This window comes from Solanum lycopersicum, chromosome 1 (genome assembly GCF_036512215.1).
Source record: "Solanum lycopersicum chromosome 1, SLM_r2.1".
Taxonomy (NCBI): domain Eukaryota; kingdom Viridiplantae; phylum Streptophyta; class Magnoliopsida; order Solanales; family Solanaceae; genus Solanum; species Solanum lycopersicum.
In genome coordinates, this window is record NC_090800.1 from 23,889,127 (window position 1) to 23,961,215 (window position 72,089).

At 35.1% G+C, this 72,089-nt stretch overlaps 1 pseudogene; it reads left to right on the plus strand.

The window, feature by feature from the left end:
* Positions 1 to 29,725: 29,725 nt before the first annotated feature.
* LOC101257200 (UPF0496 protein At4g34320-like) lies at positions 29,726 to 54,519 on the plus strand (annotated as a pseudogene).
* Positions 54,520 to 72,089: the final 17,570 nt, after the last annotated feature.

Genomic DNA, 72,089 nt, shown 5'->3' on the forward strand with positions numbered 1-72,089 from the left:
CTCACCTCCTTTAAATAAATAAAATTTCCAGATTTCAATCTCTTTTTTGAACGAAATTAAGTACACTAAGCTTGAATATTATTCAAAATCTTTAACTTTCCTTCATCAACCTTTATAGGTTAGCTTCTTAGGGAATTTCACCTAGCGTTTAGTGCATTTTTAGGTGTAGTTTCGTAATGATATTAATCAAGTTTTTTCACCCAAAACATAGTAACTTCACACACCATACAAACATCACATCATGCACAATTTTAGCATATAAAATACCAAATTAACATGCCTTTGCACACCTCCAAACAGTGACCAATTTCACTGCCACACACACACACATTACTTTTTCACATAATGTCAAACATGCATACGTAAACATAAACATCACGAAAATACATTTCATTCCTACTTTGTACCAGCAAACATACACAAACCTAAAATTCAATGGGAGCTAGTGACAGGGACATGCAACGGGGAACAACCCTAGTTTTTGGAATGAATATTTTGAACCTTAAGGGGTCTCTTGGGTAAGGGACCAAGAGAGAAGAACCCCATACCTTAATCGATGTTCAAACGTTGAAGTTGCTGCCCCAAACCTCCTCCAGAATCACGTCCAACCCACTAAATGTCAACACCACTTCGACGGACAAACCTCCATAGCCCTAACGTGTGATTAACATTGTTTTTCTTTAAAATTCGTGTGAGTTCTTCAAGTGTGAAGAAACTTGGTTGAACTTTCTGTTCTTCATGTTATTCTTGGCAGAGATAACAAGAGAGGTTTTTTTTTCTTCTTTTGAACGTGGAGTGGTGATAAACGTGATTAGGAGAGTGTTAGCATAGGTTTAGGAGTCTTAACTCAAGACTTAGTCATATAGGATTTAATTAAATTAATACAAATCTGATTTATTTTAATTAATACATGACAAGACCATTATGCCCTTAAAATTTTAGATTTTTAAATAATAATTAAATCACCTTAAGTACCTATTTGTTCAATTTTTTTTTAGGATTGTTACATGTATTCACCCTGAAATAAAAAAGAAATGTGTCAATAGATAAAATTCAAATTTTATATATATATATATATATATATATATATATATATATATATATATATATATATATATATATATATATATATATTGCAAGTAGTGTGACTAATGTGGAGATTACAAGTAAGAAGCATTTAGGTAATTCAATATTACGTGGAGAAGAAATATGCAGGTTGATCATTTTTGGTTAGCAGTAGTACACAACAAGTTTGCTGTAGCAATAATTCTTACACTCTCTTTGGCAAGTTTTTTGTTGATCAATATAAGGAGAAATTGTAGAACTTGTACTACCTTTCTATATCGTGTAGCAAAAACAATGACAGAACTGCAAATTTTTGTAGATCCTAATCAGTGTTTGTTGAAGTAAAAATAATGAGAGAAGTGAAGGTTTAGCATCCTATGACGGAAAGGATGAGAGTAAACAAGCAGAAATCTCAATCTTTGATCAAACCATAATAACTAATGCAACTGATAACTTGACCAATTGAAATAAAAAAGACTTGGAGAATACTAAAGTTATTCAAGAACATAGAGGAATTCAAAGAGATTAAACTAAGACAATTAAAGTATATAACATCAGCGAGAAAATAAAAGACAACCAAGAGTAGTTTGAACAATGAAGAAACATAAATAAAGAGCCTTCTCGTCTTCTATATTCGTGTTGCCAAAACGATTCTTGTAGGGTATTAAATAAGTATGTAGAAAGTTCATATGCTCTGGAAAAGTGAATACAAATAGAGCTCCATTAGTGGCATGACACTTAGTGTCGGACCAAAAATGGAGGAGGATCGGGAATCACTGAATGTGTGATGCTACAGTAGCAAAGTACCTGGGTGGATCATGTCTACATAAAGGGCATGGATTGGTGGTAATATGTGTCGTCAGAATTCCATTTTGAATACACATCTTTTCATTTTTGACTGTTTGATGGGTTTTTGAAACTATACCGAAGAGCAGAAGCCAAGATTGCACAGGCTCGATATGATTCTCAGCACGAGCCTCTAATTATTCGAGCATCAGCATAGTGGTATGCATGGGATGATGGTATTTCAGATACTGAAAGCCGGAAGAAGGGAAGCTGTGATCAGCTTGTAGCAATATTTTTGGTGTCTGGCACATTTGTTACTCCATACAATCATCATAGAAAGAACTGGAGTGTGATTTGCAACTTCTTGCACCTAGGTGGACCATCTTTACAACACCTAGTTGTAAGAGTTTGGAGCTGGACTATGTGAAGCCCCTTTTTAATCAACATTCAGAATTTTAATGATCCTTTCTGGAAACTCTTAGGGTTCAGTATGTACGTGGAATATGAAGTTGATGTAGAAAAAACTCCATATGTAGTTGAAGTTTCTATCTCACCTTTGACCAAGAGCAATGCTCAAGATTATATGCACAAAACTCCTAGTCGACCACATCAGTTTTTTAGCATTTGTGGGCAACAGTCAAATCTCTCTCCACAAAGCAAAAAAGCCGCCCCAGTAACATTATTTGGTACGGTGAGGCTTGGGCTCAATAGTTCTTATTTCAAATATGAAGAAAAAGGAGCCTATACTTCCAGATGAAAATGTTGTAATAAGATGTTCCGACGAGTTAGAGGTTATTTTACTTCAGAAGAATGAAATTATGGTGAAAGCTGCTAAGACATTGGCAGTAAGTGAAAGTGTAGACACGAGGAGTAAAGAGAGCTTATGCACAGAGAAACAGAGAATTGTAAGTTCTTATTTTTCCTAGGGCATCGTTTCATTATTAGTTTCTTCATTTCATTCTCCACCCTCATGGCTTTCAAATATTGATACCAAATACAACATTATTTACATAAAAAATACATACAACTTATACTTCTTACACATTCTCTTTATGTAGACATGATCCACCCATCCGTGCCCTTTATGCTGGTATTGGAAAAATATATGTCTTACAAGAGATAAATTTGCACCAGGATACAACCAAAATTGATGACTTCATGGAAGATTACTTACCAAACAGAGGCTTTATCGAATGGGGATCTGCCATGATGATGACTGCCAACTATGTGGGGATGTACCAAAAACAGTGGAGCACATTTGTTTTGACTGTCCTTTCTCAAAAAGATTTAGCAGAAGAAGAATAATCTTAATTCTGTGAAGGTCGTTGAAGGAAAGAATTCTAAACAGGGGGTCTCTACAGGTTTTACCAACTGAAGAATAAATGGAAATGTTCCTACATTACAATCTTCATTCTCTTTGTTGAGGTTATATATAGTGAAAACTGATGGAATATGTGCGTCCACTACCAGTCAATGGACCAGGTCCCTTGACACAGCAAAAACAGTGCAGAAGATTAAACAATATGAAGAACACAACACAAGCAGTTTACGTGGAGACCTCCTTGCTCAAGGGAGTAAAACCACGACCTATTGCACAGGATTTAAAACCGTCTTCACTAATCTTCTCAAGCAAAAGTGAAACCCGGCCAAAGTTCTTCTGTTTACGATGTCCCTTCTTCTGCAAGTTCTTCTGTTTACCAGGTCCCTTCTTCTGCAAGTTCTTGTGCTGACCAGGTTCCTTATTTTGCTTGTTGCTTTGTTGACCAGGTCTCTTCCTTTTCTTGTTCCTCTGTTCAGAAGATTTTGTGAGGTTATGTTGATTCCTTTTACAAGTTGGACAATCCTTCTTCAAGTGACCCTCACGACCACAATGAAAGGACAACAAATTGCCATGCATCGACAGATTTTTGTTTTGGAGATTGTAGCAAAGACCTTTGCTTGGATTTCCTAACCCTTTCCTATCATTTTGACCTTGACTGGGATGATTGGCAAGCAGTTTTGAAGATGTCGACCATTTGAGAGATTTGTTCAGTTCTTCTTTGACGCGGACCAGGTCCCCCTCCAACTGATTATTTCTCTCCAAGGCCATAGGAAGTTTTGTTTCAACAGTGTTCAGACTAGCTTCTAGCTCCATTCTACTAGCCTCTTCTTTTCCTTTGCCAGATTTCTCACTCAACATCTTTAATCTCTTCTTGAGTTCTAGATTTTTAGCTTCCAAAACTATCACATTTTCTTTCACAACAGACATTTGGTCAACCAAAGCTATCTTTTCTTCATGAAGAATATCTAGGCTATTGTTCATCAACTCTGTTTCAGTTGGTGACTCAATGATAAAGTCAATCAAAACAACAGCTAGAATTCTCAACTTCTTAACACAGTAAAGATGCAAGTTTTGTTTAAGATCGGAAAGGGTTACCTCTTCTTCATCTTCCTCATCATCAGATTTTGCCATCAAATCAAATGTGTCATCAAACACATCTTTATCACCTTTGACTGCAAGCATGGGTACATCTACATGACATTCTAATTTATCTGACTCACTTTAGGAGTCTCCCCATACATCAAAATATTTCTTCATGATGTAGCCAGCAACAACTTTTCTTACTTTCTTATCGGGGACCGGTTCCCTATTTCTGACTTTCTCTCCTCCAGGTCTTTGATAAGTTTTGACTTCAACCTTATGCATAGGGCAATCTCTGATGAAATGCTCTGTCTTTCCGCACTTGTGGCACAGGTGGTTTGCATTTACAGGTCTGTTTGAGTTTTCTGCCTTTTGTAAGCCTCTATGTTTCGTTTCCCATTTTTGATACCTTCTCGTGAGGCATGTCATGTCCTTATCTTCATCAAAAGTTTTACCAAATATCATCTTGATAGCTAGAGACTTCTCTTTCTTCAACTCATTCTTTGATGCTTCTTGATTTCTGTTGAGTGGAGCAACCATCTTTCCAAAGGAATCTCTCTTGGTGTTAGCCAACTAGAGAGCACCCGCTCTGATACCACTTGACGGAATATGTGCGTCCACTGCCAGTCAATGGACCAGGTCCCTTGACACAACAAAAGCAGTGCAGAAGATTAAACAATATGAAGAACACAACAAAGCAGTTTACATGGAAACCTCCTTGCTCAAGGGAGTAAAACCACGACCTGTTGCACAGGATTTACAACCGTCTTCACTAATCTTCTCAAGCAAAAGTGAAACCCGGTTACAATCAATGTGAGAAAAAGTTATTAATCTCACGATCAAGTAATCTACCTATTACTTGAAGAACCTAAGCGGATACCACACCGCCCACTAAACCATCTAACTCTAGATGACTTAGAATTTGACTAAGCAACAAAACAATGTTGCCCACTAAATCAGTTAACCTTAACTGATTTAGACTTTTACAAACCCAAAACAAATATCTGAATCCTTTATAGATTAGGAACAGATTTACAATGTAAGTACATAGACACAAAGCTCTAAATACAACAAAGATTCTTCTTTACTCTACCAGGTCTTTCTGTTGAGTTGAGCAATGTTCTTCCTTCAAGATGGCCTTATGTTCAAGCTTGTGAATTTTCAGAGAAAATCCAAGTTTAATTTGCCAAGTCTTGAATTTGTGTTTGTTGAAAAGAGATAATATCATTTCCCACAAATTCGTTGAAGTCATCCCATTGGCTGTAGGCCTGCTATTGGAAAAGTGTGCACCTACCGCATCAGAGATGACAGCTTTTCTGACAGCTGTCTTTTCGTCTTTTTCACGTCGCTGTCTTGCAGGTACTAGGTCCCTTGCTTGGGGGAACCAGGTCCCTTGCAAACTTCTATATGATTTCTTGAAAAGTCTTACTGGCTGACTTCCTTCTTAGGATGAATGAATATAATATGGTGTTTGTCATGCTAAAAGTATCAAACATAAAGAGTTATTATCCGTTGGACAAACACCCTCCTCCATTATGATTGGTGTAGTACGCTGACGCCTTACCAACCTCTGACATGACAGCTTTACAGCTGTAACCAATTATGTATCTGATGGAGGAAACTCTGCCTGGTACCAGGTGCCTGCATTTGTGAGATACTAAACATACAATCTCGTCTGCTCTTCTTATTAGTGTAGGATACTGCACGTTTCACCTACCACCTGACATGACAACTTTTATGACTATACCTCATTTGTATCTGGATGTGAGCACTCTGCCAGGAACCAGGTCCCCGCATTTGTGAGGATCATCAAAACACCTAGAATATAACAAAAACAATTTTGTGTATAGTAATACATGGACACTAAATAGAATGCTTAACTTACTTGGTAGACGTATGACCACAAACTTTAGTAAAGAACCTTATGTCTGATGATTCAACTCATTGCTAATATCTCCTTACAACTTAAATGCTTTTGTGAATAATTCATCTGTCTTCTCTTATATTTGTGAAGAAAATGACAACTAGCTATGAGAGATCACGGAATTATAAATGATGAATTTCAAGAATACCACACTTGAATTCCTTCAGTGGTTTGGAAAAGGAATTAGACAACTGGATTACAGGAGAATATGGAGAAGGCTGCAGAGACCTAGTACTGGCAACATTAGCGGAGTAGATTTAATTCTGCTTGGTGCTAAGAGTATGTAAAGACAGGGCTGGTTTGGAGATTAATACAAATTTTTTCTTCACTAAAAGAACATAAATGTACAGCTAGTGCAATCAAAATGGAAACCAAACGAACATCAAATAAACTCGACCAAATTAAGACAGATTCAATTAGCTTTTAGAACCAGATTAGGTCACACCGAATCTACGAAACTGATTTAGAATAGCATTTCACCATTTAACATACAATAGCTCACAATCAAAATAATTGAGTTCACATGCTTTCCTTATTATCTTTTGTCTTTTGGAATTCCACCATTCAACATAATATTTACAAAGTAGGAAAATACAAAGAATAGTGTCAACGGATAAAGATGAGTATTGCCATGAGGCACAATAATTTCAACATTAATAGATATCCTTGATGATTGTGGTACTCCTTCTTGACCGCTATTATGGTCAGTAACCTGTAAGTATTATGACATAAATCAACAATCCTTTTATAGGATTAAAATTTCATCAACAATTTCTAAGACTTGTAAAATTTAGATACCTCTTTATTTGAAGTGCCATTGATATCTTGAGGGAGAGATTAATTAGGAGCATACTTTTGCATGAGTTGTCTCTTTTGGGGTAATTACAATTGAAGCTTCTCGTGATTTTGTTTCATCGCATCCATTTCTTCTTTTTGTTTTTCCTTTAACTCCATTATTTCTTTTTCTAACCTTTGTACAACCTCATTAGACGAATCTTCTACAATAATATTTTCTATAGAAGATTTACTATGTCATGACCGGAATCTAGATCTTAGACGAGACCGGTGTTGTTGACCTCTTAGAGGTGCAAACAAGCCTACTTACGTCATTCTTACTTTACATAAATTAATTTTAGCGGAAAATTTAAAATTTTTGATTCTTTGATTATACTTGCTAAACATTCTTAATATATTTCGTAATTGTTCATCATCAACCATCTAACATTTAAGAGATATCAACTGAAAGAAATAATTCATTAAGTATTAATTGTATATCGGCCAAAATAGCACCAATAAAAAGTTTGAACCAAAGCCGGAAAGAAACGCTAGTGGAACATGCTCCACTAGATCAACTCTAAAACTACGCTAGAATGTAAAATAGTAGCATCCTCGAAAGCATGAGGACCTACCAAACTCCGAATGAATGCTGACGTCCGGATAGCTGCAAAAACGAACCTGTAGCTCTACCGTCCACCTGTGTCTGCACCTAAAAATAGATATTTGTATGGAATTAGTACACACTTGTACTAAGTAGGAGTATATGCAAGCACACACCAGGGACATGCATGAGGAAGAATAGCTCTTTCCTAACAACATGATTTTTAAAAGTCAAGTCAGTAGACTTTCTAAATTGAGATTGGGAAAGTTATGCCATGAGCGTGACATGCATCGTTATAATTATCGTATGGCACACAACGCACAATATCTCCATATAGCACATAACATATAACACATAGATTCTTTCGTATTACTCATTCATATGCCATGAGACCATGTTATCATAGACATGACCTTAAGTCTTTCCAAAATGAGGGTTCAACATATGGGACCTCAACTAGGGAGCCTTCTTTAGCAAAAAACAGAGTCTGCTTAATTCCTTCATACGTATTTCATTTCATTTCATTCATTGGCCAGTGCGAACACTAGCTATACCTAGGATGTAGTTTAAGACTTTCATAGGGTTTGCTGTGCAATGATCAAGAATAACCTAATGTTATTACCTGAATCTAGCTCACCTCTTGATTATCTTATCCTAACATCTTCGGTATCATTCATTTCTTTATATGGTTCATTTGAGGCTGGCCTCATTCATTCATTGGGAACTTTAACTTTAACCGACATAGATCATGTGAGCATCATGAAATCCAGTGCCTCCCCACACCGAAAAAAGGTGGAATCACCGGCCAAAGTGACTCAATAACATGCTAGCGTATATGGGAATTTAACCCCGCCAGATCCCTATAGTGGCAATATAGGTTCAAAGACTAGGAGATGTATGGAGACCCATATTCGGCAAGCCGGACAGTCTCATCTCATGAGAGTTATGTGAACCTCCGTCCTTCCCGAAAGAAGGCATCACCGCTCATAGCTAGCCTATCGGTGCTCAGTATAAAGTTCCATTACATTCAACTCATACATTATGGAAGCTGGCTTCTAGTATGAGGACATCATAGCTCAATAGATGATCTCTTATCTCATCATTAGTATTAAGTGTTTTAAACTCAATATTTTCATTAGAGTGTTCATCGAGAGTGGTCTCTTCATTCTCTTACGCTCTCATTTGTGACTACGTATTGGTAACATTTACTTAGGCTCATTGAGATGACTCTCATCATATAGATTAGCCTCACATCATGATTGTCACCACATTCTTCATTATTATCACCTTTTTTTTCATAGTTACTCACCTTTTATTACGTGAATGTTCATTTCTTCATTTCGTTACGTATATCTTCGGTTCACTTATTTTTGAACGTATGTTAAACTTATGTGTCTATACATACAAGTCATGTGACTTCATTTATAGTTCGTTAAGTGATTCTTATTTTCCTAAGATTATGTATTACGATACTTATGTATCTTGTATATATACCAAGATCTTGATTTTTGATCTAAGTAGATGGCATTATTCTTGAATATTTTACTCACGTATGACTTATATATCAATACGGAGGCTTGGGCACGGGAACCCAAATCTTGAATCACTAGGATATCATTTATATTTTTCATTGATTTTATTTCTAATATTCATAACATTAGATTTCTAAATTAAATCTCAACATTTTCATGAAATAATTAATTTTCTATTTTAATTAGAATTCTAAATTAAATCTCAACATTTACGAGAAAGAATAAATTTTCCATTTTTAATTAGAATTCTTAATTAAATCTCAATATTTACATAAAAGAATTAATTTTCTATTTTAATTAGAACTCTAAATCAAATCTCCATATTTACATAAAATAATTAATTTTTTTATTTTAATTAGAATTTAAAATTAAATCTCCATATTTACATAAAAGAAGAAATTTTCTATTTTAATTAGAATTCTAATTTAAATCCCTTTTTTTAAAAATTAAATTCGCTTGAATAGGGAGGTTGTGGGATCGAACCCCCACAGCCCCCTTATTTTTCAGTTAATTTCACTGATGAGGATGCTGTGAGGTGGTGGGTTCGAACCCCCATAGCCCCTCCTTCTTTAATTTATTTAAATGGGCGACTTCAGTGAGGTTGTGGGATCGAATCCCCACAACCTCATTTTTTTAAAATTTGGCCTCCTGAGGTCGTGGGATCGATTCCCACGCCTCACGTTTCCCTTTTTTTTCCTTTTCACGCATATCGAGAGGTCGTGGGTTCGAATCCCACGCTTCCCATTTTCCTTTTTCCTTCTTCTTCCCTTCCCCCAAGTCGCGTGTTCGACCCCCCATCCCAGCCCCATTTCTTTTTCCTTTTTCGCGAACTCAGCGGCCAGGGGTTCGATTCCCCCCAACCTCGTTTCTTTTTTTTTCTTTCTGCGTACTGGGGGTCGTGGGTTCGATTCCCTCTCCCAGCTTTGTTTCTTTTTTTTTCATTCTGCGTACTGGGGGTCGTGGGTCAAATTCCCGCCCCCAGCCCCCTTTTTTTTCTTGAACTGGCAGGTACACTGGTGAGGTCACAGGTTCGAATCCTGGTGGCCTCACTCCTTTAAAATTTTATTAAATTTCCAGATTCTTTTATTAAACTTTAGTCGAAATTAACATAACATTGTTGCTGGAAATTTTTGTCCTTCTCCAACCAATTTGAGGTGCAATTTTTTTTTTCATAATTTTAATTAGTTATAAGATAGTTATTCAATTCACTATACTTCATCATAATGAACATCACATTGTACACCCATTACACACATAAAATATACAATAAATACACAACTTATACACTCTAAAATAATGCCTAAAACAATTCCCTATACACGCCCATACATCAACTTTTTTCGTCATATTTTGATGATCATTATCATGATTTCCTTCACGTGAACACATTCATATTTAATTTAAACACATCATTCATGCAAAAATCTAGAAGTACAACATACCCATCCTACAAATTCGTTAGGAAGCTAAGGACAAGGACATACAAAGGGGAACAACCTTAGTTTCAAGAGTTTAAGAAACGTTCGAAAGAAAGTACTCTTGGAGAAAGAATTCCATGAGAGAAACCCATACCTTTGTTGATGTTCAAACGAAGAATTTGCTACCCAAAACTCTCTCCAAAAATCAGTCCAAGTTACCTCAATGTCCACACCACTCAACGAAAAACTTCTCTTCGCCATAATGTTTTTGGTTGCTTTGTTTTTCTTAAAATTTCATGTGAGTTCTTCAAGCGTGAAGAACTGTTGATATATTCTCTGGTTTTTGTTGTGCTTGACAGAATAACGTGAGAAAGATGGAGAACGTGAGAGAGAGAGTTAAGAAGCGTGAGAGAGAGAACTATTAGGATTAGGAGACTAATTCAAGACTTAGTCTAATATAATTTAAATTAAATTAATACGAATCTGGTTTATTTTAATTAATATGCGAAGGAACATTATGCTCTTAAAATATCAGATATTATGCTTTTTCCTCCTTTTTTTTAGATCGTTGCATACTACCCTTTAGAACTAAAGGAGTTGGACCAATTCCTAAACCATGAATACACCCACTCTTCTCCTTTCCCAACACTTGAGAATACACATCACCTTCCAAAGTAACATTGTGAAGAGATTGGTCGGTAGATCTTTCATGTCCAGTCATAGATTACAGAATAAATCAAATTTGAAATTGGATTATTCACTTGTAAAGCTTATTTTTAATTTTTTCATGATTTAAAAAATAACATTAAGAAGAAACCTTACGATTGCCATGGCAGAATCATCATCCTGGGGTCTATCATCCACACGTTTTTTATGAGTTAATAAGAAAATTTATGTTCGTGTAGGTTCTATTCCATTTTAAGCCTAAGCAATAGGATTGAGGTTAGATATGCATGATAAGAAATCGTTAGAAATACGTTTCACAGATTTACCTGCTCCTGCATCAATGTAGCAATAATTTTGGATCCTCCTGCGTAAGGCATCTTTTGATTGGCCCTGTTGTTTCTATTTGCTTGGGTACGCCTCTGTAGTTGAAATATTTAAATAATATCTTACAACTTATAAAAAAATGTACCAAAACAAAAATCAGCACATAGTCAAAATAAGAAAGCCTCGTGCTCCTATGTTTTCATTGCTCATGTAGGTTCTATTCCAGTCCTGATAATACCAGTGCCAAGTTGCAGATGATCAAAGTGCTGGCTAAAATGACTTACAGGTTCGCAAACATTTTGAATTATATAAAAGGGCAAGCTGAAATAACAGAAAGAACTTTCCTGTCAGAAACCGAAAGCAATAAAATTGTATATGCACTCCAAGTCATGTTACTACATGTGGTTTCCTTAAGCAGGTTGAAACTAATATGCCACAACTTCTGACTCAATCAGAGAGTTTAAAAGAGTGTCTATCTTCTATGGTCTATCATGGTTTGTACTCTATTTTCAATCTTCATTATTTCCTAAAATTCGATTCAGAGGTGATTTTTTTGAGCTACACTTATCTGTGTACAAAAGTTAGAAAGCCAAACTGTGAAGAGACACTTCAGTTAAGTAGAAACATGATGCATTTTCTCAAACGTTTTACCTTCAGCAACATTATTTGAGTGAAATTTTGACAGAAAGCTACTACTTTTTCAGTATTACTGCAAAGACGTTTCAGTGCATGAACTAGAGGTGAATATGGTTCACGAATATTTCTTAAAATAAGTTGATAAAGATGAAGACTAAGCACATGATGGATCCTGAATGTTGTGATGGATCCTGATTATTGGATAAAAGAGGTCAGCAGCATAGGTCGTTAGATTTATATTGTAAGAGGATTTTCACAATAAATTACAGGTTTGCAATCATTTCGAAGAGACAAGAACCTCCAATTTTTTATTTGATGTCAATGCTAATGTCTCATTACTCACTCCAATGCCAAAAATGAGGTGGTACCAGAACCAACTCCTTATACAGTTGTTAAGACTTTTGCTGCTTGATTCAGACAAAGGTGAGCAGGTACAAGAAGATAAAAAAATACAGAAGCACGACAACATGGGAACCAGATCAACTCCAACAAACAAGGAAAAGAAGAAAACCAACAGGTTAAAGACACTCCTTTTAATGAGAACCAACTTACACAAGAGGCTGGAGGTGATAAATCTGCCCAATAGAGCTATTCAACTCATTACTGATAGCTGTAAATATCGATACTTCCAACAATTTTTGGAAAGTGTGGGTTTCGCTAACAAGCTTTTACTCAGAAGTTCATGTAATTCTTTTTTATATCCATGGGTCATCATTACATGAAGTTCACAAGACAAAGAGTGGAAGAGAAGAGGGGATTTCCAAATGTAAGATGTTCTAAGAGAAGGGAACCAACTTGCCGATTATTTAACTAACAAAGATTTTGATTGTGAAGGTACTATTTAGTATAATAACTTTCAGCAACACCCATCAGAAGCTAAAAATATTTTGAACACATATATACAACAAATTCCAAGCATTCCTCTAAGCACAAAAAGACAACGATTTCCCAATATAAGCCTTTGCTGGACAAGATAATGGGGAAAATAACTTCTTGGACTACAAAATTTCTATCTTATGCAGGTAGATCACATGGATACCAGTGTTGTTAGCTATAAAATTATTCTGGTCCCAAATATTCATACTTCCTAGAGCAATATTGACACTAATTGATTATGTGGACAGGTGGAATTGATGTGTCAAAGAAGGCTTTAATGTTTTAGGAGTGTTGTGTTGGCCAAGGAGTGCATATGACTCAATTCTCAATAAGAAAGTTGTCTGAATGATTTGGGGGGTGGAGGGGGGGGGGGAGTATCAAGAGGTGTAGAGGAGGAGAATTCTACGCAATAAATTTGGTTCTCCGAAGCGGTGTTTCATACTATATTTAATCATAAACAACAGATTACTGACTGGAAATAGAGTTGGAAGATGTTGTGCTATCGGTAACCTGAAATGCCCACTTTGTGAAGATGCAGACGAGAATACCAATCACAAATTTTACGTATGCCCATAGGCCTCTATGGTTCAGGACAAAATCTTGTGTTGGAAAGTAATTACTAGGGTGTATAAGCCTTGGACAAAAGAGCTAAATTGGGTTGTTCAATATGCGAAAGGAAGAATGTGAATTGCAAAAATATACAAAATGTCATTTGCATGCTGCTCAAATATAAGGAATGATTCCAACATGTACTTTTTGGTTCACAGGGACAGAAGGAATCGTCGGTGTTTTGATGGAACTTCAACTCCTAATTATTCACTCAAAGATAAATATTCGTCCAACCAGTCTTATGTGAATAGTTCTATTTATTTTTTTTTAGATTTAGTTAGCGCTTTAACTCCAGACCAAATATAGTTGTTGTGCGGAATTTGAGATAATACGAGAAAATATAAACGCGAAAAACAAGACAATAGATTTACGTGGTTCAGCAATAAATTGGCTACGTCCACGGGAAGAGAGGGAGCAGTTTTATTATGGAGAGGCAAAAACAGAATTACAGAATAGGGTTTGTCATAGCGTCTATATATAGTGCTAAACTACGCCCTAACAGGCTTGGGCCCAACATACAGAATCAACAGAAAATTAAGGGCCCAATACAACAACATTGTATACCGTCGGGCCGGGGGCGTCTCCGCCCCCCCGGACCCCCAGGCCAGGGGGCGCGTCGCCCCCCTGGACCCCCCGACTCGCTGACCGGTCAGCGAGACCCCTGTCCTTTTTGTTTGTAGCGGGTCCGATTCAAGGCATTCAACAATAGTCATGTTTAAGTCTCAAGATTTTTTGAATTTGTGGCTGGATCCCGTGTCTTAAATGCCATTGTGTAAGATAACTAGTTTATGCTCAGAACTTTATATAATTTAATTTTTCCATTTGGAAACAGAGACACAAGTTTATGACTAGTTGACGGATAGTTTCTCTGTGTTGGGGAGTCTAAGGATATTAGGGAAAAGCCTTGAATCACATACTGCAACAGGAAGACACAAGAAGAAGGCAGGGAACTCAGCAACTGTTATTGTTATAGTAACCTGTATTTATAAGGTTAACCAATAAACAGAAACAGAAATAAGATGAAGTAGAAAATACATATAATACAACAAGTAATCCGAGTCCACAAAAACTACTGTGTGTCCTTAAGAAATTTAATACCCTCAGTGTAGCCAAGGTTATGGATTAATTTCTCCTCAGATAAAACGGATTAAACATGTTAAAGAAATAGCGGTACCTCAAATTTCTTTAACTTCAGCGAACTTCAAAACAGCAACAAGTCACACAGACTCAGTCGATCGACACTTTGATTTTATTTGAGAGAAAAATAAATGCAGAGAGGGAAAATTTTTCAGTGTTTGAAAAATAAAAAATTGACTTCCTTTTATAGCCATTTTCAGCAAGAAACGTGTCTGTTCAGACCCGTTTTATCCAGAAAGTTGTGTCTTTTGAAAAAAAAATAACTTCTCGGAAAAATGTGTTTGTTAGGAAAATAATGACTTTTCGGAATGTTACCGTTACCCGCAAATTTATAAAACTGATTAAATAACGATGGCGCGAGGGCGCATCTTCTTCTTAGCTCTTTAAGAAGTAATGGAAGTGTTTCCTTATATAAAGACAACAATTTTCCTTTTTTTGTCGATATGAGAGAAATGATTTTTCATTTGCACTTTGCAAATGACTTTGCATTTTCCCTTCAAAATAGTTTCCTCACTTTTCATATTCTCTCTTTTCTTTTTCCATTCACACTTGCTAAACCCCAACAATAACCAATGAAACAGTAACTCCAGATTATATGCTGAAGCAACAGAAAAATGGAAGGAAGCTAAGATATTTATGTGGGTTGTGCTGAACCAACAATTGCTTCCCCGGAAGGGTTTATATCTTCCCTGTCGAATTTTGCAATGAGGGCTACTTAATGGATCAATTTGACACTATGGAAGACAAGAATAAAGTCTTATACTCTGGTCGTTATACTATGAACAATAGACCTATAATTGTTGAAGTGTGGGCGGCTCACTTTGATATACATGATGAAGTTTTTAAAACCATCCCATTATGGGTCCAATATCCCAATGTACCACTGAATTGCTGGTCTAAGATTTCAATGATTAGTTGAAGGTGGGACATAACTGTGGTAAGTCTGAATAGGAAGGACTAACACAACTGCGAAAATCATATCCAACTAAGAAGATCGCACATAAACAACAACCCAAGCAGTGGCAACATAAGAAGGATCAGAAAGTAGAACATATTGAAGGGCAAGCTGCTAAAAATAAGGAGCTCAGATCTAATGGGGCACCTCCCAACACCGATAATATGAAGGATTGGGTGACAGTGAAAAATAGACCAACCAGCAATGGAGTTAGTCCTCCTAATGATCGGGTAAGCAATACAACCACTAATGGATTTACTATCCCAAACACGGGAGGACAAACTCAGATGCGAGTGGGACAATTAAGTAGCCAGTATGGAGACGATGGAGGACAAAACACTCACTCACCTCAATGGCTATCAGACTACTAAGGAGAATGACAATGGAGCAACTTAAGCTACAAAAGGGAAGACTTAAGAATTAATAGAGTCGACAAAAGAAACGACTCAAGATGGTGAAACAAAGTTGGAGGAATCTTCCAGCAATCATGGCCTATGGAGTTTATGATGTTCTATAGGACATTTTGCCATGGATAATATTTTTGAAGATCCTAATATCACAAAATACAAAACTTTATATCAATAGTTTTCCTAGTCTAGTTTTTTTTACTTCGATGTCTTTTTATTTTGTTTCACGATGTATTTAGATTCAGATACTATGTATCTTGTTTTTCGAAGCGGTGGGTTTGTTCCTTTAAAGATCGCCCCTCATTCGAGGGGATATAACCTATAACCACATGATGATTGAGGTATATAAACTTGGTGCATTTTAATTATAACAAGATCATAGATTCTCTCAGGTATACTATTTCATTCCCTTTCATTCGTTGTATGATATCGTTTTATATTTTATAGCAAAAAAACAGACATTCTAGTAAACATCTAGAACAGAAAATTGAATGAACGACAAAGTATTGAATAGACTATTCAAGAAAAACTGCTAAACCCACCAGAAAACAAACCAAAATGTTTAAAATACTTTCAATTACGGATAATCTCAATAACAGAGTGCTCACAGAGTCAAAACAAAAATTGTACTAACATGACTCTAGACAACAGTGAATTTATGTCATCCTAAACTTGAAATTTTCAAAAAAGAGATCTAACGTCGAGTCAAAATGAAACAAGACTTTCTTTCTAGTTCTTGTATTCAGGATAGAACTTTCAAATGATCATAAGTTACAGATGAACGGAAAACCACCCGCCTTAATATATAAACAACGACACACCTTAATATAACAACCATACACCTTAATGTATGTTAACAGATGAACCAAGTCAATCAGTTTCAATAAAAATAGTAGCAGGTAGAGATCACAAACACAAAAAGACATTGCTTCTATGAATCTCAAATCACTATCACAGGCAATACCTAAATATTGGTTAGTTCTTCAAGTGTTCCGTTTTCTTCTTAGTTAATGTGTGAATACTTATGGATAAACATAAAATAAAAAAATAATAGGGTTAAATTCACAAGGAAGATGTACAGAGCAAAAAGGGTAATGGACCTTAACACAAACAGAGGAGTAGAGATGAGTGACCTATTGACTTGTAAACTTTGTTTTTCCTGTACGTATTTGCTGCTGGAAGTCGCTAATGGAAGTTGTTGCTACATGAAGTCGCTGCTATGAATGAATATATGGTGTTGGACATGCAACTCTAAGTGATTTAGGATGTGAAATCCTTATGTGTGTGGGAGATATTTGTAGGAAAGTTTTCCTTATTAGCAGCGTATAAATGATTCTGTTCTTAGTAATGTTTTCTTTATATTCTAGGAATTTTTTTTTCAGAATTTGGAGAATGGTGGGAAAATAAATTATTTAGAGAAAGTTGGAGGTTATAGTTTAGAAAAAAAAAGGTTCTTTAGCAGCTATTGTTTGGATTGCCACTAACAGTGTACTTTTTCCAGGCCATTATATATTATCTGCTAATATATTGCCTCAGACAAATATATTAGCGGCCATTTTCTTGTTGCCGCAAAATAAGTGCTGCAAAAGATCATTTTTGTAGTAGTGTCCCAATGGCGGCACCTCAATCTGTGGACCACATCGTGGGGCAGCTACGTTGGCCTCATCCCGAATAAGCCCGATGTTAAGGGTGTTGGTTGCCTATACCCATTTTTCACAATGCCAGATAGGCACCGCAGAGTCCCTACACAACTAAAAGATCAAACACGGGAAGGGTAGAGTAATGGTAGACCTGAATGCCCTCTTATGTATCTCTACCAACAGCATGCGGGCACAGTCGATCTCGAACCCAGCTACTAATATCGAAACCATCACCTGTCTATCCCTTGTAAGTGCATTGTCAATCTAAGTGGATGACACCCTGTTCCATACTAATAGCAGAAGATCTTCTCCACAAATTCAAGGTGGCCTTCCGAATACCCAAGTGTAGTGTGCTAACCCACTCCGCACTCTTTCCATCCACAACGATGTACTTCTCCAGCCAAAGTAAGACAGCCTCTCTCTGCTCGACATTTTTCTGGAATGCTACACTTCACACACTGTCCACCGGCAGTCAAATTCACTGATGTTGAGTGACAAAATGGGGCCTGGCCCGTAGAGTAATCGGTTGATGGTGTCGTGCGAGATGTCCGCCGAAAATCCTCAGACTAGAGTGGAAGTGAGAGGGGCCTAGGCTGTGGGCTTGGACCTTATATCGATGGAACAACAGAGTTTGGCAGCATAGGAGGTATAGAGCTTCGCACATTCTCCTCGCTGTATGTCCTTGGAATCAAAGCCATCCATTCACATTTATGACGCTGAAAAAGCATGTGAATGTCGGGTATGGTATCTAAGCTCCTCTTGAGGACTCTGTGCTCCTCAATAATACGTCGTGCCATCTTCTGTTTTTCATTAACCATTTTGGCATCCTGGTAGATTTGCCATTCGCCTTCCATGCACCATCTATTTGATTCCTCCACAATTAGGGTAAGGTCGTTGTTTGGTGGCATTGGAATTTCCCCTGCACTAGTGGCGTCATCAGACCAGGAGGCTTCATCATGTGAACTCAAGCCTATATCAGAGCTAGAAGCATAGGCGGACTGAGAACTGGAAGCTGACTCAGTCGCTGACCCGATCAGTGTATCCTCCTCATTAGATTAGGAGGCAGTAACTATGTCGGGAACCACCTGCTTGGATTGATTCCGGGTAGCCCAGGGTTTTTTGGTGGATGTCCTTATAGTTGGGGGGACATAGGCAGGATCATTCTGCACATCAGAGTTTTCGTCAATCAGTCTATAGGTTTGTGCCGTTGAATTCTAAAAGCTCAAACGGTCCCAAATCCATAGATATCTATATTACAATGTACAATAGACAATATTCTGTTATATCTATGCATCATACTTGTAGAAACTCAACCAATGAAAAAATAAGGAAAGGGCATTCGCTCATAGTCAACAAAAAAAACTATCAATAAAACTGGGATTGGATCATCTAGCTTTGTCAATTTGATGAGAAAATGACTTAAATAGTAAGAATAGATATAGAAATATGCATATTTCCAAAGTCAACCTAAAAATGACTTAAAAAGTTGTTATTTGTGAGGAAATATGACTTAAAAATCGATACATAAATGCATAAATTAGCAGCAAAAACTGCATCAAGACATTACAAAAAAAAAATGCACAAATTAGTAGCAAAACTGCACTATATCAGCTATCAAAACTTTAAAAAAATTGCAGCAAACCTACACGAAACCAACAACCAAAACTTATTAAAACTCCAGCAATATAACCAACAAGCTAAAATGACCAGAGTTGCACTAAAGCAAATACTAAAACTACAAAAATCAACAAATATTACATAAAAGTGATAATAAAATAGCCCAAGATAACTTTTTGATAAACTAAAAAGAATGAAATAAATTAATAAAACTCAAGCTAAAAAGCTCTAATTTTTTAATGGAAAACACCGATTTGTTCATTCCAGTATTTTTTCAAAATAAATGAACTAAAAATCCTAACTTTTTTATTTTTTTAAAAAACAAAGCTTTACCCACAAATCGATGTTCCCTTGGCTGGTTAGAATAGATGAATTGGAAGCTCAAAAGTTAGGCGTCAAAATTTGAAAGTTGTCGGAGAAACAAAATGGAAGAACGAAGAAATTTTAATTTTGAAATTTTGCTGCGCAGACGAGAGAGGAGAACATGTTTGAGTAGGGGTGGGCATAAAAACCGGAAAATTGAAACACCGAACCGAACCGAAATTTTTCGATATTTCGGTTTTCGGTTCGGTATTCGGTTTAATTTTTTGTATTTTCGGTATTTCGGTTTGGTTTTCGGTACATATTACTTTGGAATTCGGTATTTCGGTTTAAACCAAAATATTATATTATAATTTATAAATTATATTATATTTAATAATTATTAATATTAAATAATTTTTTTTAAAAAAATAAGAAACCCTAAGTTGAAATATCAAAGCCCATTAAGTTGAAATATCAAAGCCCATTAAGTTGAAAAATCAAACAAAAAATTGAAAAAATTGTTAAGTTTAAAATTTTAAAAAGCCCACTAAACAGGCCCATTAAAAAACCGAATCGAATTAACAAAAACCGAACCGAACTGAAATATTTTGGTTCGGTATTCGGTACGCAATTTACAAAAACCGAAAACCAAAAAACCGAAAAAAAACCGAACCGAACCGAAATACTGAATGCCCACCCCTATGTTTGAGGAGAGAGAGGGAGTGAAAAGATTATTTATTTGTTGTGTGGGTTGTTTTGTACTTATTAAAAGATTATAAGTTTTGAAAATATTAGTTGAGTCCCCAATTAACTTAATCAACTATTTAAATGCCTTTGTTTTTTGGTCAATATTGTCACCAATAGTTAATTCAAGACTTACAGAATACCTATCTTACAATTTTGTCTTTTTACTAGGAATCTGTGAGTGTCACGGTCGGGGAGCACCTCCTAGAAGTAACATGGCGTACTTGACCTCTAGGAAGTCTTATACAAGCCCATAGTTATGATTCATTGCATTGTCATAGTAAGTTTAGCAGAAAATTTAAAACTTTCTTAGCACATCATATGCTAGAAACATCACTTCATATATATAAATTATCAGAAGTACATATTTAGACACTAGTCTTTTGTTTTTGTCATCCTAGACTCATCATCATAAGAGTATATTAGGGACACAACCCGTACAACATAATAATAAGTATATAATTACAAGACTTAAAACATAACTTGACATAGGACATCTTTTAATCTTAAAGATTCCTTTTGCTTGAGCTCGGAAAACACATAACAAGCTCTTCAACACAGAGACATCCTTTTAAACATCCATAACCTACACTTTGTGTAAAAAGTAGAGAAGAATGGGTTTAGTACAAGAATGCACTTAGTATGACAACCATGCAAAAACATGCATTTAAAAGAAACATTTTTCTTGAAATCATACTTCATGCCTTTTTGAGAAAATCTTCATAAAACCTTTATACAATAATTATTATCTCATTTACATACTTAATATAGGCATACATCATGGTCAAACATAATATAAAATCATATAATGCATCTAAGGAAATTTAGGACTATTTTACAGGAAGCACCTCCACTTTGAGGTAAGCATAATTTTTTCTTACAATGAAATCTTTTATTCTTTATTCATTAACCTTCCAACTAACCCTCTAGTGATACTTTGTGCAATGCATCAACTTAAGGCCACTAGCAAATCATACATACATTCTACACAAGACAACACATACCATCATAGAAGTATAGCAGACTACAAAACACATTCAATGTCATTGACCATAAGGACATTACAGTGAACTCTATTCACTTTGCACTTATACTAATTTTACTTCATATAGAATATTATGAGACCTTACTCACAATCCCAATGTTAGTCTACTAGTACAATGTACATGTGAAGCTGCATAACCTCACACATACTTAGTAAACCTATCATGAGACCACAAGCCTTAACACTTTATTTCATACTTAAACAAGGCAATATAGAGAGCTTCATTTATGCCAATCAGACCTTTATCATACAGTCATTAAGACCAACATAATGCATATACAATAAGACCACTTCATATAGACTCACACCATGCATTTCATTTCAACAAGTAGACAACACTACAAAGTCATGCATAAGGAACAGAAACATAGTCACATGCATTAGAACACCTTCCTAGGACTTTCCTGAAGAGCTACTTGTGCAATTCATAGGTGAAGTCTCATACCCCACCTACACTAAGGACCTACCTTTAGGTTATCCTGGTTAGGGTCCTTACTTTAATTCCATTGTCTATTTTACTTTAGGGAAACTATATCCTTAACCGACACTAAGACCATGGGTTCTACATGGAATTTGGTGTTGTAGAGCCTTACACCAATAGGAGGTGCTATACATAGCCAAAGTAGAAGATTAACACATACTTGCATACTAAGTGAAATCACTTGCTCGATCCTATGTGGTAAACATAGGTATGGAACTTGGAGGTATATGTGGAAACCCTATTTATTCCAAATGGGGCATTGTAGTTATCCACTATGGAAACATCACTCCATGCCCTTTGGGCTATGAGGCTAACCACCTCGTGAGGACTATGGTGACCTACCTTCCTCCAATAGGAAGGGAAACCCCTCAACTTTAAGTTTTCTCGGATCTAAGCTAAGTTCCCTTTTATTAAAAAAGCCTTTATTAACATTACTTTATAAAATTAGTCATAGGAGAGTTAACTCCTCATATGCTGAGCACATAGGTCCTAGATGAAAGTTCATCAACCTAAATCATGAGAGAAACCCTTTCACATGGACATAGAATATCTAAGAACCTATCTAGCTTAGGGTACACTTGAGCACAACTTTCAAGGCCCCTCCATTTACTAGATTATCATACATGTGTGTGTGTCACTTATATGTGAACAAAACTTTCACACAACACATTCAGGTCACATATTTTCATACATTAATGCATAAGTATATTTATGTGAAATTCTTTCATATAAACACATTAAGACATTATCCACATTCATAATATAACCATGCATTCATATTCATGTACATAAAAAACCAAACCTAGGAACTATCCTATCAAGGCACATATGTGCAATGCATAGACAAGGTCCCATACCCTTGCCCATACTAGTATACCTATAAAGTCATCCTAGAGAATGATATATCACATAACCTCCTAGAGGAATAACATGTCATAAGACACATTTGTTCAAGACTTACAAGGTCATTATTCATCCATATTAACTTTAGTTCTCATATAAAATTATACTATAGTCAACTACATGCAAACCAAGAAGGACCTTCAATCATAGGCAGCACTATACATAAACTTAACATAACCATTTACATGCTCATAACATTATCTATACAACCTAGATTACATCGAGAATAGGAAGCTAGACATAGGATTCACATAGTGGGACCATCACCACCATATATTCATAATACAATTGCCTTCAAGGCCATGTTCACATCACACACACACACACACACACACACACACCACACACACACACACACACACAGATATATATATATATATATATATAGGCAATAAAGTAAACACCGACACCATAAGTGGACCATATCACACAATGCCATACAAGGCTTTATCAACTATCATTACTATAAGAAAGTAGAGATGAAGAGCCATTCTTACCAATTCATCAACCTTTCATTATCATTGAACAATACACCTTTTTCATCAACAATTCATGTATAGGGAAGTAGCTTATATGTACTTTAAAATACATGAAATCATGCATAAGCACTATATGATCATGCTACTAACAAGTAAACTACATCACTTATACATTAGAAAGTAAAGAGACATAGATCATTAACCAATTTCACTTGCATTGATCATCAATCATTTTAACCAATAATATCAATATAGGGAAGTAGCTAAAGACATAATAATCAAGTCTGACTCATGTTTCATCTACCCTAGAATTGAGATCACATTATGTACATACGTTATCAATTGAATTATTCATACCCACAATTCATCAATAACATCAATATAAGGTAGTAGCTACAATTTTCTATTCATAAACGAATCCTTCAATCATGTACTAATCGAGATTACAGTTAAGGACATGCATTAACATTCAATAGGAAGTAGGAATCAAGTCCTCATGAATCAATGCTCATTGGACCAAAAACACATAATTCATCATCAATACACGTACTAGGCAGTAGATATAAGTAATTCAACATAATAGAACCATAATCTTATTAATATATGATCAAGATCACAAAGGCCAAACATAGGTTAAAACGAGAATTCAAGCGGATATGGGTTCATCATGAAATTGGATTGAAATTAACTTTAGGTTCAGTTTATTATCATAAATTCATCATGATTAAGCCTTTGAAAATGTTTTGAGAAAGAACCCATAGCTAGATTGAAGAAGAAGAAGTTTCATCATGAACTTGGATTGAAAACATTAAAAGGAACTATCTAGACGAAATAATAACTAAAGATGAAGGATCACCATACCTTAATGTAGAAGAATACCTCTAAAAATTGTTGAATAACCCATGGGAATCCAGATCCAAGCTGTTCTTTAGTTTCACCTTCAATGGAGGTTCTAGAGAGATTTTGGTTTGAGGGGGAAGTCAAATTTTTGTGAATTAAATTGGGAATGGGGTTGTCATGTTTTTGATCACTTAAATACACCCAAAAATAACCAAATAAATGAAATAGGGTTAGGTTTGCATGTGGGGTGAATTTCCAATGTACTCCTTAATGAGGCAGTGTGCAAGCACTAGAGTTGTAGGTTGCATCGACGAGCATAGTTGATGGGGCGTCGTTTGGTCGACGAGTCAACCTGTTGCTCCGATGTTTGTGAATGCAACTTCTTTCTGGGAGGCTATATCACACGTCTAAGAGTTGAGAGCCGCCTCCCGTTGATGGGGCATCGATTGAACGACGGGGCATTATTTGAACTCGTTGATTGACATTGCTAAGGCAGTGTCTCGACAGTCTTTGGGTCCTCCTTGAGGGTCTTTTTCGGGGCCCTTGGGTAGTCGTACCTGGAAGTTTCCAAAGTAAATATAAACCTTAACAAGAAAGGACCTTCCACATAAGTTTCACCGAATACAAATACTCGCAACACGTCGAAACATTCTAGGCACACTCAAGACACACACGTGCACATCTCAAGGGCTAACTTTCGAACGTCTTAGACGTTTGACCTCTAAACTTCATAAAACTAAACATACTACCTATATACAACATTATTACTCATATAAGGACTTCATAAGACAATGACTCACATATAAGAACATGAAACTACCTATGTCCTCTTGGTGACTAGTTGTCAAACGTCTTGATCGTCCCTTGACGTTTGACTTCCAAATGACTTCAAATCTCCCATGCATACTTTAAAACGCTTAATTAACATGTTAACAATCTTATAGGCTTGTTTGAGGCTCTAGACACCCGAACTCATTTTGGGGGTCTTACAGTAAGGGTCCTGACAAAGTTACTCGATACAGGCACGGTGGCGACAAATGGTTGTCATGAAAGACTTTGGCGAGGGCCAAAGTGCGGGTGGAATAAATCATGTGTTGTATGAGAAAAGTGTTAGCATGGTCTAATGGTACCAAATAATGCTGGAAAGTCAGTGTCAAAAGATGAAATGGATGTTTGCAAGGCAACATGCAATGACATGGCTTGGACGCTGACAGACATTTGCTGTGGGTGAAGTTTGCATGCGAAAAATACATGGTATAGTCAAATGCGGGAAAATTGAGCTGAGATAAATTAAAGAATATCTAAATTTTGATGAAACGCAGCAACAAAAAAAAGGAATGACAGAAGTGAATAAAAAGATAACATGGCCAAAGCAAGGCAACGACAGGGCGTTGTTGGTGCGCAGGCATGGAAAATGTGTGGGTGAATTCGGGTGGACATTGATGAGATAATGAATATAATACGTTTGGACATTGTATTAGATCCAAAAATATGGTGGGAAAAAGCAACAAAGGGCCGAAATCCAGTCAGCAAAGCATGCAAAGCAATGCGGTGATTAGCTTTTTGTAACCCATTGTGTCTAGATTCATTTGTATTTTGTAGTAGCTTTTAAATTCGAATTTGAATGCTTCTTATCAGTTAAGGATATAAACTGAATTATAATTTAGTTGGCTGTTTGTTAGACAAGTGTTTAACATTGTCACAACACTTTGCATTGTAAAACACAAGGCTGCCACATGGTCTATACATAGACAGCCTTGTGTGTTGGACATTTTGGACATAGAAAATAGGATAGACATGTTATCCTAAAGGTGAAAGAGGGAATATTAAGTATGGAATTTCACCATGACACTTAGAAAAAACTTGAGGGTTTTTAAAAGGTGTCTAAGGCAACAATCGACTTGTGATTATGCCTTAAGTCGAAGTCGAACGAAGTTTCCCGTATATTTATGTGTTTATTTAGTTGTTGAAATTCTGAAAAATATTCTAAGACAGAAAAAAAAGACATCCTTGAACATTAGGCAGAATAGAGGGCGAAAGGGGCTGAGTTGAGTGAGACTTGACTGCCATCACATTGGGCTAACCTCTTGCACAAAATTTAGGTGAAGTAATCTTCCTGTGTGACAGTATCCTTCATCATTTTTCCTTTCTTGCCGCGTTAAATTAGAACTAACTCAACTAGCATTTACAAATTCTTTTCTCTTTATATTTATTATGAAATTCTTATACATATCTATCTACATTGAAAAATTAAGCTTGAACCACAAAGAACATTGCTACCCATGTTTTCCATCTCAATTTTCTTTAATTGAATTCATACATTCAAGCTATATGTTCTGTGTTAACCCCCAAACCATTTGACTTGGCTCTTAACACATTCATTTCTCTATAAGCTTCTTCCTTTATCCCTAGCCTTTAATATTTATCTCTCCCCCCCACCCCCCCATTTCTTTTTTTTATAAAGGGGAAAAACTCAAATATGGCGTTAAAATTTTCAGAAAAGGCTCATTTATATCATCAGTTAAAAGTTTGGTTCATTTATGCCATTACCGTTAAAGAAAAGACTCATTCATGCCATTATTTATTAACAGTGGTTTTGCAAACCAAATTTTGACACGTGACCAATTATAATTCGGCCACATAATCAATTTTTTTAATTAAAAAAGTTAAAAAAATTCAACTTCATTCAGAATTTTGATTTTTTTATTAGAAAAATTGATGACGTGGTGGAATTATAATTGTTCATGTCATCAATTTATTTAATAAAAAATCAGAAATTAAATTCAATTTTTTTTCTGAATTATGATTTTTTTGAATAATTTTTTTTACATGGCCAAATTATAATTGGCCACATTTCAAAAATGGTTTAGCAAAATCATTTAAAAAAATGGCATGAATGAATCTTTTCTTTAACAGTAATAACATAATTGAACCAAACTTTTAACTGGTGACATAAACGAGTCTTTTCTGAAAGTTCGATGATATATTTGAGTGTTTCCCCTTTTATAAATATGTGTTCTTTACCCCACTTTCATTTTTCAGAAACCCCATTCTTGGACAGAGCATCATAACTTGAAAGATTAGCGGAAAATTACATTTTTAAGTTTCCCCATTTGAGATCTTTGATCGATTTCTTACTGATAAATAGAGCTCCCAATATGGGCTAGACCATCCCATCCGGGCTAACCAATACAGGCTTTGACATTTTACGGGCCAGGTCTGGCTAGCCCATTTTTGTGTGGACTAGAAAATGGTCGGCCCAGCCCACAAGTAAGTGTGCTACAGGCTTGCCGGGCCAGCCTACTTTTAAAAAAATTATATTTTTTTATAATTATTAAATTAAACTATAAATTATAATTTAAAAATATTATCAGAAATATCGACAAAACAATATTACATTATGTTAGGCCTCATTTGTTTGCACTTAATAGGGTTTGAATCTTAATCATTCAGATTTGTCTCATAAAGAGTGTTTGTTCTTAAGAAGTTGATCTTAATTATTCAGATTCAATTCATTAAGTTCGTTTGTTTTATTTTCTTATAAGCCTCTTAATGGGTCTGGATATATCTGAATGAATCATATCTATAACACACCCTTAACACTATTCAGACTAAAAAATAAGACTCCTATCTTAATTCAACCAAATCACAACAACTCATAAAAATTGTTTTCTTATTTAATTAATTTTAATTACATGCTTGTCATTATATTTTCCTTTATTCATATTAACTTAATATACATCTTTTACTTTCTAAATGAATTATTATATTTGAATTGATAAACACTCCCATGATTTTAAAAAATAAGAAAGTATTAGTTATTTGATCGATAACAATAAAAAATTTCTATAATAAAATAAAATAAAATAAAATATTTTCCTAAACTATATATTTACTACTCTATCTAAACTATTTTAAATTGCCTTATATTAGATTCTCAAAGTATTTGAGTGCAAAAAATAGTCATATTAATGATATAACTTGATGTTGAGTTCTTAAAAGATAAATCATCTTACCTTGTTATGGTAAAAATGTTCAAAATATTATTTTATATGAAAAAAAAACTATTTTACTAACAAGGTTTTTATAATATTTTATTTTATAACGTTTAATTTCATATGTGCATTCTGATATTGAAAACAAATTGTCCCAATAATTTAGTGTTCAGATTCAGAGACAATATTTTAATATTCAGATGTTTATTCAGATTTACACATCTAGATCTTAAGGCACATCTTAATCTTTAAATGTGTATTCAAATTCAAATATCTTAATCTTAATGGAAACAAATGAGACCTTGTCACTACTTGTTAATCAAATTCATAAATATAATAATCTTTATAATATTTATGGAAAATGCACAAGTACCCCCTAGACTATGACCGAAATCTCAGAGAAACACCTTACTACGGTCGTACATCCCCCTGAACTTATTTTTTTTGTAATTTTGTGTACCTCTTTGGCTTATGTGGCATCCAAATATATCTGACGCGCCTCAATTGCGTGGAGTCACATAGAGTGCCACATAAGACAAAAGGTGTATAAAATTACAAAAAAAAAGTTCAAGGGTAATAAGACCTTAGTTTAGTTAAGGTGTGTCTCTAGAATTTTGGTCATAGTCTAGGGGGTACTTGTGCATTTTCCTTAATATTTATTATGTTTTTTTTTCAACTAAAAGTATAAATATCTAAATAGAAATATTAACTTAATTGTTTTGATTTTGGATTCTCTTTATTTTTATATTTTAATATTATATTATATTTTAAAATTAATTCTTATTGGCCCACGGGCCGGCTCTACCAATATTACTCAAGCCTCCCAAATGAGCAGGCTTATTCAGGCCGAGCTAAAAAGCCTTTTTTAAATGGGCTCCAAAAATCTTAGCGCAACCCTATTAAATCCAGGGTTAGGCTAGGCAGTCCTAACGGGCCTAACCCATACTGATGCTCTACTAATAAGTTGGGGGAATATATGAAGTAAGAATCTATTGGATAAAGTTTGGATCTTTTTTCTGTTCCTGGGTACTTCATATTTATTTAGTTGATGCTGTTTCTTGTTTGTTTTGTTTTTGATTTGATGTTATGTTAATGTTGTGAAAATGATTGTTTTGGGGGTGGGACCCTATTATTTTGTTCTCCAAACGCAGATTCGTTAATAAAGCTTCTCATTTTAGCTGAAAATCTTGAAAGTTTTACATGTATTTCAGTTGCCCATTTGTAGTCTTTATTTATATGTTGTTGCAGTGTTGGGGAATATATGAGGTATGATTATTGTGGGATAAAGTTTAGGTCTTTTTGTCTGTTTTTTTTGTTCAGTTGTTGCAGCTTCTTGTGTTTTTGTGTTTGATTTTATATGTATGAAAGTGATGTTCTGGTTTGTTATTTGTTCCCATCCCATTATTTCCCTTTTGAATTTGGAGTTTATCTGAAAATAGAGGATAATTTGTTTTGGGTTTCTGACTATCTGTCATAGTTTTATGTTGTGAAATTACATTTCTAAAATTTTGCATTCTAGCAGCTTGTGTAGATATTTGTACTGAATTTGAGCTTTAAGAGTAATATGGGAGGACACATGAGCAAAAATCCTGGTGAAACTTCAGCTGCAATCGACAATCTACAGTGTAAAATTGAACTGAATTCATATGAAGATGCGTGCAGGGTTGACACAGACTTACACTCCTTCGATACCAATCTACAAGCTCGAAACAATCACGTTATCAATACCCTTTAAGACGCGGTTGAAGGTAGAGCACTTTCGATGCCTTTTGGAAATGTATCAGAAATTGGATTCCAAGAAAGATATATGCAAGAATCAAGAATTGTTTGAGCTAGTTGAGGAGTATTTTGACAATTGCCTCAAATCTTTGGATTTCCTTGTTGCTGTATAGAAATGCCTAAACGAGCTCGGGATCGTCAATCGCTGATTCTTGTAGCATTTGAAGAGGAAAGTGGTGTTGAAGGGAATAAAGTAACTGAAGAATTTCAGAACTGTTGGGGATCCTTTAACAGAGGAATTTTTCCAAATATTCCAGTTTGTTTATAGATAGCAAATGTTTCCAAATAATCCAGTTAGGGGTTCCTACTCCTCTATCAGCTGGGATACCTTGCTCATTGGATTTCCCTTCCCTTCGATGCACTCGCATTCCACTAGAGTATTCTGAGCGAATGATTGCTTAACTGTCCATACTTTCCCTGCCTCTAGTGGGATGTTCACATACTGAAACACTTTGCTCAGAAAATATCCATATCCCATTCCATGCTTTCCTTTTCGTTCTATCACTGTCTTGTGCATATGATAAAGCATAAGTGCAGGGAGATCCAATGGTTCGAACTTACACAAGAATTCCATGATGAATAGGTCAGTTGTGGTAGCAGAAATTCTCTTCTCTGTTAGATGGAGAACAACTTTGCTGACATATTCAAACACCTTCTAATACTCACACTTCATTAGTTTCTTCAGAAGTCCAGCACGTCGAGTTGTGGGAATTTCGGAACATTCCTTTACAAATTCTATAGAGCAAGTCCTTCCAACAACAGACCTAATCCCTTTTCGAGGGACTTCAAAATTTTTCGAAGGATCTCCTAATTCAGATACACACCTAGATCCCCCACTCTGGATTTGAAACTACCATCTTCACAAAACTAAATATTGTAATTAAACTCGTGCACCTTTTTCTCATGAAGAATAGGAAACTTGGTATCGACTAAGTGCAACCAGATTTAGATAAGCACGAAATCATGTAGTAAGTCCATCTTAGGCTTCTGAATGATGTCCATATTAAATATCCTTCCTCCTAGAACACTTTGTATACGCATATATTGTCAATGATTCTCTACTTTCTGGTACCTTCATCGTCCAGAATCACTTCAGGACCAGGTCCTTGGTCAGATATTTCTGGTTCAACCACAGGAGTTTCTCTCTTCCTTTCGATGACTCTCTTTTCTTTTGACTGGACTTTCCCTTGCTCTTTTTACCATCTACTTTTTTGCTTGCATTTGGTTTAGATGTTTTTTTGTTTCTTTCTGTTTGAACCTTCTCCTTTTTATTTTCTTTGCTTCCATTCGATATTCCTCACAAAAGTTCCTCTTCAAATTATTCAAGAGAGCCTCCATGACAGCAGAAAAAGGTACTTAACATTGAGAGACTTTGAATGTTCTTTCTTTTTGTTGTTAGCAGTTGAGGCTGCATTTTCTTTCATAGCCTTACCCATCAACTTCCTAGAGTCAGACCTAGTAAAAGGTCTCCCTTTGGATTTATCTTCAAAAACCTTTTCTATTTGTTTTTACAAAAGAGGGACCTCTCTATTTTGCAGTAACCATTGAATATGATGATCATCTTCATCTTTGTCAGTAGACTCTGATGAAGGATACCTACCAAAATCTTGAGTTTTATCAAACACTGGTTGAGTTCCTCCCATATCATCTTCCATAAAATGAACATATCCTTCATGTAAGGCTTATTCTCTCATCAATGCCAAACTTTCGATAACCATACTCTCACTAGATGCAAGAATGTTAGATTTAGAGTTTTTGATTTCTGGCAGATCTCCCTCAAATAAATAACCGGACAAAATATCATACTGGGACTAGGTTGATGAGGAGATAATCGATATTTAGATCAAGGGGAGATACTCGCTTTGGAGGACTGTCTTGGATGATGTTGACTGGAGAAATGGTCGACATTTTAGATGGAGATACAACACATGAGGATGTATAGAAAGACATAGTGTCTATTTCATTCAAAGACTCAAGGATCTTCCTTGAAGAGGATTAAAAGTGAGACATCTTCTTTTGGAAGAAACAAATGAGGCAGTAAGAGTTAAAGAAAAGAGTGAATGGAGAGTAAGAGAGAGATTAGGGTTTTGAGAGATAGATTTTAGGAGAGGAAGATTTCAAAAGATGATAATTGAAGGATAAATAAAATGTGTATAAAAAAGAGTAAAACGGTGTGTTAGGTACCTCGAGTGGACGTGTCGCTTGGATTTAGACAATGGGATAACGGTCATAAGAACCATTAACTGAAAAGTGGCAATCTCAACGGTTTGCATTTATTAAGTTTTAAGGGAATGTAGAGAGTGATAACCTTAAGAAGGACCAGGTCCAATACTGTAAAAGAAATTCAATTCCTGAATAGTTCAGACCATACTTTGCTTTTGTAATTTTCCAGAATGCATAGATGCAATAGGTACAATATTTGATCTTACTCAAGAAATGTAATACCAGTAATGAGGATATCTGCCTTGCAAGTCATAGCCATCACGAGAATCGAATACTTTTGGAAGCGATTGGGTTAATTCAAATTCATCATTTCCAACTTTAGCCTATTGCTCTCAAATTGGTCCTTGCTAAGTGCTTTGGTGAAGATATCATTAATTTGTTCCTCTGTTCTATTGTACTTCAAGATTATATTCCCCTTTTCCACATTATTTCTCAGAAGTGATGTCTCACATCAATGTGATTTATTGTGTTATGTTGAACCCGATTCTTCCCCATACAGTCAACACTAGTGTTATCACACATAAGAGGAATGATTTTTATACGAAATTAAAAAATCCTGCAGTTGTTGCTTGAAAAATAAAAGTTTGGCACAACAGGAAGCAACAACCACATATTTAGCTTCAGCTGTTGAAAGAGCCACCAAGTTTTGCTTCTTGGTTCCCCATAAGATGAGAGAGGATCCAAGAAAGTGTTCCATGCCAGAAGTACTATTCCCTTCGACTTGATAACCTGCAAAATCAGCTTCTGCAAAACCTACCAGGTAAAAAGTATCACCTGCTGAGTAGAATAGGACCATGTCCCCTGTTTTCTTTAGATACCTTAGTATCCGTTTGGCAGCCTTCAGATGTGAATCCCTGGATGTCACGACCCGGATTCTGGAATCTGGATGGCAACCGGCGTCGTTGACCTCTCAAAGGTCGAAGACAAGCTTCATCTTGCAGTAATCACATTCATCTAGTCAAATTTGCGGAAAATTTATAAATTTTTATATGTATGAATTATACACATACTTCATATAATTATTAACTTGATACATCATATACAAAGCTCAACATAAGAGAACAACCATCTAACATACAGAATCAATTTGAAACTGAAGATGAAAATATCATAAATAGTTCGCCAAACACGGTCTTATTAGGAAGCTTTGAAATGAAGATGCGAAAGAAATGCCAGGGACAACATACACTAGCTATGTCTAAAACTAAGGCTAGACTAAATTTGTATTATACTCGAAATCATGAGGACCTACCAAATGGTTTGGAGAAACGCTGAAGTCCAAACCGCTGCAAGTGTCGTCAACCTGTCCTCTGACCTACACCTATAAAAATAGTAAATAGTAGTAGGGGGGGTTATTAAAACACTTTTACTATGTATGGGTTTATGCACACATGCACATAAACCTATGCATGATCAATGAAAGCTCTTCCTAAGCAACATGCCATTTCTGGAAATTCAAGTCATTAGACTTTGCTAATTCGTTAGTTGTGAATTGTTGTATGAATATAATGTATTTTAATGCATTCAAAGCACAAAACTCATTTTCAATATGATTACAAAATATTAGTATCATCAACATAATTTTAGAACAACTCAGGCGAAGATTTATGATTTTTGATCCTCTTAGGCCGAGAGCTACTCTTTGTACACTTAGATTATTTTTAAGTCGCTTTATTCTTCTTGTTCTGTAGTTCAATAATTACTTTGGTCCTTTGTTTTACTTACAAGGGCAACGATTCATTGTAGTCCCATAACCACGATGAATCGATGTAAGTAATCCAAGGACTAAGGAATGATTTCCCTACCTTATAGTGAGTCATTCTTTACACTACATGATCCTAACCTTTAATAAGAAATTCTCTAATGATCATGCCATTAATTTCATTATTTCCATGTTTTATATATTATATATTTCATATACACAACACTTTGGAATCGTTTAGGTAGCATAAGACATCTTAATTAAGGGCCCAACATATGGGACCTCAACCCGAGGGCCTTCTTTAGTAAACACAGAGTCTGCTTCATCTGTTCATTTGTACTTCATACCAAGGATGTAGTTTAGACTCTCTTCCGGATCATCTAGTGCAATAACCAAGAATAACCTAATGTCATTACTTGAATCTGATTTCACCTCCGGATTGTCTTGCACAAACTCCTTTGGTATCGTTCATTTCATTATCTTTCATACTTTGAGGAACTCCAACTTTAACCGACATAGATCATGCGGGAATCATGAAATAAAATGTCTTCCCACACCGAAAAGATGTGGAATCACCAGCTTAAGTGACCCTAAACATGCTAGCGTACATGGGGATTGAACCCCGCCAGATCCCTGTATTTGCAGTATAGGTTCGAAGTCTAGGAGATATAAGGAGACCCATACTTGACATGCCGGTCAATCTCATCTCATTAGAGTTACATTAACCTCAGCCCTTCCCAGAAGAAGGCATCACCCCTCATACCAAGCCTATCGGTGCTCAGTATAAAGTTCCATTTCATTCAACTCATGTGTCATAGAAACTGGCTTCTAGTATGAGGACATCATAGCTCAATAGATGATTTATCATCTCATTATTAGTATTAAGTATACATCAGTCTCAATACTTTCATTAGAGTATACATATAGATTGGTCTCTTCCTTAGATTTACACTCTCATAGGTAAGTACGTTTTGGTAACAATTACTTAGGCTCGTTTGAGATTGATCTCATCTTTCACATTGACCTTTTATCATATTGTCACTACATTCATTAGCATTAGAACATTTGATTTCCATAATTATTCATCCATTTTACGTCAATGTTCATTTCATCATATGCCAATGCACTTGGCCATTAGTGTGTTTCACACTCTTACTTAACCCTTCTAGGGTTTCATCATTTCATTACATATATCTTAGTTACTCATCCCTTTTTACGTGAATGTTCATTTCATCATCTTTTAGTTTTGACTCAAGCATTATGGAGGCCTGCTTCTAGATTGATATCTTCTTACTCTATTGATGACTGGTCATCCTTACTGTACATTGATGAAATATTAATTGTTCTTTCATATAATCCTTAATTTACATTTTTATGAATGTGAATTTTCCTTACATATCATCTTTAGGTGTTAATGAGACTAAATTCACACATTCAAACACCTTCATTCGTGAGTATTCTTTTAACAAATTATCTTTGGTGTAAGTAAGACTTGTCTCACTTCCTTTAACGCCACATTCTGGTCACTTAATTTAGACCCCTTTAATTATGTTATAACTCACATTACTTACTTAATTTAGTTTGAATCTTCATATCTCCGTTTATGGACGATGAGCACTTCATTCAATGAGTTTCATGTGTTCATAGTTCAATCTTGTGGAGCATGTTGGGAGTTGTCCCAATAAATTTCATGCCCTTGGTTATGGATTCATTTATATTACTTTAAGTGATTAATATATATTTGATACTCTTACTACACAAGAATGACATATGATTAGTATTGGCTCAATATTTGAGATGTTAGACTAGCAAATGCATTCTTTTTGGTATAAGCCAATTTTTACGAAGGTCATATTTAAATTTCCATATGTATGTACCCTTAGACAATCTTTTAATCATTTATATAAGTTCCTATCCATTACAATATATTCATTTTGACCAAATAGATTTAGCCAACTTCATTGGAACCAAATAGCCAATTCATTCAAGATATGATTTCATAGATTTCTTTGAGCCAATTCTTGGTTTATGGATTTTAGTGTAACGTTTTAAGAACATATTGGACAACATTATATTACAATTTGATGGCCTTAACATCTTCATAACATCACAATAACATCAATTCAACATTCAGCCAAAGACACATATTCACTTAACACATCATGGACTTAACTTAGCATATTATTGATCCTTAATTTTGATAATAAGATTAAATTTATGCAATTACAAGTTCATAAGTTCATTCGATACTCATTATTCCAGAACAATGTTAAGAACAGAAAACACCACATACCAAAAACATTATTTCTAACCTATTCAACATTGAAATTGTAACAAGGTTACTAGGGAAAAGAGTTTGACAAGAACGACAGAAAACAACCCTAGTTTTCAAGGTCTTTGAATCGTTCGAAAGAAAGTTCTCTTGGAGAAACAAGTCCAGTAGATAAACCCATAACTTAAGTAGAACTTAATATCCTAACACCACCTTGAATTAACATTGAACAAACCTTGAAGAATTGTCTAAGAAATTTTCTGTTTTTTTTTCTTGCGTTTTGTTCAGTGTTTTTCTCACGCTTGTTTTCTGGTTTTAGTCGTTTATTTGTTTGAGTTTAAACGCGGTTTTTAGGTTTAGGATGTGACTTTGACTTATTCAACTTAGGGTTTTGTCAGTTAATTGAATAAATTAATTAACCAATTACCCAAACGCCCCTCCTAAGTAGACTAAACATAGGAGAAGATAACACTTAGTCAAATTTGGAAATTGGTGTTGACTATGGTTTTGGTAAACATTTTGACTTTATATTAATCAATTAAATCCTTAATTTTATTAGTTTAGGTACCTAGGGTAAGTACTAAAGTACCCTCAATTCATTGGAACCAGAATTAAGCCTTTTGACCATCCTAGGTTAAGTACTAGGATATATCTTGAGTTGTACTAGGTTAGTGTAAGAATTTAGTTTTGATCATTTAAACTAATTAATTGAATTTATAATTTACTTAATTAGGTGACCTAAAGTAAATACTACAGTTCCCTTAAGTTCTTAGGATCATAACCAATCCTTTGAACCAGCCTACGTTAGGTACTAGGTTGTCTTTTTCTTGTTTTAACCGAAATATGGAAATTATTTTGTGATTTCGAATTTTCCCCTTTAAATTAATTAGATAAGTTGATAAATTAATTAATAAGTAGAATAGGGTAATTAATAAATTATCCTAGGTTTTTAGGACATTAACTAAGTCTTTGGACAATCTTTGGTTAGGTACTAGGTTGTTCCTTTCTTGTTTTTACCGAAATCTGAAAATTTCCTTTTTATTTTCGGTTTTAGCCATTGTAAATTAATTAGTTAATTTTCTAAATTAATAATTTAAGTAACATACGTGAAAAACTAAAGTAAACCTAAGTTTTTAGGACCATAACTAGCCTTTTGGAGTAGGTTAGGTACTAGGTTGTCTCTTTAACTAGTACAAGGTTAGTGTCAACCCGGTTTTGGTCCTAGTTTGTCGGGTGCACTAATTAGTTTATTTAATTTGTTCCTAGGTTATTTAGATATTTAGGTAAGTAGGTTAGAGTCTATAATTCTTTAGGTAGTTATGCCCCACATGGATGGGTACCTTGTGCACGTTTTTGTCCCCTTAACTACCATAACCGGATTCGGTTAGGGTGGTCCCCTCCTTTGGTGCTTCTTCACATGTTTTGCACATGTGCTTGAACATGGGTTGATTTTACTTTCCTAACTAAATATTTTTTACTGTTCTTTTGGGAATGTTTACTTATTGTCCAAAGGATCCTCACTATGTCCTTGGGCACTGCTTACTCTACATGATCATTTTAAATGGTTATCTACTATGGTACTAGGTTTGACACTTGGATGCCTAGTACCTAATATGTATGTTGGATGTAATTATCACAATTTATTTTAGCTTAGGATCTTCTTTGTAGGTACATTTCTAAACAATCTTAGACTATATTTTTCTTATTTGGGTATATATAGGAATTGGCTAACACCCCTTTGCCATTTTTCTATACTTTGCCAATATTTCTCAATATTGGGCATTGAAATGTCTATGTATCCTCAATACATATTCTAATGGACTTACTGGCTCTTCACTAGACATATGATTTTCCGAAATCTTACACTGGAACATGCTTGGAATCTATGATGAATAAGTGAGTTGTGGTAGCAGGAATTCTCTTCTCCGTCGAGGGAGAAGAACTTTATTGAAAAATTCAAACACCAACTGATACTCGCCCTTCATTAGTTTCTTGAGAAGTCCAGCACGTCGAGTTGTGGGAATTTCGGAAGGTTTCTTTTTAAATTCTACAAAGCAAGTCCTTCCAACAAAAGACCTAATCCCTTCTTGAGGTACTTTCAAAATTTTTAAAAGGATCTCCTCATTCAAATACATACCTACATCCCCCACTCTGGTGTTGATACTACTATTTTCACAAAACTCAATATTGTAATAAAAGTCGTGGACCTCTTCCTCATAAAGAATAGGAAACTTGGTATAAAATAACTACAAATAGGATTAAGTAAGCACGATGTCATGTAGTAAGTCCATCCCAGGCTTCTGAATGGTGTCTATATTAAATATTCTTCCTCCCATAACACTTTGTACACGCATATTGTCAATGATTGGCTACTTGCTGGTACCTTCATCGTCCAGAATCACTATAGGACCAGGTCCTTGGTCAGAGATTTCTGGTTCAACCACAGGGGTTTCTCTTTTCCTTTTCGATGACTCTATTTTCTTTTGCTAGCCTTTTCTTTGCTCTTTTACCATCTACCTTTTTTCCTTGTAGGTGATTTAGATGCGTTCATAGTTTTTTTCTTTATAAACCTTCTCCTTTTGATTTGCTTTCCTTCCATCTGATATTTCTCTCCCAAGTTCCTCTTAAAATTCCTCACCAAAGACCTTCACGACAACAAAAAAAAGGTATTTAAAAATATGACACTTTTATTTTCTTTCTATTGTTAGCAGTGGAGGCTTCATTAGCTTTCATAAAATCACCCATCAACTTCCTAGAGTCAGACCTAGTAAAAGGTCTCCTTTTAGATTTCTCTTCAAAAACCTTTTCTTTCTCGTTTTCAGAAATAGGGACCTCTCTATTTTGTAGTAACCCTTGAATAGTATGATCATCTTCATATGACATGTGTCAGTAGCCTCAGATAGAGGATACTTACCAAAATATATAGTTCTACCAAACACTAGTTGAGTTCCTCCCATATCATCATCCACAAAATGACTTTCTCTTTCATATAAGGTTTATTCCCTCATCAATGCCAAACTTTCGATAACCAGACTCTCACTAGTAGCTAGAATGTTAGATTAGAGTTTTTTCTTTCTGGAAGATCTCCCTTAAATAAATGATCGGACAACATATCAGACTGGGGACTAGGTTGATGAGAAGATACTGGGATATGCACATCAAGGGGAGAAACTGGATTTTGAGGACGGTCCTGGACGATGTTGAACCGAGAAATGGTTAACATTTTAGATGGCGATACATCACATGAGGATGTATGGAAAGACAAAAGGTTTATTTCATTCACAATCTCAAGCATCTTGCTTGAAAAGGATTAGGAGTGAGACATATTTGTTTGGACGAAACAAATGAGGCAATAAGAGATAAATAAAAGAGTGAATAGAGAGAGATTAGGGTTTTGAGAGAGAGATTTTAGGAGAGGAATATTTTAGAAGATGATAGTTGAAGGAGAAATAAAAGGTGCATAAAAAAAGAGTGAAACGGTGTGTCAGGTACCTTGACTGGACGTGTCTCTTGGATTTAAGAGATGGGACAACAATCATAAGAACCGATGACGGACAAGTGGAAATCTGAACAATTTACATTTAGACAATTTAAAAGAAATGTAGAGAGTCCTAACCTTAAGAGGGACCAGGTCCACTATTGCAAATGAAATTTGATTCCTGCCATACTTTGATTTTGTAATTTTCCTTAATGCATACCTGCAATAGGTACAAAATTTGATCTTGCTCAAGCAATGTATTACCAGTAATGAAGATACCTTTTCTGTAGGTCATAGCCATCACGAGAATCGAATGCTTTTGGGTGAAATTGGGTCAATTCAAATTAATTATTCCCAACTTCAGCCTGTTACTCTCAAAATTGGTCCTTGCTAAGAGCTTTGGTGAAGATATCAACAATTTGATCCTCCGTTCTGCAGAACATTAAGATGATATTCCCCTTTTTAACATTATCTCTCAAAAGTGATGTCTCACATCAATGTTCTTTGTTCTCTTATGTTGAACCTGATTCTTCCCCATACTGACAGCACTAGTGCTATAACACATAAGAGGGATTAGAATTAATCTTTTATTTTAATTAGAATTCTAAATCAAATCCCAACATTTACATGAAGGAATTAATTTTCTATTTTAATTAGAATTCTAAATTAAGTCTCAATATTACATGAAAAAATTAATTTTCTATGTTAATTAGAATTCTAAATTAAATCTCAACATTTACATGAAGGGATTAATTTTCAATTTTAATTTTACTTTTAGTTAACCGAGGGGTTGGGGGTTCGATCCCCCACAACCCCTTTGATTTTTAGAATTAAATTCGCTACAATACGGAGGTTGTGGGTTCGAAACCCCACAACCCCCTTATTTTTCTTTTAATTTCGTTGAGGTGGTGGGTTCGAACCACCACAACCCCTCTATCTTCATTTTGTTTAAATTTTAAAAGGGGCGAGTGGCAGTGAGGTTGTGGGATCGAATCCCCACAGCCTCACTTGTTTTTCTTAATTAATTTCGCCCCTTCTTCCACCTTGAGGTCGTGGCATCGATTCCGGCGTCTCACGTATTCTTTTCCTTATTTATTTCCTTCTTTCGCGCTTATATGGAGGTTGTGGTTTCGAATCCCACTCCTTCCATTTATTTGTTTAATAATTTTTTTCCTCCTCCTCTTCCCCCAAGTCGCTTGTTCATTCCCGCCCGCAGCCCTTTTTTTTTTAATCCTCTCGCGCAAGACCGGGCCAAGGGTGAGGTCACATGTTCAAATCATGGTGGCCTCACCTCCTTTAAATAAATAAAACATCCAGACATCAATCACTTTTTTTGAACGTAATTAAGTACACTAAGCTGAAATATTATTCAAAATTTTAACTTGCCTTCGTCAACCTTTATAGGTTAGCTTCTTAGGGCGTTTTACCTAGCGTTTAGTGCATTTTTAGGTGTAGTTTTGTAATTATATTAATCAAGTTTTTTTCAATCAAAACTTAGTAACTTCACACACCATACAAACATCACATTATGTACAATTTTAGCATCTAAAATACAAAATTAACATGCCTTTGCACACCTCCAAACAGTGACCAATTTCAGTGCCACACACACACACACATCACTTTTTCACATAATTTCGAACATGCATACGTAAACATAAACATCACGAAAATACATTTCATCCCTACTTTGTACTATCAAACATACCAAACCTAATATTCAATTGGAGCTAGTGACAGGAACATGCAACGGGGAACAACCCTAGTTTTCAGAATTAATATCTTGAACCTTAAGGGGTCTCTTGGGTAAGGGACCAAGAGAGAAGAATCCCATACCTTAATCGATGTTCAAACGTTGATGTTGCTGTCCCAAACCTCCTCCAGAATCACGTCCAACCCTCTAAATGTCAACACCACTTCGACTGACAAACCTCCGTAGCCCTAACGTGTGATTAACGTTGTTTTTCTTTAAAATTCGTGTGAGTTCTTCAAGTGTGAAGAAACTTGGTTGAACTTTATGTTCTTCACGTTATTCTTGGCAGAGAGAACAAGAGAGGTTTTTCTTCTTCATTTGAACGTGGAGTGGTGATAAACGTGATTAGGAGATTGTTAGCATAGGTTTAGGAGTCTTAACTCAAGACTTAGTCTTATAGGATTTAATTAAATTATACAAACTTGATTTATTTTAATTAATACGTGACAGGACCATATGCCCTTAAAATTTCAGATTTTTAAATAATAATTAAATCACCTTAAGTACCTATTTATTCGATTTTTTTTAGGATTGTTACATGTATTCACCCTGAAATAAAAATGAAATATGTCAATAGAGACATATCAAATTTTATATATATATATATATATATATATTTATTTATTTATTTATATTGCAAGTAGTGTGACTAATGTGGAAATTACAAGTAAGAAGCATTTAGGTAATTCAATATTACGTGGAGAAGAAATATGCAGGTTGATCATTTTTGGTTAGCAGTAGTAATTGTTTGGTGATCAATATAAGGAGAAATTGTAAGCATATTATTTTATATCATATTTCAGTCAAATAATTTCAGCATCTATATAACAGCTACATATAATGGTGAAACAACTATAGCAACCTAGAACTTCTACAACCTTTCTATATCGTGTAGCAAAAACAATGACAGAACTGCAAATTTTTGTAGATCCTAATCAATGTTTGCTGAAGTAAAAATAATGAGAGAAGCGAAGGTTTAGCATCCTATGATGGCACGGATGAAAGTGAACAAGCAGAAATCTCAATCTTTGATCGAACCATAATAACTAATGCAACTGATAACTTGACCAATTGAAATAGAAAAGACATGGACAATACTAAAGTTATGCAAGAACATAGAGGAATTCAAAGATATTAAACTAACACAATTAAAGTGTATAACATCAGCGACGAAATAAATGACAACCAAGATTAGTTTGAACAGTGACGTAACATAAATAAACAGCCGACTGGTCTTCTATATTCGTGTTGCCAAAACAAGTCTTGTAGGGTATTAAAGAAGTATGTAGAAAGTTCATATGCTCTTGAAAAGTGAATACAAATAGAGCTCCATTAGTGGCATGACACTTAGTGTTGGACCAAAAAAAGGAGGAGGACCGCGAATCACTGAATGTGTGATGCTACAGTAGCAAAGTACCTGGGTGGATCATGTCTACATAAATGGCATGGACTGGTGGCAATATGTGTTGTCAGAATTCCTGTTTGAATACACATCTTTTCTTTTTTGACTGTTTGATGGGTTTTTGAAACTATACCAAAGAGCAGAAGCCAAGATTGCACCAGCTCGTTATGATTCTCAGCACAAGCCTCTAATTATTCGAGCATCAGCATAGTGGTATGTATGGTATGATGGTATTTCAGATACTGAAAGCCGAAAGAAGGGAAGCTGTGATCAACTTGTGAGCGATATTTTTGGTGTCTGGAACATTTGTTACTCCATACAATCATCATAGAAAAAATTGGAGTGGGCATTGAAACTTCTTGCTCCTAGGTGGACCATCTCTACAATACCTAGTTGTAAGACTTTGGAGTTGGACTAAGTGAAGCCCCTTTTTAATCAACATTCGGAATTTTAATGTTCCTTTCTGGAAACATTCAATTAGAATTACCATTTTAACAAAACTCAATATTGTAATAAATGTCGTGCACCTCTTCCTCATGAAGAATAGGAAACTTAGAATCAAATAAATGCAAACAGGACTAGGTAAGCACAATGTCATACAGTGAGTCCATCCCAGGCTTCAGAATGATGTCCATATAAAATATTCTTCCTCCCATAACACTTTCTACAGGCAGATTGTCAATGATTGGCTACTTTCTGGTACCTTTATCATCCAAAATCACTTTAGGACCAGGCCCCTGGTCAGAGATTTCTGGTTCAACCACAGGGGCTATTCTTTTCCTTTTCGATGACTCTATTTTCTTTTGCTAGCCTTTTCTTTGTTTTTTTTTACCATCTACCTTTTTTCCTCGTAGGTGGTTTAGATGATTTTATAGTGTTTTTCTTTATGAACCTTATCCTTTTGATTTTCTTTACTTCCATCCGATATTTCTCGCCCAAGTTCCTCTAAAAATTCTTCACCAATGACCTTCACGACATCAAAAAAAGGTATTTTAAAAATTGACACTTTTATTTTCTTTCTGTTGTTAGCAGTGGAGGCTGCATTTGTTTTCATAGAATCACCCATCAACTTCCTAGAGTCAAACCTAGTAAAAGGTCTCCTTTTAGATTTCTCTTCAAAAACCCTTTCTTTCTCCTTTTAAGAAATAGGGACCTCTCTATTTTGCAGTAACCCTTGAATAGTATGATCATCTTCTCATCTTCATCTGACATGTGTCAGTACCCTCAGATGAAGGTACTTACCAAAATATATAGTTCTATGAAACACTGGTTGAGTTCCTCGCATATCATCGTCCACAAAATGATCATCTCCTTCATGTAAGGCTTATTCACTCATCAATGCCAAACTTCCGATAACCAGACTCTCACTAATAGCTAGAATGTTAGATTAGAGTTTTTTCTTTCTGGAATATCTCCCTCAAATAAATGATCGGACAACATATCAGACTAGGGACTAGGTTGAGAAGGAGATACTGGGATATGCACATCAAGGGGAGAAATTAGATTTGGAGGACGTTCTTGGACGATGTTGACAGGAGAAATGGTTGACATTTTAGTTGGCGATACATCACATGAGGATGTATGGAAAGATAAAAGGGTTATTTCATTCACAATGTAAAGCAATTCCTTGAAAAGGATTAGGAGTGAGACACATTTGTTTGGAAGAAAGAAATAAGGCAATAGGAGATAAGGAAAAGAGTGAATAGAGAGAGAGATTAGGGTTTTGAGAGAGTGATTTTAGGAGAGGAATATTTTAGAAGATGATAGTTGAAGGAGAAATAAAAGGTACATATAAAAGAGTGAAACGGTGTGTCAGGTACCTTGACTGGACTTGTCGCTTGGATTTAAGCGATGGGACAACGGTCATAAGAACCGATGACAGACAAATGGAAATCTCAACAGTTTATTTTTAGGCACTTTAAAGAAATGTAGAGAGTCCTAACCTTAAGAGGGACCAGGTCCACTACTGCAAATGAAATTCGATTCCTTAATAGTTTTGACCATACTTTGATTTTGTAAATTTCTTGAATGCATACCTGCAATAGGTACAAAATTTGATCTTGGTCAAGCAATGTATTACCAATAATGAAGATACCTTTTCTGTAGGTCATAGCCATCACGAGAATCGAATGCTTTTGGATGCAATTGGGTCTATTCAAATTCATTATTCCCAACTTCAGCCCGTTACACTTAAAATTGGTCCTTGCTAAGAGCTTTGGTGAAGATATCAGCAATTTGATCCTCCGTTTGGCGGTACTTCAAGGTGATATTCCCCTTTTCAACATTATATCTTAAAAGTTATGTGTCACATAGATATTATTTGTTCTCTTATGTTGAACCTGATTCTTCCCCATACAGACAACACTAGTTCTATGATACATAAGAGAGATGGTTTGGATATGAACTCCAAAATCCTCAATCTGTTGCTTGAACCAGCAAAATTTGGCACAACACGAAGCAACAACCACATATTTAGCTTCAACTTATGAAAGAGCCACCAAATTTTGCTTGTTATTTCTCCACGAGATGAGAGAGGATCTAAAACAGTGTTCCATGCCAGAAATACTCTTCCCATCTACTTGATTACCTGTAAAATTAACATCTGCAAAAAACCTACCAGGTTAAAAGTATCACCTGCTGGGTAGAACATGACCAGGTTCCCTATTTTCTTTAGATAACTCAGTATCCGTTTGGTAGCATTCAAATGTTTATCCCTGGAATATGCTTGGAATCTAGAACACATTCTGATGCTGAATACAGTGTTAGGTCCGCTATCAGTTAAATACAATAGGGACCTACTAATTCCTCTATATATGGTTTGATTCACTAGAGGATCATCTTCATCTACTCCCATTTTGGAGTTAGTCCCCATAGGTGTGTCTATTGGTTTAGGCTCCACCATGTTGAACTTCTTCAGTAGATTCTTTGTATACTTTTCTTAACTAATTGAGGTACCATTTGGTGTTAGTTTAATTTGCATCCCCTAGAAGAATATTAGATCTCCTATCATGCTCATCTCAAATTCGTTTTCCATTAGAGAAAAAATTCTTTACACTGATATTTAGAAGTAGCTTTAGAAATTATATCATCCACATATACTTAAATGATGAGCAATTCTTGTTCCCTTTTCATTAGAAACAATGTATTGTCATTTTTGCCCCTTTTAAAACCATTATTTAGGAAGAATTTAGACAAGCTCTCATACTAAGCTCTAGGATCTTGATTTAGTCCCTACAAAGCCTTGTTGATCATGAAAATATGATTTGGTTTCTCAAAATCTTCAAATCCTTGTGGTTGTTTCATGCACAACTCCTCCTCCAAATCTCCATTCAAAAAGTAAATTTTGACATCTATTTGGTAGAATTTGAATCCCATTAAAGCAACAAAGGTTATGAAAATTCTGATGGCCTTTATTCTAACAACAAGAACAAATGTCTCATCATAGTCTATGCCCTCTTCCTAATTATAGCCTTGAACAACCAGCCTAGACTTGTTTCTCGTGATGACACCACTTTCATCAGGCTTGTTTCTGAACGTCCATCAGGTCCCTATGATGGTTCTCTTAGTAGGTCTTGGAACCAGGTACCATATGTTGCTTCTTCCATTCTTATGCAATTCATCTTGCATTGTGTTAACCCATTCAACATCATTCAAAGTCTCTTTCACATTCTTATGATCAATGGTTGAGATGAAAGATGAGAATGCAACCATGTTTCTTGTTTTTGATCTGGTTTGCATTCTTGAATTTAGTGGAGAAATAAGATTCTCAAGAGCGGGATGAAGTGTGGTTCCACCCTAGTTTAGAGACTAACTTTTGAAGTTGATGATTCTGATTCTTTTCATCTTCTGAATCATCATATTTGGGAGGATTAGTTTCCTTTTGGTTTACATTTTGTGTGGGACCATGTTCTTCTTCAAACTAGTCATTTCCCTTTGTCTTCCACAATGTACCTGGATCAACATCATCTGTCTTCGAATTTCAAGTGCTTCAGACCTACTACCTTTATTTTTTTGAGCTTGGAGCTGTTCATTCAAATCATCGTCATTTTTCATATCGAAGTTTTTCAGGTCACCATTTTCATCAAATATTACGTGCATACTTTCTTCAATGCATTGAGTTCTTTTGTTGAATATTCCGTAGGCTTTTTTTATGATGAGTATCTTACGAAAATGCCTTCATCAATTCTGGGATCAAACTTTCCAAGTTGATGTTTTCCATTGTCTAGAGCAAAACATTTGCACCCAAAATACCTTAAATAGATCAACTTAGGTTTCTTGTTGTTGAGAAGTTCATAACGGGTTTTGTTCAGCAGCGACCATATCAAGCATCTATTGGTTACGTAACATGTTGTGTTGAGTGCTTAAGACCAGAAAATCTAAGGAATATTTGACTCAATGAGCAAGGTTCTAGCAATGTTCACCAATGTTCTGTTCTTCCTTTCTACCACTCCGTTTTGTTGAGGTGTTGTTAGAGCTAAGAAGTTGTGACTTATGCCATTTTCTGAGCAAAACACATCAATCTTTGCATTTTCAAACTCAGTTCTATGGTCAGACATGATCCCAACCATCGGGAAATCTATGTTTATTTGGATCACTTTGAAGAAGATCATGAGTAGATCCAGGTGTCTCGACTTTTTATTTGAGGAATCTCGTCCATGTGAACCTTTAATAATTATCAACAATCACCAGAACGTACTTCTTTCCGCTTTTGCTTTTAACCTTTAGAGGCCCGCACAAATCCATGTGTAATAGTTCCGAAATCCCTTGAACAGATCTCTTGATATTTGACTTGAAAGATGATCTAGTTTTCATCATTTTGATATATGCATCACAAACCTTACTTTCACTTAACTTCAATTTTTGCAGACCATGGACCAAGTTCTTTGAAACCAATTTTCTCAGCAAATACAAACTCGCATGAGCTAGCCTCCGATGCCACAAGTCTGCATTTTCACTTTGAGCACTCAGGCATGTGAGATAATCTCCGTGAGATGTTTCTAGGTCTGCCACATACATAGTTTTACGTCTTTAAGCTGTAAGAACGACTTTCTTAGTAGACAAGTTAGTCACAGTGCAATTCTCTAAAGTGAACTTGACTTCATTTCCCTTGTCACAGATCTGGGAAACGCTAATAAGACTGTACTTCAATCCGCTCACATGGTAAAAATTTACAATGGATTCTTCATTAGATTTGCCAACTCTACCAACACCCAAAATATATCCCTTCTTTCCATCACAAAAAGAGACACCTCCTCCTTGAAGTGCCTTGAGTGTGAGGAAGTTTTTGGTGCTTCCAGCCATGTTCTTTGAGCATCCTCTCTCCATAAACAAACATTGACTGCTATTGCTTTCACTCCCCTGCAACAAATATCACTTATTAGACTTGGAAACCCATTTTAACTTGAGTTCCTAGTAGGCATATAGAGGGGTAAACATAGTGTTTCTTTCCCACTGAGGCAATTTTATTTTTTTCTTAATCAATGGCTTGGCTACAAGATCAGATCCCCTTTTCAGTACCCTTTTTTTCCTAGCACTGATCGAGAAGTTTTCTTGTGACTCTTTCTAGGCCTCACATTCTTTTAATGGAGTATGTATTCAAGTTTTGCTTAAAGTCCAACAGAGTTACCTTATCTTTATCATCTGACTTAGCCATAAGAGATAACATCTCATCGAACACATTGACCTTATATTGAATCACCAACATGGATGCATCTTCAGGACAATCTGAATCTCCCGACTCGCTTGAAGATTCTCCCCATGCAGCAAGAGCTTTCTTCACTACTTAGTCAACTGCAGCTTTTCTTGCAATTTGTTAGGTACCAGGTCCCTTCGTTTACCCTTTTCACATCTTGGACTTTGATACACCTTCTTTTCAGCTTTGAGCATCGGACAATCCCTTAAAAAGTGCGCAGCCTTTCCATATTTATGACAGGTGGCACTAGAAATAGCAGCTCGAGGAGGATTTCCACCTTTTTTAAATCATCTATTTTTCCTTAAGATCTTCCAAAATCTCTTGGTAAGATAAGCCATATAATCTTTTTCACTAGGCTCTTCTCCAAGAGTAAACTTGAGTACTAGAGACTTGTATTTATTAGCCTCATTTATTGAGAAATCTTGAATTCTATTCATTTCATGTGTCAGAAGATTTCCAGAGCATCCATCGACAAAACATTCAGATCCTATGATTCAGTGGTAACATCGACCTTGGTTTACCATGACTTAGGAAGAATTCAGAGAACCTTTCAACCTTCTTGCTCCTACTGATTGTCTCTCTAAGACTTCGTAGCTCATTGGTTATGAAGGAGAGTCTAGTGTACATGTCGTGAATAGTTTCCCCGTCATTCTTAAATTTTTATATTGAGAAGTGATCAAGTCCGCCTTTGATTCCTTCATTTTCTCAACGCCTTCATGAGCAGTCCTAAGACAGACCCTGATCTCCTTTGCTGATTTATAAGCAGAAATATGATTGTATTCTTTAACACCTATACCTCAAACTAACAACTTCTTAGACTTGTAGCCTTTCACAATCTTTTTTGTGTCTGCTTCATTATATTGTTGACAAGTCTTTGGAAAAACTCTAGTTATCTCACCGTCCTTCACTTCAGAAGTTGGAACGAAAGGCTCATCAAACACAATGTCCCATAACTCACTATCCCCAGCCATAAGATAATCATGCATTCTTGTTTTCCAAGGCTATAGAACTGGACATTGAAATGGGATGGTCGAGTTGAGGATTGGTCTTCTTCTAAGTTAAGTGGAGCATCCATTCTTATGCAAGAAACACTCTATTAGTTTTAACCAACTAGAGAGAACATGCTCTGATACCAATTGTTAGAATACGTGCTTCCACTATCAGTCAATGGATTAGGTCCCTTAACACACTCTAAGTAAGAACGAAGACTAAAATAACACGAAAAAAATACAAGAAGTTTAAGTGGAAACCTCCTTTCTCAAGGGAGTAACACCACGACCTGTCACACCGGATTTTACAACCGTTTTCACTAATCTTCACTAGCAAAGTGAAACCCGATTACACCAATGTGAGAGAAAGTTGTCAATCTCACAACCATGCAATAACTCTATTTATTGAAGAGCTTAAAAACTATCACATCTAGACAACTTAGGATTCACTAAGTAACACGCAGGTTTCCCACTAAATCACCACTCTCCGAATGACTTAGAATTTAACTAAAGAACCCACAAGGTTGCACACTAAATAAGTTGGACTCAACTAACTTAGAATTTTTAACAAAGAACAAGATCTGAGTCCTTTTAATCTCTAGGAAAAAATTTACAATATGAGTTCAGACGAAATACTCGTAAGACAACTAAGATTCGAGCTCTGTCGAATTTGAGTTCGTCTTTGGAATGCTTCTTCACTGCGTTTTGTCAGCCTTTGCAAGAGTTCTTGAGATGTTTTCAAGTTGCAAAAAAGTTGAGATTGTGACTATTGGATATAATATTTATGAAGAATAACAATACTTAATACAATGCCGTTGGTTGAGGTTTTTGTTGCGTCTGCCATTTCTGCCACTATTGTAGACTGTGCACTAACTTTTGTACTTTTCCATCCTGACAGTGTGCGTGTCTATATCCACTTAGGAACACCTCCCTGTACGAGGTCCCTGAGATTGTTATCTCATCAAAACTACAAATAACAAGAAGATAAACTAGAAGTGAAATTTGAAACATCGACTCAAAGAAAGGGGATGAGAGGACTAGACATTTTTCTCAACAATCTGCATAATTCCTATAACATATATCACTATCCTTTTTGTTGGAACCATTTCATTCCCACTACTCAACCCTTATCTAAGATTAACCTAACCCTATTGCTCGTTCTCGACCCGATAACAACTTTTATAACATTAGTATCTACATTGGTTTGGGCTTGATTCATAATGATACTCCCATCGTTAATAAGAACCTTGTCCTCAATGTTCAAGATAATAACAATGGAAATAGTATGATCCTCACCAATTGTCTCAAATAACAGTAGCTAAGTAGATTGAACAATCTTGACCCTTGTAAAAGTCACAATACTAGGAACATCTATGCATTCAAAACCACACATGCAATTTATATAAAGACACACATTAGTATGAGTATCAACCCACAAAAAGATGTCATCAGGAGAAATCTATATCAGTTTCAAACACCAATAAACACATTGATTTGTTGACACTTTTTGATGTTGCATTATAACTTCAAAAGTTAAATATTTGTCACTCCATGCAACAAGTGGTTTCTTAAATGATATTTTGATTGCACTACTTAAAACACTGAATTAGTCCCAAATAAAACCAAATCACAACTCACTATTTGGGATGAAGTTTTTTGCACTGAACATGGGAATGTTGAAAGCCATATTTTTGAGATTTGGGTTAATATGTACTAACCAAGGAGGTAAAATGTACTCTTAACCATAAACCAACCCAAATGTCATTTTACACACACTGATATGTACCTGATTTGGCTCCAATAATGTAACATAAACAAGAGTAAGAACACAAAGCTTAATATCACTAGGCATATCCTTAGCTTCCATGCAGGTATAAATATCAGGTAAAACTTGCCATCCATTATCTTGTGAAAAACTAAACCACATATAAGGAAATACCAAGTGTTCCATTAATGTTGTCTTCCTCCTTTCTTTAGAATGAGTACTCTCTTTCACGTGAGCATCATAAAATTAATTAAAAAGTTGAGATGTAATATCAATAAATTCGAGCAATAGGTGTGCCTAGGTGGTCTCCATGAAACCATTTTGGTGCATAGTCTTGGAACTGATTCCCGGATCTCACACACAATTAACCTTCACCGTTACATCAAACTTAAAGATGAAGAGATTCACTCCGGCATCCATATAAAAGAAACATTCAATATGTCATTTTCCCTCATTAAATTTTTCTTGTTTAACATCAGTCCTCACATCATAAGATTGAACCTCACTATTTGAAACACCATCCTTATTCTAAAAAAGTTCTTTATAAAGATATAGATCCTCAATCATTGTGAGTTTCAGGCAAATTATGTCAACATACATTTCATCAGATTCCACCATATCAATTTCATGTCAACAAAAACCACTACAAATTTAAAACAGTGGAACAAAAATACCTCATTGGTAGGGCGTGTGTGGATTGTGAGGGCGACAATATAGGTTCTAGACCACCAAAAGAAACAAGCAAATACTCTCTGCCTGTTAAGTGCAATTGATGAACAATTTGTGTTTCTTTAGATGTTTCAACTGGCACCTTAACCAGTAATGAAGTAAATATAACATTGGATACCTTTCAAGATTCATTGGATATTGTGTCGAACACTTGGTGCACCTTTGAATTACCCATTCCTATAGTTAGGACGTAACTTGCCAACATATCGAGCAACCAATTGTGAGCTGCTCCTTCAAAAGTTGTTTTGAGTTGTCCCCACTGCTATAACAACTTGAGCATATAATGGCAAAAATTTTACATCGCTACCTTGAGCACCAATTATAGGAAGATAACAATTCTTAAAAAACTCTGTTGCAGATAAATGATCACAACTTTTACTAAATTTGAACACGACTGAGAAATATAGCCCAGTGTCAAACCAATAACAAGTTTGTTAGCCATCTGTCATGCTCTCAATTGCTAGAGCTTTAAAACTGGGAAAAAATGACTGATTGAATAGGCATGAATAAGACTCATCAATCTCAACATCATCATCATCATCATCATTATCACGAAGGATAAGAGAGATCTCACCATCAACTCTTATTGGTGCATAAAATTCAGAACTTAAAATCTCATGGAAGACATAATTTTCAGTCACTACAAGCTTCATATTTGCGAATTGTCCCTGTAGAGTGGACTCGTTTCGTAGGAGACATCTATGAAACACTATATCTGTATTAGTTTCAAGACATTCATCTTCCGCATGATTTAATTTTGTAGAGTGCATATCAACATACCAAGTAGGTGTACTTGCAATGGAATTTGTAACCCTACTGAATTATCCTCTACGAGGTCAAATTCATGGACCAACTCTTCAATTTGGTTAGATCTTTCATCAAACATCTGGTCTGCATGATCTGAACGTTGATCTCCCATTAATGAATTTGTTCCAAATAAAAAGTGGTTTTTATCAACCTAAGTGTCAAGATGTACCTAAAAATTATTGGCAATGTTTGATTGTCCATCATCGCTGTCAATTGCATCTTCTATTGCAGCCTCTTGAATTATTGTTGATGACAAGCCTTTGATGTTGGAAATACTTGAAGTTTGGATTGGGTGTTGTGAAGTTGCTTAGACATAACTGAAAAATTGTTGTGCACCTTGTGTACCAAAGTAAGAATAGTTGTGATTTTGGATTGTCCAACTGAAGACTCTGGGGTGGTTCGTTCTTTAAAGCACAACGATAAATTTTTCTTGAAATGCTTCCAATCCCAAAATTGTTTGTTTTGGTACATCAAACGGAACCATTTAAGCGCCTCACCTCGAGATTGAAGAAAGGAAGACGTATCAATTCATTCTCCGGGAAGCCAAGGTCCGTGAAGTATCGTTCAACCCGACAGATCCAATCATCACTATTACCCGTGCCGGTGAATCGATCTAAAACCACCATTTTCCTTAGAGTACAAAAATAAAACCACCAATATAACAACTCCAATTTCACATTAAAATAAGTTAGATATTATAATCATTAAACCCGAAGTTACAATGGGAAAATGGAACTAACAAAAAACAATAATAGAAGATAAACTAGAAGGGAGATGAGAAACATAGACTCAAAGAAAGGGGATAAGAGGACTAGACATTTTTCTCAAAAATTTGCATAATCCCTAAAAGACATATCACTACACTTTTTGTTGGAATCATTTCATGCCTACTACTAAACCCGAATCCTAGATTAACCTTGACCTATTGCTCGTTCTTAGCCCAAAAACAACTTGTATGACATTAGTATCTACATTGGGCTGGACTTGATTTATGACACTGCAGCTGAAAAAGAACAAGCTTGATAAGAGGCTTAAGTATATCCATGCTTGGAAGAAAGTGTCAATCATTATATATGTGGCTACATGTAGTGCTGTTTTGATTTCCCTCTATTTTCATCTTGAAAGATTCGGAAAAATAGAACATGCTCTACCCCTTCGTTCGATTGCCTTCATTTTTGGCCCGATCATGCTTCATCTTCTTATTGGGATAGCCCTTTACTTGATTTATGACACTGCAGCTGAAAAAGAACAAGCTTGATAAGAGGCTTAAGTATATCCATGCTCGGAAGAAAGTGTCAATCATTATATATGTGGCTACATGTACTGCTGTTTTGATTTTCTCCATAGTGGCTGCTAGTATCGCTACACCTCGTGTCGCATCTGCTCTGATACCTACAGTGTCGATCCCATTCGGATCAATGCAAAATGGATGAATTCCCTTCTCAAGAACTATGAAGACGTTCTCAAAGGGTAAAAGGAATTGGTCAACACAATGCATGTAGGTACTTTTATCACAATTAATGATTTAGAAAGTATCAGGGTGCTGATAGATTGACTGGAAATCGAGATTGGTTACTCTTGAAGAAATTTGAGTTTTCTATTGATGAAGATGTTGTTACGGTTTCTATAAAAGAGATCAAGAAAAAGATGGATGTTTTCATGAAGAATGTTCAACTTCTTGGAATGAAGGATGATGTGTGTAGCAGGGATATTCGTTTAGCCAGGACTGTTGACTTACAAAGAATCATCAAACCCCCAAATCATTGAAGATGCACAAAGTTACAACATGCTGAAATTTTCCTAAGCACTTTAACATTTATATGATTTTCATATCTTGTGATGTTAAATATGTGAAAACTTAATATGAAACATTATAAATCATAGTTAGAGAACTCCTTAGCCTTTATACAATGAATAATAAGTTTTTTATTAGATTATTCTATAAAGTATATCAATTAGTACTTCTTGGATTTGTTATTCATTTATTCTTTTAAATGAATGAATAACTCTCTAATATACATGTTAAGTTTATCTTCTGGTATTTGCTGATGCTACTATCGTCAATGGTTTTCGTTATTTTCTGGATTTCATCATTGTTATAGGGACAATAATTTTTTTTCATTATTTCAATAATAGGTGAAGATTTGAGTGGAAAAAGACTTACATATGACGTCCTACCTTCAGACCATATACGAGTCAACATGTTAAGACCATTGTTATTTGTGATTAATACATATAAGTCATGTTGATGGTCCCAAACCCTCCAATGGAAGTGTTTCTTTCAGAATATTTTCAAGCCTATGTTGTGTTTTGAATTCAAAATCACATACTCGTACATTCAATGACTTTTGTCAGTTGGCATACATTTCATTATGATGCAGACACATGATCAGAATCCAGCGCCTTGTTGATCCAACTAAGCACTTCAGAGTCAGTTGGTGAGTTGTCTTGCATTTCGGAGGACTCCTATTTATTGTTTTTAGTTTTATTATTTAGGATGTTGTGGGACTGTCCCAACATCCATCTCAGTTGTTTAAGAGGCTTCATAGATTCTCACACAGTTATTTAGGAGTCTCTTAGCTTTGTAGTTTATATATTTCTGTATGAGACTTGAGTAGCCATTTTAGCTAGTTTGAATATTCTTTAAAAATATTTTAAGATTTTTTTCATAAGTTATCTATTTGAAGTTATCTCTAAACTTTGAGTCTTTTGTTGAGTAATTATGCCAGACCAAAGGTCAGCTAGGGCCAACAATGACACTCGAGTGTCAATCCCGCCGTGGGTCTCGTCTCGAGGCGTGGTAAGTAACTCAACTCATCTATTTATTAACTCAATTTGATTTAATATGATCAAATTCAGTTCAATCCATCTATTTGATTAGAGTTGTTCAAAATTGACTCGAAACCGATAATTCGAATTAAAAAATGTTAGTAGTTTCTCATAATGGGTTATTGGTTTAATAGTATCAATAAAGTTTTTAATTTTTTTAATTATTGGGTTATTGCTTCTTAACGGATTAAGTTTTTTTAACGGATAACTGATAACCCCGTAGTAAATTAAATTATTATATTTATACAATTTTGTATATAGTTAAAGTCGTTCAGTTAGAGTTTATTTTCATCCTTTTATCTTTTATTGTTTCAAACTCTCTGTTATTCCAAAATGTGATTGTCTTTGCTTTTGATAAAGATACTTTATGTCAATTCATGTTCATGGTTCATTTGAGTTGTCACCTTGTTTCTGAATGATTTCAATGATTTAACGGTAAAGCTGATAAATAAATAATAAATACGCCAGTATCTTAATGACTCTACAACGATTTAGCATTTGTACAAATAAAAAATAATTCCAATGATAAATTTCAAAACTAAATCAAACAAATTAATACACCACCCTACATATGATACTCGTAATTGACGAAAATAGCAATAAAAAAAATTTAATTATCAATAAATAATAAGAAAATGTCAATTATACCATTTGATAGTGAATTATCAAAAAATTGCTAGCTACAAAGTAATGGAGAATTAGTGAGAAATTAATATTTTAACTACTACCATTTTTTCGCTCTTAATAAAGGGAAAGTCATGATTATTATTTAAAGGAATTTTAACATATTTGTCAGAAGTTTAATTAATGTGATGATCTTTTTCTTTTATATGAAACAGATATGGCATGATTTAAACTTTTATTCTTGAAAAAACACTTGATTAATTATTAATTCTAGTTTGGTTAACTTGAATACGTGAGTAAAAAGATGCATCAAATCTCATTATTAAAATATATTAATGAAATTTCATCAACATAGATAAATGAGTAAAAATATATATAGTCAAGCCAGCTATTAATGAGATTTCATTAATATTAATAATCACTTGAATAAGCTATTATTAAAATCTCATTAACGCTACTCATGTAATCTCTTATACTATAAGACTACAACTCAGACATACCTAATTCATTAACTGAAGAATTAAGATTTGCATTTTCTAAAAAAGCGTTACTATATATATATATATATATATATATATATACAAACACATATGTATATATACATATGTGTATATATATAGTGATGAATATGATGATGACCAACATATAGTTCTATACTTTCCACGGAAAGTCGTGAAATTTAACCAATTAATTTGCTCCATTCTCTTAGGTAAATGTGGTAGTAGTGTATCAATTTATATGAAAAATGACATGTTATTGAATGTATGAACTTGAGTATGGTAAAATATTGATGGTCATCATTGTGGTAATTAAAATAAATAATATTATGGGTTCTTAAGATGTTTCTTCAAATGTGAAGGTAATTTTGTCCATTAAAATTGTATAAAGGTTATTGCACTCGTTGTTTCTTAGGATGATCCTTCAAATGTGAAGGTAATTGTTAAAGATAATTTCTATCCATCAAAGTGGTATGAGAATTTTGGCACATTATTATAGGTGCATCCCAATATAAAAAGTTTTTTAAATCCTCCATCTAAATAAAGGAAAACAAAGTGGTAGTACATTTCACCTCTGAATGTGATGTTGAAGTGAGTCACATAATGCTAAAACGTGACAATGAGTTTCAGATAAAAACTTATGGAACATGTACAAATGGTTATGGTCCATTTTTTGAAGAAAATGTGACTTGTATTTATATGAATAAGAACATGTTCATGTATTGTTTGATGACTGTCACATCTGACCAAAAATAACCTTCCCCTTTCTTGAAAATATGTGACTTTTATGAAAAGTTGTGACTTTTATGAAGAGTTACGACTTTTATGAATACTTACCGAATAATAGTCATCCTTTTTCATGAAATAATATGACTTTTATGAAAAGTTGTGACTTTTATGAATAGTTGCAACTTTAATAAAGAGTTGTAACTTATGAAAAGTTGTAACTATTATGAAAAGTTGCGACTTTAATGAAGAGTTACAACTTTTATGAAGAGTTGCGAATTTTATTAAAAGTTGTGACTTTTATAAAATGTTATGACATTTATGAAAGGCTGTGACCCTTCCAAATAGTCTTAACCTTTCCGATAAGTAACAATAAATATTTCTTTACACTACAATTTATTTTCAATAAATAGAGGTGTTTCCTGTCATTTTAAAACAACGAAAATTTTGAACTTTCTATTTTCTTCTTCTTCTTCACAATTATATATTTGTGTGCTTTTCTCATGTTGAGTGGCTCAGTGATACCATTTGTTATGTTAGATATCTTGGTACATATTTTACCGTCATTAAATTATAACTAAGTTATTAAGGTTAAATGATACAACAATTTTCATTTTTCTTTACACTATAAATATTTTATGGAAGATAATATAGTGTTTTAATTTTAACGCCCGATATATTTTAAGTATTATTAAATTCCCATGAGAAGCGTTTGTAATTTTATACTGATTCTTCAGTTAAATTTCTACCATATTCATGTAAATTTCCACCATGTTCATTCTCTTTGTAAATTTACACAGACTTTTCCTTTACTTATAGGTCAAATCTCATATGTTTCCGAAAAATAAAAATAAATGTACAATAAAAATCTAAGTTTTATATTTTTACCCAAAAAAAACCTACTACCTTATCTATTTTTCTTTACAGTTGTTGTTTAGGGTAGCGGGGACCTTCACCCTTCATCCATTGAGTAGTTTTTATTATTAGTAAGTAGAAATCACTTTTTCGTGAGCGGAATTTAGGGTCAGTGAATCCGTCCCCAAATAATTGTTGTTGCGATGAAAATGTATGTATATTTTTATTAATTTTCACATTACGGCAGTGTGATAATACTCTAATATTCTATCAAATAAAGGTCACAAATATAATGCAGATTCTATTGAGGTAAAAATGTCTATTTTCATGGATCCAAATTAGTCAAGACCAACATAAATAAACATATTTTTAACTACATCATTAAAAATCGTAAAGCTTTACATGTTTTGAATGTGTTTCATGTCTTTTGACAATGCAAATGAGTACCATAACCGATTTTGAAGCACTTGCTGAGACGTCAATTCAAAAGGTCATATGTTATTTCATTTAACTAAAAAGAAATGTAAGTTAATAAAGATAGTTTACCACGGCGCGAAGCACAATTAGTTTAACTAATATTTATAAATATCTGTTGGAGTAATCGGTTGGCCATTCCGATTCAAATGTGATATAATGAAATTGAGAATTCACATGGTTATACGTTAAAGAAATAAAAGATTCAATAAGAATTCTCTTTTGTAGCCTTTTCTTATGATAAAATGATAATTGTACGAACTAAGGTTGAGATTGTTTCCCTTAAATTTATTTGAAACATATTAAAAGGTGAATATGGGCCCATTCACCTTTCATGTGGACTAACTACTACTATGATTTAATAGCTACATCTATTGTATGACCACATGTGCATTTGTATAAACTTACAAATTTGTTTTTGTTAGGTTGTTTGCTCGAATTATTAAATTAAGAGGACATTTCCAAAATATAAAGTCATGGTTATAATGCCGGTTTATTTAGATGAAATTGTATGCCTCTAATTCTAGCTATACCATTGATTATGATAACAAATTTCTCAAATAAAATTTGGTATGAGATGACTTTATTTTAAATGTATGCATCAAGCCAACAACGTTCTCCCAACACAATTGGTTCAGGATCAGGAATAAAATAATTTCTATCTATAAATTTGATGATTCCCACATATGATTTTATTGTTCCACGCACCAAGATGGATCCCCAAATGAGGTTGAGGGTGAATGTTGGATTTCCTAACACTAGGGGAAGATATGTGTAGCAACTGGAAATTATGTGTGGAGTTAATTATCTAGATCCTCATTAAAAAAATGTGAACTTCAAGTTCAAGAGATAATTCATTTCCAAAGTGTTGCAAGTAATTTGCCAGATATATTTGTTGACCCAATATTTTAATTAAGCTTCAAATGCTCCAATAAATAGTCCTTGAACGACAGAGTCTATGGTACGCCAGAAGTGTGATATACTAATCGATTCCAAATGTAAAAATCCATGATAAAGGAGATGAACAAATGATCAAAATGGTCATTGCTCATGGTTGTGTGTATTGATGTATTCTTGATGCTATCATATGTTATATGAGTTACTGTGAGTTCACTGTAATATTACGTAAATTTCTATAAATAGAGTATGACTTGGAATGTGTCTTATAATGTCATGTTTGGTGCTTAAATGTAGTTCTTATACTTATGTATGAAGTTTTAACCGAAAAGAGCATGTTTTGACTCAAATGTTTGTTTATCAGGATTTTATGCATTATGTCATACTTAGTACATGCATTGTAGTAATTCCATACTCTTTCTCGATTTCTCATGGTGTGATTAGCACATGACACGTGTCATGAAACAAGGCTTGGAGTCTAGACTCGAGGACATAACTATCGTTAGATTTCTTTTATTCGAAGTACTATAATAGACTATGTTTCTATACTTTGTATTGTATGGGTTGTGTCCCATGTATTCTTGAGTCTAAGATTTTCATATGTTGAGACTTAGTAATTTTATATGAAAGATATTTTAAGATATTATTCATGTGAAAAAAATTTAATTCCACACTACTTTTCATACATGTATGCAATGAATGATGTCTAAACCTTTCTATGCAAGACACGATGCTTAGAATTCAAAATAAAATTTCAAGGTTTATGGTGATCTTTGAAAAGTCTTTGGAATTGGATCCTCCAAAGAAATATGAGTCAAGTATGAAATAGCCATACTTTACTAGTTGAAATGCCACGAAATTGATGGAGAAACTACTGAAAATCTTCAATCCTAGCTTCAACATGGATTCACACTCCAATGGAGTCTTGAGAGAACTTTATTTGGAAGAGGGTTTAGATTTTGAAAACTGAGGTCTAATTCTAGGTCTAGTGTTTAAACTAACTTAAAATACTTTAAAACACCCAAAATAAATGTTTAATAATAATTAGTATGTGGGATACATTTTCCAATTCACCCCTCACTTGGTCATAATTCTGCAGAAATGCAGGTGCCAAACGACGGTCCGTAAAGGCGGGGCACTGACAGGAGTGTGTACAGTCCTTTTGTCCATGGTTTGCGTCTGAGAATCCCAAAATGTTGGCTAAGATCCCACAATTAAGTGTGAATCCACGACCCCTTTTGAAGGGGCGTCGTCTTATCTATTGGGTGTCAGTGAGGTAGTCGATTAGGGCTGCTTTGGCAGCTTCAGCCAGTCATTTCAATTCTCCTCAAGTACCCTTTGGATGGTCATCGGGGAGTTGTAGCAGTATGTTTCGATAGTTAACATGACTATATATATCCTAGGTTCCAATTATATCATTTTAGGAGCCAAACAACACATAAAACATGCAAAGGCACACTAGCGCACACACAAGACTAGTTTCCGAATATCATGGTCGTTCTTCAATGTTTGGCTTACAAATTGCTTAAACTGAATCTAAAGATATTATTCATCATCTTAGCACCTTATTAACTCATCAAAAATACATGTGAGGATTTATTTCATCGTAGTTCATTTTGAGGGTTGTAACATCATCCCACACTTGGAAAACATTCGTCCTCGAATTGCACTAACATTTTTTAAACATTAACAAGGCTTAGAAAACCCAGAATAGCAGCTCATGACCACACCACATCAAAAAAACATATTAGAAAACCTAGAATAGCAGCTCATGACCACACCACATCTAAAAAACATATACATGCACATATCTTGGAGGAATATAAACTCCACATAATCAAGAGACTCAAAACACGACAAGGAAGAAAGAACAACATCTACAACTCATTATGCAATAAGACTTTACATTTCTCATTTCACATAGGAGGAACTTCCTTCTCCACATATCATCATGCTCACTACATTAGTCTAAGCAGATTATGCCCACTTCTCATAAAACACAATTATGCAACATTTCCAAAAGCTGACTGTTAGACATGCTTATAAGTTCACTAATGTAATATTTAGGCAATTTACAATTGATGCACGTCAACATGAGATACAAAATCATTTAATCTCATTTTATCATATAAACATAAATTCATGGAACATGCCAAAATTATAAGGGAACCACACAACTCATTTATTTTTCACAAAAGAATCCCAATTCATGCACATGCCTTGAAAGTTCTAACTCTCAAGGATGAATATAATAGAAGAGGAGACAAAATCCATCAACCCACTATTCACCATACTCCCCCACTTGGGAAAAACCCATCAACTCTACCATGAATTAACACAATAGACTATTATAACTAAGGTAAGGAATTATAACTTACCGACACTTCATCCAAATTTTCTTCCATTTTTTCTTAAAGAGCATAGAAGCGAGTCTTCTTTTATTCACCCACATCTGGATCACTATAAGGAGCTTTATGGGCATCTCTTCCTCTAGCACCGATAATAGGACAATCTCTTACCTTGTGATTATTATTTCCACAACCATAACACCCACTAGTATCGGCTAGACACTTTCCAAAATACTTTTTTCCACAATTAGAGAAATTAGGCTTAACATTTTGAATCATTACCCCTTTCATGGTCAACCATAGGAGCATTAGGGACATCTTGGTTTTGATCTCTCCTCTTAAACCTAGGTTGACTTTTCCCATGGATTCTTTCCCTCTTAAAACCTATACTCCTCCTTTCAAGATTAGATTATTAAATGGATTGATCATACACCATAAACCTAGATAGGGTCATGTGATTATTGAGCATGGTTGTACGACACTCTTCTTTCGTAAGGTCAGCAACAACGGTCACAAACCTACCCATCTCATCTCTAGGGTTAGACACTAAGATGGAACATACTTTGAAAATAGGGTAAGTTTCAAGGAATAATCCTCCACACTCATGTTACCTTGCCTAAGGTTTATAAACTCCTCAACCTTAACCACAGAGAAGGTACATTCCTAAGAAGGCATTCTTAAACTCTTCCCATTCTATGGAACCCGATTCAATCAGCCTATTATCCTTCCATTGTGTGTACCATAATTGAGCAAAGTCCCTCAATCCATATAAATCTTGCGCTGCCTTTTCCTTAGAAGTCACACCCATATCACTCAACAACTTATAAACACCATCTAGAAACACTTGGGGATCCTTTCCCTCCTTAGAGACAAGAAAAGTAGGAGGATTCATCCTCACAAAGTTCCTCAATCTAAAGGTCGTGGTACTCTCAAGAGCATTCCTAGTCTTCACATCTCATTTCACTTGAGATGTTGTGGATCAAGAAAGGGTAATAAGAGCTCCTCTTACTTCCTAATTAGTCTTGTCCGCGGAACCACCAGAACCTCATTCCACTGATTAGCTATATGGACATGTTCACCTTGAGAAACTTCACAACCTTGGGGAGGAAATCCCTCATTCACTACTTCCTTATCCACTCTTCTTGCATGATTCCTTCTTGTATTGATATCATATAAGCACAAGTGAAGAGATAGGAAAGGATACTTTTAATCTCAACTCCAAGGAACGAGAAAAGAGTAATGAACAAAGTGAAAATTTATCGTCATATATCCTCTCACTTTTAGATGTGTAGCTACTCACCACTGATGAACAAGACTTTACTAGACGTCACTTTATGAGACTTCGAATCCAATATAATACTTAATAACCATATTCTCTAATACCAAGTTTGTTACAACCGAGATGTACCCCCAAAACTAAGACAACGTAACGTCAGAAAAATTAAGTCTCGCCATAAGCCATCTTTGACAAAAGTCATAGTCATAAGGTCATGACCCTTTATATATTTGAAAAGAAAATTATAGTCTATTACAAAGTCATTAGAAAAGAAAAACTACAAACATAGTACATGTCTTCGAACATATGAGGACATACCAATCTTAAGAGAAATCCACTTCCCAAGCTTCAACTTCTAGAAAATATGCACTTGCCACCTACAACTGTAGACATAGAGAAACATATGTAATTATCACAACTAATGTACTAAGTATGGTGAACATGAAAGAAAACCATGCAAAAAAGGACATTTACATTAAGATATTCTTTCATGCTAATTTTATATAAGCCTTCATCAAAAGAGTTTAATATGCATAATAGAAGTCAACAATCACATATAAGACTTATTCAATATTCAACATGTAAGCCTTTTTATAACTTTTGACCCTCTACCTAAGGTTACTCTAAGACACACTTAAGTAAGACTTGAAGAGACCTCTCATACACCCACTTCAAGTACACCTAGGTGATCATCAATGCTACCCTAGATTAGCATTTTTCAATTCAACATCCTTTTACTAAGCAATCATTATTCATAATAGTCATTAAAGAGACAACTAATCAATTAGGGGACTTCACACAGTGGTCTTGGAACACCTAGGGAATTCATTCTAGCATCTTCAAATCCTACTCATGCCATATGTAGATAACTTTCCATTCCACTACCAACATGTTTTAGAACCTATGTAATACTATATTACACATCCCACCTGATGAGAATAGACATTAACCGACATAGACCACACTAGCTAGGTATGGAATCCGGTGTCATCAAGACCCCACACCGTGGAAGGTGTTCTACTTGCCAAGGGTAGAACTAGGACACATCCCATGTCGGCACATGGCTTAGGGGATATTGAAGGATTTCTTTGTAGTCTAGACTCACACCCAACTATAGCTACTCCGTTAAGAATATCCACTTGGTTCTTTGCCTTTGTTCTCATAGAGTAATTCATTCACATATGTGTACTAGAGAAGGGACCATCACTAAGTCTTGCCAGCTCATAACACAATTTCCAAGAATGGTCCCTTAGGGCTGACAATCAATGTCTATTTTTGATACATATTATCACTTTATTAGAGATGGATTCATGCTGTTCCGGCCAAACCACCTCTAAGTCCATCATTCCACTCAAGAAGGAGCACCATTTAGGTTTATCCCTTTAAGGCTTCATAATTAACCTTATTTTATATTCAAGGTTTCACATTCTCAACTTAGTATTCATATCCAAGGTTTCACATTAGACATTCATACAAGGGTACCTACTTTAGATCTACCGATCGTAGAATTTCATTCATACACTTTTTCAATACAATTCAAGTACCAAGTAGGGACAATTAATTCGATTAATTCTACCAACAAAAGATACAACATTATTCTATAAAGACTCTCTTTAGTCCTTCATCATCATATATCAACAAGTAGAGAGAAAGTACATTCAATAATATCATTATAACACCCATACAAGATCATATATACATTACGTGATCACCTTCAGTTTATACTTTGTTTCATACTATATTATGATAATACCACAATTCACATGATAATTCTAACAAGGCCATGTTCATAACATTTATAATAGGTAAACACCGCCACCAAAAGTAGACCATACCAATAAATAGAAATTTGATATCAATTATATATAAATAAAGGTATTAGGTTAATTCACCATCTTCAAATATCCACAATCCCAATTCCTTAACCTTTCTAATAAATTCACAGAACAAGAGATCTTACCCATGATAATATACATAAGACTAGATCAATAATTCATCAATATCATTGATCCAACAAAACTTAATATAGATTTCAATGCTACAAGGCAATCTATTAACAATTTCTACAATGATTAACATATAATTCAATAGCCCATAACAATGTAAACATGAATCAACCTAATTAGATAATAATCTATATCTTTACTTTAGAGATAAAATTAGGAATTTATGGAATACATGGTATCATGATGTTTTTTTTAATCATAAAGAAAAATCAATTAACATTGGTTACTTCATAAATATCAACTTAACTTTTTTTATGCAAGAGCCTATGCTTAAAATTAAAAATAGGATTTCAAGGTTTTAAGTGATCTTTGAAATGCCTATGGAATTGGCTCCTTCAATGAAAGAAGAGTCAAAGTATGAAATAACCATACCTTAATAGTTGAAATACCATGAAATTGATGGAGAAAACACTAAAAATCTTTAATCCTAGCTTCAACTTTGTTTCAAGCTCCAATGGAGTCTTGAGAGAAGTTTGTTTGGAAGAGGGGCTTTGATTTATAAACGTGAGGTATAATCTAAGTTTAGGTGTTTAAAGGAACTTGAAATACTTTAAAAACCCTAAATAAATGTCTACTAGTTAATTATGACGTGGTATCTATTCTTTGGATAGAGTTGACACGTTGCCAATGATAATTGTAGTAGATCTGAATGGACAACAAGTAGAGTGCTTAGTGGCGATGTTGAAGAGGTTCAACATAGCCATCGGTTGGACTATTGCAGATATTATTGGGATCCCTCCCGATATTTGTTACCACAAATACAAATCCTACAGGATTATAAACCGAGTGTTGATCCACGAAGAAGGTTAAATCTACCTATGAAAGAGATAGTGAAAAAAGAGATCATCAAGTGGTTGGAGGCTGGAGTCATCTATCCTATTCCGGAAAATAGTTGGGTGTGTCCTATTCAGTGTATGCCTAAAAATGGTGGGATCACAGAGGTACCTAATAAAAGGAACGAGTTTGTTCCAATGCAACAAGTAACCGCATGGAGAGTTTACATGGATTACCGGAAGTTAAATGTGGGGACAGAAAAGAACCATTTCCCCATGCCTTTTGTGGATCAAATGTTAGACAGACTTGTTGGAAAAGGGTGGTATTACTTTCTGATGGCTATTCGGTCTACAGAAAGATATCTATTTTCATGAGGATCAAGAAAATATCATTTTCACTTTCCCTTATGGGACAGTTTCCTTCAAAAGGATGTCATTTGGGTTGTATAATGCACCAGCCACCTTCTAGCATTGTATGATGTCGATATTATCTGATATGGTGGCGGACACTATTGAGCTGTTCGTGGATAATTTTTTTGTAGTTGGCGACTCCTTTGATCGGTGTTTGACTAGTTTTGCTGAGGTACTCAAAAGATGTGAGGATTGTAATTTGGTGCTAACTTGGGAGGAATACCACTTTATTGTTAAAGAAGGGTATGGTGTTGGGCCATCGTATCTTGGAGAAGGGGATAGAGGTTGATCAAGCTAAAGTGGAAGTGATAGAAATTCTTCCTCCACCCATCTTTGTAAAGGGTGTGAGAAGGTTTCTTGGACATTCTAGCTTTTATGGGATGTCTATTAAGGGTTTTCCAAAAATTTCACATCTTTTATGCAAACTGCTCAAGAAGGAATGTGAGTTCCATTTTGATGAATCCTTTCTGAAAGTGTTTGGAGAGTCGAGTCGACACCCATTATTATATCACCATATTGGAATGAGCCATTTGAGGTGATGTAATGCAAGTGGGGTTGAAGTTGGTGTGGTACTAGGATTGAGAAGGGATAAAATCCTTCACCCCATTTACTTTGCAAGTAAGGCCCTGAATAAAGCTAATAAGAACTAGAAAACTTAACATGAACTTCTCGTAGTGGTGTTTGCATTCGAAAAATTTCTCTTTTATTTACTTAGCACGAGGGTCATAGTGCATACCAATCATACTGTTGTTACGTACTAGATGGAGAAGATGGATACTAAACAAAGGTTGATTAGATGGGTTTTATTGCTGCAGCAGTTTAATTTTGAGGTGAAAGATAAAAAGGGGACTGAAAATCAAGTTGACAACAACTTGTCTAGATTAAAGGATGAAGCTATGCGTGAATTAGAAGAAAAGGCTGAAATTGCTGATGTGTTCCCAAATGAACACGTATTGGCCGTTTCTTAAGATTTGATCCCATGGTTCGCAGATTCTGCAAACTATCTGGCAAGTGATGTGGTTCCATCAGATTTGATTTTCCACCAAAGGAAAACGCTCATGCATCATGTGACAAATTTCTGTTGGGATGAGCCTTACTTGTATAAGAGTTATGCTGATGGGATAATTCGTCGTTGTGTACTTGAGGTTGAGATGATGAGTGCTTTGGAGGTATGTCACTCCTGACCTGTGGGCGGGCACCATATTGTATCCGGAATGTGCATAAGATCCTGCAATGTGGGTATTATTGGCCAACCATTCACTAAGATGCTCAATATTTTGCCAAATCATAAGATTAGTACAACCGGGAGGGAGGAATTTCGAAGAGCCAAGAATTTCTCTTGAATCCTATTCTGATGATCGAGCTATTTGATGTATGGGGTAGTGCATTTAAAGTCCCATTTTTGAGTTCTCATGGAATGAAGTATATTCTTCTGACGGTTGACTATGTGTAGAAATGGAAATTGATCTTCCTAATAATGAAGGAAAGAGTGTCACCACATTCTTTACAAACAATATCTTCTACAGATTTGGTACGTGTAGGACCCCAAAAAGGAGTTACATACTGGTTCCTATAGTCTGGTAACATGTTAATACAGTGCTTTAAAATATACTAGGGTGATTTGAAGTCATTTGGAAGCCAAACACCAAGGGACGACCACGACTTTCGATGAAGAGTCACCTAAGGGGCCTTATGTGTTTTTATGTTCTTATATGTGTGTCATGAGCATATGAAGTCTTAAAATGAGTTATAATTATATTTAGAATTAGTGTATGGAGTTCCATAAATTTTGGAGGTCAAACGTCCAAGAACATCTAAGATGTTCGAATGGTATCCCTTGAGATATTCATGTGTGTGTTGAGTTTGCCATGCATGTTTGGAGTCTTTTTAAGTGCTTATTTTAGGTGAAAATGGTTTGTAATGTCAATAAAATGTTAAGTTAAATCTTCACGTTGGAAACGCCAAGGTACGAGTTGCCAAGGGCCCCACAAAAGGGCCCACAAAAAGGACCCAAGGGGTGCCGATACACTGCCTTGGCAGTGTCAATCGACTGAACAAAAGGACTCCACATTTGTTGACAAACAGCCGGTTAATGTTGGTTTTATCCATGGTCACTTATCCTGGATAAGTCTCATCCAATGAACAGTACAAGACCCGATTGACTGAAGCCATAGACGGCCCATCGATGGAATTACTAGTTGTTGATGGTGGCCTACAACTTCTGCCTTGCGAATTTTTCATTAAAGGTGTGAATGGGAAATTCACCCCATGTCCTAAACTGACCCTAATTGGTTTATCTGGTTGTTTTTGGTTGTATTTAAGGAACCAATTAGAAGATTAACCCATTCCAAATCCAATTCACTCAAATTAGACTTTCCCTCCGAAACCAATCCTCTGTAGAAACCTCCATTGAAGGTGAAGCTCAACAACAACATGAATCTTGGATTGCTATGGATTGTTCATCAATTTTTAGAGGCTTTATTATTGATAAAGGTATGGTGATCCTTCATCTCTAAGTAACCTTTCACTTGGAGAGTTAATCTAAAAGTTTTCACAGTGAAAATATGATGGAACCGCTTCTTCTACAATCTAGACATGAGTTTTTTCTCAAAATGTTTTAATCTGAATCATGATGAATTAATGATAATGTTTGGTTTTATTGTAAAGTTCAATCTAAATGAATGATGAACCCATGTTCCTTCCCAAACTCAATTTATCCCTTCCATGGGCATTGTGATCGTGCTTTGTTAATGGTCGAATTGTGATTCTATTACGTTGAATTGCTCATTGATACGTTCAAACTTACTTCTTAAATAAGAAGTAAATCGGTCGTGTCAAGTAAATAACCCAACTAGTGAGGTTGGGATCATTCCCACGAGGAAAATAGTTTAGACTTAACTTTAACCTATTATTACTATCGTTTGGTCAATAACTTCCTTGGAAAGTAAAAATATAAAAAGGGGGGTTCTATCTCTAAATAAGTGAAAATAAACAACGAACTTGAATAAGACACTTAACATCTTTTAATGTTGGTTTTAATCAATTAATCAAAGTAACTAGGGTTTACGTGTTCCCCACAGGTTCATAACTTTATAACTCTAACTATAACAATTCTCTCCTACTATCTTGCATGTAAACTGATAAGTTATGTATTTCTAAATCCTTGGTCCGGCATCTAGAAAATCTCACTCCACACCTTGGTCCGGCTACGTGTGTTGCTATCCTAACCCTTATCCTTACCTCATATGAAGCATCGTATTCGATATTTGACTAAGTTATTACCTCGTACCAATCAATACTAGCCTATTAGATAGTATACACTAAATCTATGTTAATAATTCGTTTCCTATTGTCTACCTCCTTGGTCCGACAAGTAGCATTAAGGCGAGTTCTAACGTTGTCCATCCGTTAAAAAGACTTCAAAACGAAAGAATTATTAATACATGTATGACACTATTCTAGAATTGTTCTTTTAATTAGGGTTTATCTCATTATTTGCCTATGGTTCCCACAACCCTAGTTATGGGGTTTATTTACTCATAGCCATAAACACAATATTCAAATATATTAAATAAGATTTCATGTACTTACTTCAATGAGAAAGAATAAAGTCCGAAAGTTTGCTTGATTAATCATCAAAAATCACTTGTAAGAATCTCAAAATCTAACACTAATCAACAATCACAAGTTCCAATAATCTAACAATCCAAAAGTCTAATAATATGGAGCCTAACAATACGGAGTCTAACCTCAAAAATGAGGTTTTTTGAACAATTTATAAAAAAAATAAAAACCTAATTAAACAAGGATTCTAATTGCTGGAAATCTGCCAAAACGCGGCTGGGTCGACAGACCTCGCCACGGACCATCGTGGACTCCGTCGTCCCATACTTAGCAATTTCTTCTGCTGCACTCTTCATTTCCCTCGACGGCAAGTATGACGTACCGTCATAGGCACAACGGTTCGTCAAGGGTCTTCGTTTCAAAACACTCCAACTCTTGGATTCTGGTTACTGGGATCACATCTCTGAACTTCATGACGAACCTGCAGGACGGACCGTCATACCACGATGGACCGTCACACTAGGTAACCCCACACTTGGTCAAACTTCCCTATCTTCCTTCAGCAGCTTCTCTACGCTGCCACCTACAGACCATCACAAGCACGACGGACAGTCATCAGCTCCGTAGGTGGTCTCTTCTACAATTCATCGCTCAAAATCTCCGCATTTAGATTTGGACAGATTTCCTACAAAACAAAGAGAAACTTATATAAAAATTAGCACAAAAAGGCTTTTGGACACACTAAACTTAAGGAAAAAGTATTAATAATACCGTGAAACCACTGTATATCAACTCCCTCAACTTAAATTCGTTGTTTGTCCTCAAGCGACGCACTATGACTCACTACACAATCTTTATACAATAGTATCCATGTTTTATCCTTTGCAATCATTTGGCTATCAGTCCTGATTAATCTCATCAAATCTATGCATGCTATCACTATTAGGCTTGAATTTTTTGGGATTAGAACATGACACATACTCACCATGCACTAATACCTATCCTCTTCAATTTCTCACCGAGGTGCTAACAATTCTGGTATTGCAACTAATGTCCTCACTTCAAAAAAAAAATCCTCATTTTTCACACAATGATTTCATTTTGAGTTTAAGGATTACTTTTCAACTCTCGCTCTCACAACAAAGTCACACTCATTCATACCTATTGCCATAAGCTTGCCCTTATTTTCACTGCCTTAAGTTTGCTATACAACCCTTAGGATCACGATAGGACTTTCTTAGCTTGTAACATAGGCTCAGAGTCAGGTAGGGTATATTTAGGTATACTTTAGTGACTTTTTTCCCTCCTTGACATATCGGCTAAACCTTCCACTTTGTATCACTTTATCTCGCCCAGTTTCTCCTATTCTTTCACCTTGCTATTTTCCCTTTTTTCTTTATTTGTGTAAGTGACTCTTTTCCTTTTTCTTTCTTGTATATTTCTCTTTTTCTTTACTTTTCTTTCAACGAGTTCTTGAGTGACTTTACTTTTTTTCTTTCTCTCTATTTGTTCTTTCAACCCCACTTTCCAGAGCATTCCTCAAAACAGCCACCCTCAACTCATGGCTTTACCATGAGTCAAGGTAGACAATACCCAAAGTTGGGTTAGATCCATAACGAAGGTTGTTTATGCATTAGCCACCCTCAACTTATGCTTTTGGAATAAGCTGAGGTGCACATGTCAAAGGAGGGACTAGGGCCAACATATTGTTCCCAGAAAAGATCAGTTGGGGTGAGAAAGAAAGGTCTAATTTTAAGCTCAGATTATTTGGATAAAAGAAGGATAACTTTCATTTGGTTTCTTTTATTTAGGCTAGAAGTGGGCTATGTTGAATAAGGGCCTATGATCCTTTCCTAATTTCCTGTTACAGCTTACTTTTAGCAGGACTAACTAGGCAAGTTCTAGCTCAGTACCAATAGTGGACTATTTAGATTTCCTCACACTCACTTGACATCTCATCACTATACAAGATTATCAGACACCTAGTTCGAATTGAAGACTTAGGGTAATGCAATGGTGTAACTCTATTTCATGCTTAGAGCCACACAATTATCATT